The sequence below is a fragment of the Macrotis lagotis genome, chromosome 1 (genome assembly GCF_037893015.1).
Source record: "Macrotis lagotis isolate mMagLag1 chromosome 1, bilby.v1.9.chrom.fasta, whole genome shotgun sequence".
In the NCBI taxonomy this organism is placed as follows: domain Eukaryota; kingdom Metazoa; phylum Chordata; class Mammalia; order Peramelemorphia; family Peramelidae; genus Macrotis; species Macrotis lagotis.
In genome coordinates, this window is record NC_133658.1 from 914,517,504 (window position 1) to 914,589,266 (window position 71,763).

A 71,763-nucleotide genomic window follows, 5' to 3' on the forward strand; every position below is an offset into this window, starting at 1 on the left:
ACTTTTAAAATTGTTGATTGTAATTGTCAGGATAGAATATTGATCCATAAAAACTTTAAAACAGTGTTATCTGTAGAGTTTGCCATACCCTACACTTAAAATCTCCAAATTACAAATAATGAAAAGTTTTCAAAATGTTCTTGATTCCTGTTCCCAAAAGCCTTTTTTTAAAAAATTATAACTGTATTGTACTGCTTCCAAAGATTTTAACCTCTCTTTGTCTATACATTCAGATTAATGGTTCCCAAATTGTAGACCAGCAGTCCCTGAGGTCCCTAAAATCCTTTCAGAGAGTCCATGAAGTCAAACCATAATTTGCCTTTGCCTTTTATAGTAAAGTACTTTCTTTCCAACATATCTGTGTGAACATTAGAAGCAGGTATGAGAACCCAGTTGTCTTTCATTAAGGCAGACATTAAACTGATTTGCAAAAATGTAAGCCTGTGCCACTTTTCTCACTAATTTTTTTCTTTTGAAAAAAAGTTATTTTTTCAGAAAAATTATGTTCAAATGAAATGGGTTTATTGTTATTTTTATTAATTAATAAATATTTTTAAATTATATATGCCTTAATCTCTAATATCAGTAGATATAAACCATACAAACAAAAATATTTTGGGGGTCCTTGCTAAATTTTAAGAGTATAAAAGACCCTTGAAACCAAAAAATTAAAGAACACATTCACTACTAAAATCTCAGTGCAGATGCCTAAAGACGTGAAATGCTCCTTTTCTCATGTCAGTATTAAATGAGCTAATTTCTTTGATCCTATGTCAACTTTCTGATCTTTCCCTCATTCTTTTTAAAAAAAATTTTAATTTGTTGATTTTTACAAAGCAATGGGATCAAGTGACTTGTCCAAAGTCACACAGCTAGATAGTTATTAAGTGTCTGAGATCAGATTTGGACTCAGGTCCTCCTAACTCCAGGGCTGCTGCTCTATCTACTGTGCCACCTAGATGCCCTTCATTCTTGAAAATACAACACAATGCATGTTTCAAAGGTCTTTTTTTTTCTGACCACCTTCTGCATACCCTCTTTTCCCTAGAGAAGGAACATATAAGATACAAGCAAATAATTATCAAAATTATCAAAATAAAGCTTGCAAACTATTAAGAACCATGTGAAAGATCATACCACTTTACTAATTAAAATAGAAATGAGAACAAAAACAACTTTGAAGTTTTACACCATAGCTAGAAAATTGGGGGGAAATGTCCAAAGCCTGAAAAAGGAAACATTAGGAGGGGTGTGGGGAGAGAATCTCGCTAATATATCCTTGGTGTGGCCATTCTGGAAAGTAAATTGGGATTATTCTAATCAAGTGACTGACATATCCAGACCCTTTCCCCCAGGGCTCCCATAGGTAAGCATACATTTAAAGGAAGTAAAGATTAGAAAAGCCCTGTGTTGTCTAGAATATTTGTAGCATTAACTTTTGTGTTGGTAAAGAAGTAGAAACAAATCAAGTTTGAGGAATGATTCATTGAATTGTGGTACCAGAATGAAGAAATATTGCTACATTGTAAAGAACAGCTTCTGGGCAGCTAGGGGGCATCATAATGCACAGAATGCCAGGCCTGAAGTCACGAAGACTTCTTCGTGAGTTCAAATCTGGCCTCAGATACTTCCTGGCTGGGTGACCCTGGGCAAGTCACTTCACCCTGTTGTTCTCAGTTTCCTCATTTGTAAAGTGAGTTGGGGAAGGAAGTGGCAAACCACTCCAATATCTCTGTCAAGAAAATCCCAAAAGTGGTCTCCAAGAGTTTGATTTAAAAATGACTGAGCAACAAAAGAACAACAGATTTAAAGAATTCAGAAAAAAAAGGAAGAAGATATACATGAACCAATGCTTCGTGAGGACAGCAGAGGCAACCATGTGATGCATTGGGCCATATCTGTGATGATGTCAACAGAGGACAGGGACCAACCTGTGATTTTGTTAGTGGAGGGAGCTTCCCATGACCCATGCTAGCCTGCATGTTCTCCATACTTGTAGTTTTAGGGTGCAATCTAAAGGACTTAGAGGCTCAGTTACTCACCAAGCTCATGCAGCCTGTGTGTACTAATGGTGAGGCTTCACCTGGGATCTTCCTGGCTTCCAGACCAACTCTCCAGTCACCAAACAGTGTGGCCTCTTTAATGCTTCAGTGAAAATGTTGATAATTCCTGGCCATGGCACGGACCCCTACTCTCTCTAAGTTCCTTTTCTCTGAGCTGGGGTTGATTCATTCACTCTACCTGAACTCACTTCAGTAGGACACTGGCTCCCTAAGAGGGCTACCATGTCCCTGCTGCTCCACATTCTCAGGATCCTGGGATAACACAATGTGGTCATTATTCCTATTAACATTATACCTCAAAGGCTCCCATTGTACTTCCCCTTTAGCAAATGGACCACCAAATCTCAATTTACCTTTACAAAACATTTACTAAAAATACAAACAAACATATAATACATAATATTCCACTCATAAATCTTAATCATATTCCTTTGAATGTGCATAATGCTTGTAGAGAGAATAGTTATATACTTAAATTCCCAGGTAATATAGGGAAAACATGTAGTCAATCTCCGGAGATGTAGGCTTTATAATTCTAATTCCCTCTATCTTCAGAATTGTCCATAAAAATTCCTTGATGAGGGTACCATCTCTGTTGAAAAGAAGCTTCTGATACCAAGTGAAGACCCACACTATGCTTGACCTCACTGGACAAGACTAGGTGACCCACCAGGCTACTTTCCCTGAGGCTTAAACTGTCCTCTGCACAGCTGATCTTATTCCTTAAAAGGCAACTGTGGTATCCATCACTTCAAGCCTCAGACTTAACTAACGATTTTAGCTGAAATTGAGTTAGTTTCTTTTAACAAAAAGCAACACTGTTTATCCCAAAGTTGACAAAAGCCCCTCCAATTCTTCTTCTTTGCAGGATTATTCTTCTCTATGTCTCAGAAACAACATGAGGCAATGTAGAGAAATATTTTTTGTCCTCTCTTGTCAACAATCTCATAATGGCTAATAAAGCATATTTCCTCTATAGTCTTGTGAAAAGTTGTCCAAGTTATGACAATGCCCATCCTTCACTCTAAACTTGCACCATTCAAAGGATAAAATGAAGAATCTTTATTGGGTTCTATAGTGACTTCTTTGTTTTTGAAAGTTCATGGAATAACAGAGCTTGAAAGTTGTATATGGTTGCCAATTGTAACTCGTGTCCCACCTGAATTACCGTGACTTCATGAAACGTATCTTTAATCCAATTTGACTTGGACTCATCTTGTGGCAGTCATAATGGTAAATAGTCAGTCAACAAACATTTATTAACCATTACTTCTGCCAAACCAAACAGTGGAGATACTTACAAATATAATCAAAAAGACAGTTCTTCTCGAGGAGCTTCACTCTAATGGAGGAGCATAACAAAAAAGGGAGAAGAAAAGCAGGGGGTGTAGGAGCACTTGCCCAGAGACATGGTGGCTAAGGCTCAAGACTGAGGGATGGCTGCTCTGGGCCCTTCCTCAAAATGGAGGCTCTGTTAGAACTCACCAATGGGAGCAGGATAGAGTCTCTTCCTTTCCTTCTTATTCTTTTCAGGTGGCAGTGGCAGTCGAGAGCACTTCAGACTCTCATTGACCAATTAATCTGCCTGGGAACAAAGGATAATTCAGTTAGACTTGTCCAATCTTTCAGCCTCATCACCCAGCAAAAACTTGTCAAAGGTCTCATATAGAATTTAAAATTTATTTATGACTATAATGTAACCCATGTTACCAACGAGTATAATAATAAAACATAATAATGCCACACAAATGGGCTTTGAGGGTAAATTCCTATCTCTCTTTGACCCATTTCTGAAATCTCTTCTTTCCTCTCTCTCCTCTTCTCTCCTTATAACCTCTCTTAATTCAGCAGCTGAGTTTCTCTGTAAATAACTTCTTTTTAGCCTAGGATTAGTAACCAAATTCTTACTTTCTACCTATAGATGAGGTAAATAACATTTGCTCCATCACTAAAGGAGAGTTTGACTGTCTATATTTCCCCAGCTGAAAGTTTTCTAATTCTTTGTAGGCATATCACTAAAGCCATCTGTTTACTCCACTTTACTCCACTTTTCTCCACTTTATGCTTGTCAGTGCAAATGAGCTACTGTCATCTCAGAACGGAGTCAGACTTATTTAATAAACTGCTTCTGTGAGGTGTATTTGAACCCCTGAGAAGGGACGTGTCAAGGTAGACTTAACTCATGAACTGCCTCACTCAGAAGCAAACTTGTATCCCAGCCAAGGGCTATCTCTTTACACAAAGAACAACCAGATCAAACTGAAAGTTGAAATTAAAAGGACAAAGCTGAACCTGGCAAAGTACTGAAGAAATGCACTTTGCCTTCCTTTACTGAAGATGAGCAAGATTATGGATGAGAGATATTGTATATATTCTTTATTTTTTAGGGTGTTTTGTTTTTGCAAAGCAATAGGGTTAAGTGGCTTGCCCAAGGCCACACAGCTAGGTAATTATTAAGTATCTGAGGCTGGATTTGAACTCAGGTTCTCCTGACTCCAGGGCTGGTGCTCTATCCACTGTGCCACCTAGCTGCTTCATATTGTATATATTCTTAAAGATGGTTAATATCTTGGTTGAGTTTATGGAGCTTTAAAAAAAATCTTATTGGTGAAGGCTTGCTTAAATTGGGAAGGATGGAAGAGTTTATCTCAAAATGACTATCATCTAATGATAAAGGAAAGCAATAAAAATTCAAATGACATGAGAGCAAAGGGGGCTAAAATTGAATTATGAGATAGATTTCTGTTCTCAGCACTTTCCATTTGTTTTCCCCTATGAGCAGGGCTTCCATTTTCCAAACCACATGTGATCTCCCAATTGGAGAGAGGAGAAGCACCATGGATAACAGAGAAAGTTGTCCCAAGAGTCTCTTGTCAAGGTGAGCCAATGGAAGTCATTACCAGCATGTAATTAATAGCTTTGTCCTGTTGGATGGGAAAGCTCTCCATGAGTCCCCAAGACTATAGAGAAGGGGTGAGGTAGTCTAGGCTGAATTTCCTCACTTAGAGACTGGTTCCCTCTCCTTTTCCTGATCCTAACCCCCCCCCCCATCTTTTCCTGGACTCTGTCCATCTTTCTCTGACCCCTCCCATTCTGGCATTCTGTATGTCCCCTTCACACATCCTCTTTCCTTCCCTTTTCAGACATAATACAAATCTAGCAAATATTTTCACAAATTCCTTGTCCTCTTTCCTATTCTACTTTCATTCATATCATCTTCATTCTTTCGCAGCTGTTCCAACTAAACATATTATCCGTTCCCTGGTCACAATTTGCCTCTTGTCCCCATCCTTTCAGAAAATGCTGCCCTTCCTTCAGTACTTTACACAACCAACCACCCAAGTAGTATCTGTCTATGTCTGTTGTATGCCAGGCAACATATCTGGACTGGGACAAAGACAGAAACATTCTAGTGAGAGAGACAACAGGTACATAAATATAAAAACATTTCTATAAATTGAATAAATCCATGGAAAGGAGTTAAATATAGAGTAGTTTACAAAGGAGAGCAGGAGGACTTTGGGTAATTGGGAAAGACTTCAAATAGAAGAAGGTGCTTCAGGGATCTGCCATTTCCCCTGTGCTAATGTAGATTTTGACCTCTCTCAAAGGGGATCTTCTAGCCAATCTGAGGCTGAGTCTCCCAAGTTAGCCAGGCTGGACCTCCAGCAAAAGACTTTTCCTCCATTGCATCTATGTCGTGCCATAGTGCTGGTCTGCAGAGGTTTCATATCCAGCCTCAGACACTTTCTAGTTAAGCAACCCTGGGCAAATGACTTCACCTCCCTCTGTCTCAGTTTCCTCAACTGTACAAAAATGAGGGATGATATGTGCCTGAGTTGTTGTTTTCTTGACAGTAAACTGAAATTTGTCTCTTTGCTTTTGTCCATTGCCCTAAGGTCTTCCTTCTGGGGCCAAGTCAAACATGTATAATCCTTCCACATGACAGACCTTAGGAAAGAGAAGATAACTATCATGTATATAGCTCTATTTCCCCAAACTTAACTTGCCTTTTTCATTCAACTTCTGCCTGTGGGCTCTGATCATCAAGCCCTTCACCCTCTTGACCTGGCCCCCTATCTCCTGCTCATGAATCTCCTTCCTCAAAGAAGCAGCAAAAGTTCTTTGAGGGCAGGAACTGGACCGGTTTGCTTATCCTTTGGGTTTTAGACCAGTATGTGTGGCACATAATAAGAGCTGTAATCCAATGAAGTTTAACTTCCACTTTGTCCATCCTATTATGTCTTTTGGATCCAGTACTCTATTTTCCATAAATTCTCAGTAATGCAGATTTTACAAATGTCTTCCCTTCAATCTCTTTCTTTAATTCTCCCCTGAAGACATCACCTCCTCTGCAGAACTCTCCCTAGAGTAGAGGTCACTACTTCTCCAGCCCTGTCCAACTCAGCAGAGCAAGGGAGAGAATATTGTTGCTCAGCTCTGTCTCATCCAGACCATTCCATAATCCCTGGCCCTCAGCGACATTTTTTTTGTGAGGTCCTCATCCTTGTTATCATTAACAAACCTGCAGATAGTTTAGACTTTTTTTAGGAATTAGTAAAATTAGAGGAGCTAGTAGCTGGTTCAAAGTCTTTCCATCCACTTTGGCATCTTCCTTGGGATCTGTATTTATGTTGATTACACTCTCAGTCTTTCCCCTTCCTCAAGTATAATTCCACCATAAACCACATATTCCTGTCCTTCTCCATCTCTTGCTCTCTCTGGTCCTCCTGGCTCTTGTCATCTTCAGCCTATTCACCTTCAGCATGAGCATGGTCTGGCTTTCCTACTCTGGCTTTGCTTGCCTCCATAACTACCCAGGTCAGCTCTGTAGTTTGCCATTTTAATATCTCCCCAGCTACAACCACATTTTTTTTTGCCTCCCCTTGTAGAATGCCAACTCTCAGGAAATGTGGATAGTTTTTTTTAATTATAAAGATTTTATTTGTTTTGAGTTTTACAATTTTTCCCCTAATCTTACTTCCCTCCCACCAACCCCCACAGAAGGTAATGTGCCAGTCTTTATGTTGTTTCCACGGTATACATGGATCTAAGTTGAATGTGATGAGAGAGAAATCATATTGCTAGTTTTATTCTTGGAGATCCTTGTTATCCCTAGCACATAGCACAGTACTAGCTTCATTGAAAGCACTTAATAAAAACACTCTTCGATCAGTAGAACCCTGGGTCCCACTGACATCCTACCATTCTGTACCACTGAATCTCCATCTCTGCTTAACTCCTGCCATCTGATTTTGGTCCTCTGACTTCAGAGCTATTGAGCATTAGGAGATAAAGTCACAATCAAGCCAATATTACTCCATTCCAATTTATAGTTCATAATCTTAACCACACCCTTATTACTGCTCAATAATCTCTTACTGACCAATTTCATTTCCCATAGAAGCTCTTCCAAACCTTTTTTATTGTAAGTTTTACTATTATAGACATTTCTGAATATAATCTTCTCCCTGGTCCTTCTTTTGTATTAAAAATAAAGGGAATCATTTGAGCAAAGTTAATCCACAGACATCAACTGCATCTGATGAGCTATGTAATATTTCATCCTTGAGTCCCTTGTCACTCTACTAACAGTTTGGGAATAATTCCGTTTCTTTATCTCTCCTGCAGAGAAGAGATTGGTCATCACAGTTATGCAGTGAGAAGTTTTCTATGATTTTTCTTTTTTGTCACCATTACTGTAGTCATTATTCAGATTCTGCTTCTGTCCCAGAATGCCTGTGGGACCCTCAATAAGTCCAATTCATTTCTCAATGATCTATTCAACTCTCCCAAACTTGCAGAATAGATGCTGCATTAATAGAGAAGCTTTTCTCCTTGAGAGTTCCCTTATCTCAATGAAATTAGCAGTCTGGCTTAATAAAGTAAAAAAACATTAAGTTAAACTGCTTCTAAAGAGCAGCAAAATTCACATTAAAGCAATGGTGGTCCTGCTTTTAACAGTCTAAATTGCTAAATTTAAATTGTTAAATTTTAAAAAGCTCTTTTTTGTTGTTGTTTTTGCAATACAGTGGGATAAAATGACTTGTCCGGGGTCACAAAGCTAGGTAATTATTTAGTGTAAGCTGGATTTGAACTCGTATCCTCCTGACTCCAGGGCTGGTGTTCTATCCTTTAAAAAAAAAAAAGCTCTTTTAACAATGAGAAAAGAAAGAACTTTTTAAATTTTGTGAGGTTGCATCTATGCTCAGTTGCAGTTATATTTGTGTTGTTTTACTTAACAGTCTAGAAAGGATTGTACACACTGTCAGGACTACCCTCAGGGTGCGAATAATGTATAAAAGCAAAATTTGATCTTTAAAAATGTAAAGATAAGGAAACAGTCTCATCAAATTCAAAACAAAATTGATTAGCATGAAGTTTTATCATCATTGATAAAAATCTTGTACAAATGGCAGTCAAAAATTGAGCCCTTGGGTATAACATTCAAGAATTTCCTCCATATGAACAATGATTTATCATTTAGGAGCATTCATGTTAATGTTATTTAACTGGTAACAAATATACATAGTTATCCCATTACCCATTCTCTTTTCATTATTTTCCTTATAAATTTTTAAACATGGCAAATGTAACTTTAACACATGAGATTAATATAAATATAAATACAAACCAATGCATATCCTCCAAAAACAGTTCATGAAAATAGCAAAAATCTTGATTGCTATTGTACCCTTTGCTAATTTAAAAATGCCTTAAAGAAAAGAAGACCATATCTTTGCAAAGTTCTGCCAGTATTGTTCATTGTATTTTTCCTGTTGTGCTGACCATAATGCCTTCATTTATATTCTGTATTCAGTGTGTAATTCAAGTGTGTATCGGTCTTTCAGATCTCCTTCCTTTACTGCCTATCACTTCATACCAGTCAATCCTTGTTTCATTGGATTCTTCATCTTCAAGTCATGTTCACCAAGTGTAATATTTACAGAAATAGAGATGTAGTCACTGTTCATATACAAATGGGAACGATAATTCATAAAGATGCCATTTCTGCTTTTGTCTACAGATTTAATACTATACCATTAAAAATATGAAAGATACTTTGTAGAGTTGGACAATAATAATAATAATTATCATATTAAGAAAAAAGACCAAAAACATAAAGCAAAAGTAAAAAGTAGGAAAGAAGGGAGAATGGGACCACTAAATGACAAGTTATATTGAAAACAATAATTATCAAACCTATCACTGGCTAAAAAACAGGCAGTAAACATTAAGTGCTTAATAATAATGTTCTTCATTCTCCAAGAACACCATGACATCAGGGAGGTGATGCCATGACATATACAAGAATTGAATTTGAGTGGGGAGGGGGCTGTGCTGAGCACCAGCCTTACTTTCTCCTCCAGATCCATCTGGCTAACATGGCAGGCATGGATCAAGATGCCTAGAGAAAACTGAATGTGAGGCAATTGGGGTTAAATGACTTGCCCAAGATCACACAGCTAGAAAGTGTCTTAGGCCAGATTTGAACTATGGTCCTCCTGACTTCAGGGCTGGTACATCCAACTTCCCCTTAAAGTGCTTACTGTGTATGTGATGAACCTTGTCCAGCCCAATCTCTGCTCTCAAGGAGCTCACAACCCAATAGACAATTGTACAACAAATGATATAGAAGATAAATTGGGAGTAGTTTCAAAGGGAAAGGATTAAGATTAAGGAGAAAGGTTTCTTATAGTTGGTGAAATGTTAGCTAATTTGTTTTGCTTGAGTATATTTCCCTCAAGGAGTGCTTTTCTGGGAACAGAGGAAGTATTTGGAAGTTCCAATAATGTAAAAATAAAGAGAGTATTAATAAAACATTTAAAAAGAAATAAACAGAAACAATTACACTTTTTCCTGTTCAATCATCATGCTTCTTAATGTAAGAGATAGAATCTAAACTACACCATAGAACAATTTCCTTTCTCCCAACACTGAGAGAAATAAATATTTATATTGTTTTATTTCTTTCAGATTTCTTAATTCAGAAGACAAAATATAGAGCCAAGGAGTCAGCTGCAAATAAGAGTATTTCTGTGAGAAATTTATTCAAGAAGAGATTCTCAAAGAATGGCTCTTGGAATTCTGAATTAAAAGAATCCTGGGATTTTGATAGAAGGCTGAAGAGACAGAAGGGCAGTCAGAAGATATGGCCTAGGCAAGATACAATCAATCAAAGAACAACTTCCAAAGAATTGAGCCTTCGTGACTGTGTTACTTTGGGGAGAAAGTTCAAGCTGGGATCACTTCTTACTCCCAAACAGAAAACTACCACAGGAAAATATCTCCATAAATATGATTCTCTTGGAAAGAGCTTTAAATATTTGTCGGATCTATTTAAACTTAATAGAACCCCTTCCGGTAAGAGGTGCTATAAGTATAACAAATGTAAGAAACCCTTCAGTTACCACTCAGACCTTTTTCAATACCGTAAGATACATAGTGGAGAAAAAACTCATAAATGTGATGAATGTGGGAAAACTTTCAGCAATAACTCATGTCTTACTGTGCATTTAAAAATTCATACTGGAGAGAAGCCCTTTGACTGTACTGAATGTGGAAGAGCCTTCAGGCGTAGAGCACATCTCATTCAACATCAGAGAATTCATACTGGAGAGAAACCTTATAAATGTTATGAATGTGGAAAAGCCTTCAGTGTTGACTCTTATCTTATCAAACACCAAAGAATTCACACTGGAGAGAAACCCTATAAATGTAATGATTGTGGGAAGGCTTTCAGACAATTAGGAAACCTTAATCAACATCAGAGAATTCATACTGGAGAGAAACCCTATAAATGTCATGAATGTGGGAAAGCCTTTAGCCAGTGGGGTCACCTTAATCAACATCAGAGAACCCATACTGAAGAAAAACCCTTTGAATGTAATGAATGTGGAAAAGTCTTTAGGCAGCTGGGAAACCTTAATCAGCACCAGAGAGTTCATACAGGAGAAAAACCATATAAATGTAACCAATGTGGGAAAGCTTTTAATAATAATTATCTCCTCATTCAACATGAAAGAATTCATACAGGTGAGAAGCCGTATGTATGTAATGATTGTGGAAAAGCCTTTAGTCGAGGGACATACCTTAAGAAACATAAGAGAATTCACACTGGAGAGATACCCTATAAATGTAATGAATGTGGGAAAGAATTTACTGACAGAGCATCCTTTATTTATCATCAGAGAATTCATACTGGAGAGAAACTTTATGAATGTATTGAATGTGGAAAAACTTTTAGCCAAAAAGCAAATCTTAAAAAACACAAAATGATTCACACTGGAGAAAAACCCTATGAATGTAATGAATGTGGAAAAGCCTTCCGAGAGAGGGGAAGCCTTAGTGTACATAAGAGAATTCACACAGGAGAGAAACCTTTTGAATGTAATGAATGTGGAAAAGCCTTCCGAGAGAGGGGAAGCCTCAGTGCACATCAAGAAAAGCATGCTGAAGAGAAACTTTATAAATGTGATGAATGTGGGAAAACCTTCAGATACAAGGGATATTTTAGTATTCACCAGAGAACTCACACTCAAGAGAAATGCTATAAATGCAAAGAATGTGGGAAGGACTTCAGCCTAAGGGCATCTTATATTATTCATCAGAGAATTCACACTGGAGAAAAACCCTATAAATGTAATATATGTGGGAAAGCTTTCAGTTACAATACATCCCACAGTAGACATCTGAGAACTCATACTGGGGAGAAACCCTTTGCATGCAATGAATGTGGAAAAGCTTTTACTCAAAGGGACTATCTTACTGAACATGAAAGAATTCATACTGGAGAAAAACCCTTTAAATGTAGTGAATGTGGAAGAGCCTTTAGGCAGAAGCAAACTTATAATGCACATAAGAAAATTCATACTCGAGAGAAGGTCTTTAAATATAAATTATATGAGAAAGCTTCGACTGGAAATTGCACCTTACAGAACCACAATTAATACCAGTACAACTCTCCAAAGGTGCAACAAATGTAGGAAAGCCTTCAGCACCAGTGTATAGGAACATCAAATTCATGCTGAAGAAAAACTATGAAGTTATTATGAGACAACTATAGGATGTGTATTTTATCCCTCAGAGTCTTTATACAGAGCATTAACTTTGAGAATGTAGTGCTGTTCATATAATCTTGTAATTTGTTAACTACTGAGTCCAGATGTCTTTTTTATGATCTATTATTTGGTGCTATGAGAGAGAAAAATAACGAAATCATCTTTGATGTCCCTTTTCTCTGGAATACACATTGACTTTTAAGTAGCAATGGAGTTGCCTGAGTATAGGATCTTTTAACAATAATTCCATAGAATTATTATATTCCTAAATAATGGTTACATCTTAACTGCTGAGAAAAGAAATAAAAGGTGATAAGTGACCATTGATTGGCAACAATGTTGGGAACATCCTAACAGTATTGAAGAAGAAAGAGAATCAGTTTATAGCAGACACATAGCTTTCTGGGCCCCGGCAGCCAGCCTTATTCCGTTTACAAGTCTTCAACAGAAACAAGTGGAAAAAGCTCAAGTCAAACCTTATGGAACACATTTGTCCTTTCTTCACTTTCTTATAAAATCCCCGCCTTGACTTGTTTACCCTGTTCTGTTTAATTTTATTCTGCCCTATAACACACCAAAATGTTTTTTCTTATTTAGTTCTCATGCCCAAATAAATCTTTTGATCCAATTTTCCTTGTTTTCTTATTGCCTATCCCAAGCAATAGGAAAAGGTTTCTCCCGTTAAAGCAGTAATCAAACTGACTAGTCTGGCCTGCTATTATAGTCTTCCCATTGGCATTGGGTAAGCAGTCCACAAATGAGTAAGACAGATGCATGTAGTTAGACAATGATAATAATAAATGTTTTGTCCTTCAGGGAGGTGATACCATGGTAAGGTGATGGTTGAATGAACATTTGCCAGGTTGTGAAGGTATTCTTGTTCAGGTATGGGTTTCCCTAGATAACCCCTGAGACATTTTTGTGCCCTAAGATTCTATGATGGTTCTTATTGTTAGGATCTGGTTGTATCTTGAAATATTATTTTCAAGTTGTTTCATCATCAGATTAATGCCAGTATTTCCAAGGGTTCCTTCTAGTTCTATGTTCCCTTCTTCCTTTATTACTGTAGCGGGGCAATACTATCCTTCTCATTTTTCAGGCTCACAACCTAGGAGTCATCCTGGATTCCTCCCTCTCACCCCCTGTATTCAATCTGTGGCCAAGGCCAATTGATTTCACCTTTGTAACATCTCTCAAGGCTTCTTTTTTCCCTGACACTGCCCTCACCACCTCATGCTTTTATTTTGATAATAGTCTGCTGGTGGCCTGCCCTCTTCCCTTCTAATCCATCCATTTAGGAACTGAAGTGCTTTTCCTAAAGCACAGGTCTGATCATGTCACCCCACTTCTCCAACCCTATGGGTTCTCTGTCACCTCCAGGAACAAATGCAAAATGTTCTGTTTGGCATTCAAAGTCCTTTTTAACCTGTTCCCTCCTACTTCTCCAGTCATCTTAGACCTCACTTCATAATATGTCGTGTTTGATCCAATAACACTGACCTGGAGGTTCCATGAACAAGGCATGCCATCTCGTGGTTCTGAGCATTCCCTCTTGCTGTCCCTCATGTATGTAGCACTCTCCTTCCTCAATACCACTTGCATATCTTCTTGGCTTCCATGAAGTTCCACCTAAAATCCCATCTTTTCCTGGAAGTCTTCCCCAACCTCTCTTAATTCTAGTGCCTTCCCTCTGCCCCAGCCATCCTGTACATACTTTGCTTTGAACGTATTTGTTTGCACGTTGTCTTTCTCCTTAGATTGTAAACTCCTCGAGTGCAGGGACTGGTTTTTGTCTCTTTGGGAATCTCCAGTGTCAAGCGCAGGGCCTGGTCAGAGTAGGTATTAAATAAATATTGATTGATTGATTGATTGAGAAGAGACACAAAGGAAGAAAGATGATCATCCCTCTGGTCTACCCAGTAATACATACAGAGGTAAACCATAGGAAAGGCTAACTTGAAATAGGACTTTAACTATGCTACTCTAGTTAATTCTCATCCATTTTTATTTTTCAAATTGGTGGGGAAAGTAGATGTTTGGAAGTTAAAAGTGCTCCCTTTATTGTATCTAACCTTCAGTGGGTTTCATGACTTAACTGTAGAACTTTGAAACCAAATTAACATAGTCTTGTTTCTCTATGTTATGCTTCAACTGGCTTTACTTTACATGTCCTTATCGATGTGGGAGAGTCATAGCTCCTTTGGAGCCATTTTTGCAACTGTTTTTCCTACAACTTTATTCTTTATACAGTCACTCAGCTGTGCCTGTATTAGATTGCCCTAATCTTGGACCTCACCAATTTTGGCTAACCACCCATCTCTGTCTGCCTGCAAAATAATATCCTTATTCCTCTGACTAGCCACCATTTCCTTGCCACTTTGCTTTTAAATTCTTCCCTACTTTTCTTCCTTACCCAACTCTTGTATCCCTATCTGACCATTTCAGTTTTCCAATCTTTGTTTCTCAGGGGTTCCTTATTATTCCTTTTATTTCCCCATCATCACTACCGCCTTTTTATTCACAACTCTTCTCTCAAACTTAATTTGCTGAATCGATGGCCCTCTTTTCAGCACAATTATGTAATAATAATAATAGGTGGCATTTATATTATACTTTAAAGTGGGAGCAGCTTGCTCAGTTAGCACTTGGGCTATACAAGGAAGCTTATTAAATTAGAAAAAGTAATGTTATCCACCTGGACTAAAGGTATCCTTTCAGAATGTCCTAATGTTTTATAGAACATTAAATATGAAAGAACAGCAGCAGGATAGTGACTTGTCCTCAGATTATTGCTATCTGAACCCCATCCAAAAGATAAGAAGATAAAATAAAGATGATAATAATTGACACATATAGTCTTTTAAGGTTTCAAAGCCCCTTGGGTCAATGGTGATAGACTGGATAAAGGATGAGCAAAACAGTAGAAAAGATTTATGACTGAATTGATGATTGATTGATTGAATGAATGAATGAAGCATTTGTTAGACACTATGTGCAAATCACTATTGCTAAGTAGTCACAGATACAAGGTAAGATGGTTCCTGTCCTCAAATTTCACATTCTAATGGGGGAGATACCCATTGTATAATCTTGTGCTACTGTCCCAGTGTGTATGGCAGGATGAGATATATAAAATGATAACTAAATAAATGAACAAATAAAAACAATTCCTAATTAATGCAGAGATTTGGCAAATTAAATCACTGACAAATCCTTGGTAAAGTATAGTACACTTATAGAAGACTTCTGGAGCAAATGACTCTCTGCAGCTGTAGGAACAAATTGAGAGGGAGGTGGATAAGTGTTGCAGATCTGATAGGGAGGGAGTTCCTTTCTGCCATATGGCCTCCATGTTTGAATTAGGTTGGTTTGGATAGCTCATTCCCTACTATAATTTGGGCTTAGATTCACATATATTATCTAAATTTAGACATTAGGGTTTGAGCCCTAATTTGGTCCAAGCTTGAGATTCAAAACTGTAATTCTAATCTGTTGAGCAAGTCAACCAACAACTTAACTGTGGGCTTAACAATCACAAATAATCAACCAAAACTTATTTTGAGAAATTAGAACTCATAGCTTATTAAAGTTCACCAAATACCATTCTCAAAAATCTGCAAAGTAGGTAGTGAAAATATGACTCTTCTGTTTTTATGTATAATAAAAGAGATTTCCAAGCATGAGAAATATTTTACCGATAGAAATTAAAAATCCAATGAGAGGGGAAGGGACAATATTCAGCACTTATTAAGGATGCAGTCAGCATCATGACCTGTGGTAGCATCTAATACAGTCATAGTCTGGGACAATAGTGAATGAGTCACTAAGGATATATTGCTTAGGGCAGATGAAGTAATATATTTTCATTGTTTGTCCTTCTTTCTCATTCTTGAAGAGGTCCATCACATCAGGAAGGTGATGCCATGACATGTAAATGAATTGGATTTAAGTGAGGTCGGACTGGGCAAAGTCACCAGCCTCACCTTTTCCTCCAGATCCATCTGGGTCCAGTGGTCAGATATGATCAGGACAAATGGAGATGGCCCTGGATGGAGTGGGAGACTTTGGTCTATTTAAGCTAAGGTCTTTGACAGGTCTCAGTTTAACTAAATTGGATTAGTACTGCCCATTGTCAGATAAGAAAGAACTGAAGCAAAAAAAAGTCTCTTTTGCATAGTCAAAAGTCTGGGAGAGGAAGACCCTGAGGCAACTGGATCCAGGTGACTCCAGAGGAGAAAATGAGACCAATGACTTTGTACAAGCCTCCTTCTCTTAAATCCAATTCACTTGCATGTCATGGCATCACCTCCTCATGTTCTCTGAGAAAGGACAAACAGCGACCTATGTGAGTAGTCTGAGCTGCCCCACTGATGGCCAGTTGGGTAGCACAGTTCTCTCTCTCTCTGTCTCTCCCTTTGTTCCACACTAGGGCATCACATTCTTACCTGTGGGTGCATTGCCAATATCTTGGGACTTATCTGTCCCAGATCATTCTGGTTCTCATTGGTTGGCCAACAACAGGCCCCAGATCAACCCCATTTGATAATTGTTTTGACCTTGATTGGCTCAGAGTGAATGAATGTAAAAATAGCAATATCTTCAGCGTGATTAGCTCGAATATATGAAAAAAGAAAAGTAGCTGTCATTTTCCAGTGAAGTTGATAGTGTGTTTTTAGTGAAAATGTAAAAGTAAGAATTTTTTAAAACTTTTGGATCTTGGAACAGGTGCAGGGGCATTGATTTGGTGTCTAGGGGTGAAGTTTCCTAGCATTGCATTGGTGTGTCTGGGTCTCTCTTCTGGTGTTTGGGTGAGAGGCAACCAGGGAAGAGTCTGTTTGTATGTTTGTGTGTGTGTGTGTGTGTGTGTGTGTGTGTGTGTGTGTGTCTTCCCTTCCCTTCCCTTCCCCATTGTCCAGGGGCATCAATTTTCCAATGAAGAACACCCCTGATGAAATGGCTTTTCAGATCTATCCCTGGTTTTATTTTTTAGGAAGAGTTTGTTTGGAAGTCTCCACCTGATTCTATAAAAGTCTTGCTTGAGCGCCCTAATACTTGGCTGCTCCAGCTTCTTGTTAGTTCACCAGATTCTTCCAGCTATCCAGGTTCCCAACACTAACTCTGTAAACTTGAACATTTAAAGCTCTTTACATCTCTCTTTTATCATCCACAGATATTGAAGAGTCATATTTTCACTACCCACTTTGCAGATTTTTCAGAATAGCATTTTGTGAACTTTAAAAAGTTATATCAGGGGGCAGCTAGGTGGTGCAGTGGATAAAGCACCAGCCCTGGAGTCAGGAGTGCCTGGGTTCAAATCCGGTCTCAGACACTTAATAATGACCTAGCTGTGTGGCCTTGGGCAAGCCACTTAACCCCATTTGCCTTGCAAAAACCTAAAAAAAAAAGTTAAATGAGTTCTAATTTCTCAAAATCAGTTTTTGTCGATGTATTTTTTTTTTACAATACGAACATTTTCCCCGGTATATTTTCCCTTATCCTTCCTAGAGTCATTCTATATAACACACAGTATTTTTAATTTTTAATTTTATTTTTGGTTTTTCATTTCTTCTCCTTTCACTTGTAAGTTTCTCCCTAACCTATAATTCCTTTACCTGTGTGTCTTCCTTCTCTGAGCCACCGTGCCGCCTGGGATACATCAAGGACATGGGCTATAATCCCGCCTCTACCCAGGTCTCAGTACAGTAATTCTTTGGTTTCTAACACACCAGAAATAATAGCTAGCCTTGCCTTTAAAGTGCAAAACATTGGTAAGGGAACCAGGAAAATAACAAGCATCCTGTGTAGCGTTGGAAAGATAATGTTATTTTTAAATGGATTGACGGTTTTAGAAAGCCTTACCATGAAACACTGTAAGGCGGCTGTTTCCTCTAATCATCCTGGCACTATTTTGGGACAGTATTCAACTAAGTAATCTTTTTATAACTGCTCTGAACTCGGGCTTCATTGTTTCTATATAATTTTTTTTTTTTTTTTAGTTTTTGCAAGGCAAATGGGGTTAAGTGGCTTGCGGAAGGCCACATAGCTAGGTGGTTATCAAGTGTCTGAGGCTGAATTTGAACCTGGGTCCTCCTGACTCCAGGGCCAGTGCTCTATTCACTATGCCATTTTTAAACAAGTCAGGCATTTTATATATGTCAATGATTCCTGACTTGACCATTAGGGAACTTCATTTGCTAGAACCTCCCAAAGACCACGCCAGTCCTTGGTAATATTACATTTCCTCCCTTTGTTGACACAGTTCATTCCACTGGCTTGGGGTAGTTCTGGTCAGTCAACCAAGGCTACTCCTAGTGGTAGATAGATCATGACCAGTCAAGAGCAGGTACAGTCAGCCACTGTTTATTAAGTGCCGGTTACTGTGCTAAGAGAAGGAAGGAATGGCTGGGTGGAATTCCCCCACTGGCCAAATTGAACTGATTGATTGTTGTCCTTTGTAATCAAAGAAGACCATGACTTCAAGTGTTTGAAGGCACTACGGGCACATTACGTTGATTAAAGTGAGGGGAATGTTGTATAAAGACATGCTTCTCGCTGCCTCTTCCAGAACAGTCTACACCTTGTAGCTTATTAGTATAGGAAAAAGGACTATTGGCAATGTTGAACTGGGTACAGTAGGAGGCCTTGGCCATTTATATGTGGTCCCTCCCATGTAAGAGGGATCACTGTGTTACACTATTGCCAGGCAGTGACAATATGTTACTTTTGTTCACAATTTGCCACATTCCAGAAAGCTAACCTCTTCTGGTCGTCTAAGTTGTCAGTATGGTGTTTGAAGGCAAGTCTGCTACCAGTGGACAAATTGAATTATTGTTAAAAGCATAAAAACTTTGAATATGTCCTGCTGAATTACATGGAAAAATGGGTTTTTATGTAGACTTCATCGCATCAACTTTTTATTTAGGAATTTTTCACTTTTTTGGTGTCATGGACACCCTCCCCCCTCACCCCTGCCAGTGTATACACATGTAGAGGTTTGGTGAGACTTTTCAAAGATGTTTGATGGAGTGGAGCTTTCCCTATCTTAGCATGGACAGATTTCTTCTGTTGAATCCTATTGGCTTACTGTGTAGTACTGAGACACCCTTTAATTGGCTGCTGAGTGAAGAAATGAGTGTGCAGAAAAAAAAAAGGCTTAAACAGTTGAAATCTCTCTCTTCCCTAGTGGCGACCCAGACAAAAATGACTGAGAACCTCACCTGAGCTGTGAAAACATGGTGCCAAATGTAGCTTGTTTCTTAAGTGGTTATACTTTCCTGATCTTAGGTGAATGAATATTAGAGATGTGTGAAAGATGATAAATTTAGACCTCTCTTTAGATCCCTGGTTTATTTCCAATCAGTAGTTTTCAGTTTTGTAAGATTTCAGAGAGGCAGAGATTATTTCTGTTATACCTGCTTATTAATATAAATGTCATCAGTTAATCAACTAAAATGAACATAGATTATGTAGCTTGTTTTTAGATATAATTAGATTTGGTTAGATAGATTCTTTCTTAACTTAGGCCCCAAATTTTAAATTATAGTTTGTAAAGTTCACTTGCCTAACCACAAAATGCTGTCTAGAGGATCGCTATCTTTTTGGTCCGCTGAGTATGTGATCAAGGCCAGCAGGGGTGAAGGATCTTTAGACCACGACCTTTTTTTTTTTTGCCTAATCATCATGACCAAACCTGATATGGCAGAGATGATGAGATATGGCAGAGATTACCCTAATGATAGGGTAAGTCTCCCAACTTATTTTTCTACCTCCAAACCATCTTCTCTTCCCAAACATGAGGAGGCATCCATATTGTGATCACTTAAGACAGTTTTGCCTTGTGGCTACCCATATGAGGTATCATTTGGGTTCTCCTGGAGGGTCAAATTCAAAATCTATCAACTGATGAGACTCTATTTTACTTTACCTCTTTTGCATCATCTGGAAATCAGGTACTATAAACTAAAACCCTAGAATAAGGGGCATATATGCTCATGAGAAAGATCTGAGATCCCATTCACTGAAGGGGGAGGTGGGTCTAGTTCCTTTAATAAATGGTTATTGACTCAGAGCTCTGCCTCATTGTCTTTTACTGCAGATTGGACAATTTTAAACCCCACCTGTGGGGTGGCTAGGTGGCGCAGTGGATAAAGCACCAGCCCTGGAGTCAGGAGTACCTGAGTTCAAATCTGAACTCAGACACTTAATAATTACCTAGCTGGGTGGCCTTGGGCAAGCCACTTCACCCCAGTGCCTTGCAAAAAAAACCAAAACAAAACAATAAACCCCAGAGATGGAAAAAACTAGGCTATGACCTTGTGAGTTTGACATATCTTGACAAGCTACCAGAGGTCCAGCAACTGGACTCTGAGAGTGTGGGCTGGTAGCTACAGCAGCTTAGGGATGGTTTACTTAGCCCCATCTTAGCTGTGGATTGACTCTTAAGCAGAGACAACAACATGTTTTATAAGTAAGGGAGCAAACTGTCCAACAACTCCACTAAACCCAGAAGTAAATATGGGGGAGTGAATGTTTTTAGTCCCTGAATTCATTCTCCTCAGAGCCTGAGGAAGGAAAGGATAAAGGGTCCTTGGTTTTTTGAGGTTTTTCTTCTTGTTTTATCTTCTCAGTAAATATCCCTTTGCAAATTTATGTTTTATTAGTTAATTAATACTGAGGAGAGTACAACCATGCAAAATTATACTGGAGCATTTAGCATTGGTTAGGTGATTAAGGACATGTTGTAAAGTTTGATTGCCAATGGGGGAAATACACCAAATGGGGTGCATCTAGAGGACCTCTATCATTTTGGTCTGAGTAAGTGACCAAGGCCAGAATAGGTGAAGGCCTTTAGACCTTCACCTTTTTTTTTTTTTGCCTAATCATCATGAGTGGAGGAGAAATAGTATTAGATAACCTCCCTGAGCCTTTAGGGTTACATCTGTGATCTTGGACTTTGGAGAGCTGACCTGTTAATGGAATGGGAGTTTGAGGGTCCAACTCAACAGATCAAACAAAACAGAAGGATTTCGAACCATGACCTCAAAGCAACCAATGGGGATCATGCCTCTAGTGAAGGCACCAAATCTCCTTTTCTGTCCCTTGCAAAGCTCAAGATTAGCCCACTCGCAGTCCCTGATGTCAAGATAGGGCAGAATTTCTACTGTCCATCTCAACCCTGCTTTCCTCCCGAGGATAGGACAGGATTTACACTAAGAGGCTTAGCTTAAGGTCCTTAGTGAGTTGAACAATTCGCTACTGAATTGCCGACAGTTGCACAATTTTTTCTCCCAGAGAGAGATCGCCCCACAAAGCCCAGAAATAATGTCATGGTTTTCATCTTTATGAGGGTTCACTATTCCTTTGTGTAACATGTTTCCTTTCTGGTTGAAACAATGATGTAATGTTTTTGTTTGTTTTTTCTCTCATGCAACAAACAGTATTCACTGGGCATGTGTCAGAAGTCCTGGCAGTATGTATCTGATATCCTGGGCTAGACGGGATAAGGGGAGACAGGCTAGACAGTAAGCTCAGAGCCTCAATAGAATGAGTGGTACGGGGGGGGGGGGGGGCACCTATGGGGTAGTGGGTTTAACCTGGATGGAAATCCGGCAAAGGAGACCGGAGGGGTGAGTGGAAGCAGGAGTTTTATCAGAACAAGGTGGGGTCTGTGAGGAAAGGGGAGAAAGGACCCCCCCACACAGGAGAAATGGTTCTAAGTAGACTTCACCGGCCTGGCAATCAAACTCCAACCAGGCAATGGAGAACGTGCGCCTCTGCCCGTCCCATCGAACCCCAATTCCAAGCGGATCTACCCCTGCTCTGGGAGGTTGCTATTTGTAGCCAGGGCCAGGTGGGGTTTGGGGGGCGGGGGAGGAGCTTTTGTTCTTATGTTTTTCCTGAAAGCTCCCTGATTCTCCAGGCTGATTGTCAGTGGACCCCGAAGCCCTGGTAAGGGCAGCTAGTTACCCCCAGGGCCTCGGGCAGGGGCCCTGGGGGCCAGGAGAGGGTCCTGGGCCCCCACACTAGAGGCTGCCTGCCCCCTCCTCCTCACAGAGGCTCTGGGGCAGGGGGGCCCACCGAACCCGACTATAGGCGCAGCCCCCCGACTCCTGCACCGCAGAGCTAAGGCGGCAGGGTCTGAAGGCCTTCTTGAAGTCGCCACGTGGCAGGCGGCTCTGCGGCTGCGCAGAAGGCGCCTCGCGCCTACATTTCCCAGACTCCCCATCGCCCTCCTCCCAGAGGCCCCCGGGCTGCTTCCTTCTGCGGAGGGCGGACTCCGTCTCCCAGGATGCCTCTGCGAGAGCACGCAAGGGTCACGACCCCGCGTTGTTGCAGAGCCTTCCGCGGCGCCGGGGCCCCGGCTTCACAAAGTGGGGCGGGGGAGGGGCGGGGCCGGCCCAGCCTCCATTCTTCCGTGCGGGGAGAGTGCGTGAGTGCGTGCGGAGGGGCGCTGCCGGAGGGGGCGGCCCCGGGCTCGCCGCAGTCCGGGCCGTGCGCGGGCGTGTGCGCGCGGCCGCTGGCTGCCGCGTGAGCGCGGTGCGTGGCCGCTGCGTGGCCGCTGCGTGCGCGGCTGCGGCGGCCCGGCCTAGCGTGGGCCCGGGTCGGCGGCTCCGCGGGCGGGCGCGGGCGCGGGGCGCGGGGCAGGAGCGGGCGGAGCGGGCGCAGCGGGCGCGGAGGAGGAGCCGAGCCCGGGGCGCCGGGGCCGCGGTGAGCGCGGGGGGGAGGGGCGGGGCGGGGGCCGCGGCCGGGGACCCCCGGGCTCCCCTCCCCCAGCCCGTGACGTAGCGCGGAGCTGCCCGGCCCCGCCCCGCGCGACCCTGGGGGTGGGGGGCCCCAAGGGCGGCGGGGGGCGCCGGGGCTGCGCAGGAGGGGGCGCGGACCCCGCCGCTGACCGGGGGGCGCCGCGTCACGCGTGAGTGTTGCCTCCCTCACGAATCCGCTCTCTTCCCCCGTGCCAGAGTGCCCAGATTGTGCCCCGCGCCGCCTCAGAGGATGCCGTCCGGGCTGCCCCCCCCCAGGTCCATGGTGAGTCTGGCTTCTCCCCCCGAGTCTGCGCCCTTGTGCCCCCCGGGGGACCACGTTCCTGCCCGCACCCTGAGTGCTCGCCCCTAGCCAGTTCGGTCACGGGCTGTCGCGTTGATAACCTGACATCTACCACTGAGGCACAGAAAAGCAAAGCATCTCACTCGGGATCGCATCTTTTTAATGAGATTTTTATCTTCAAAAGAAGCTCCATTTTCTTTCCCTTTCCTCCTCAGTCCTCTCCCTCCCGTGGAGAAAAAGGCAAGAAAAACAAAACTGTTAGAAGCATGTATAGACGAGCAAAACAAATTCCCACGTTGGCCTTGCCCAAGTGATGTGTCTCCAAGAACATCACTTATCCGTAGCAGATGAGTAACGTAGCATCGTGAATTCTCCGGAATCATAGTGGGGTCACCATTGATCAGAGTTGCTAAATTTTCAGTTGATTCTTTTTATAACGTTGTTTTTATTATTTAAATTCTCCTGGTTTTGCTCATCTCTCTTTGCACTGGTTTATGCGAGTTTTCTTGGGTTTCTTTCAAACTGTCATCCCCTAAGATCCCCTGTTTATTTAGTCTTCTCTGAGTCTTCGTGACTCTGTTATGGGTTTTTCTTGGTAAAGATGCTGAAATGATTTGCCATTTCCATCTCCAATAGTTCAAGGCAAACCAGTTAAATGACTTAAGTAAGATCAAGATCATCCAGCTTGTGAGTGTCTGTAAGGCCAGATTTGAATTCCCATCTTCCCTGTTTGTGGCCCAGTCCATTGCACCCTCTAGCCCCCCCCATATGTTCTTTCCATGAGACCACAGTATATCAGAAAAATTCCCCATATTCTTAGTTCCCTATTTTCTCCTAGAGAATTTTTGCTTGTTCATTGAACAAAGAGTATAATGTACTGTGCCAGATACTGGAAGTAATGTGAAATAAACTCCAGAAAAGAGGTTTTTTACAAAGGGAAAATTAGATCCATTTGTAATAATAAGGGAATAGACAACCAAATGCCCTAGGAGCTGGGATTTGGTTGGCATTGGCATCACATTTTCTACCATGTAGCTCCTCACCCACTATGCACTTGATTAAAAAAACCTCTGAGAGTTTCTTAAAACTTGGAGTTGTCAGTAACTCTGCTAAGTCATCTGTTTACCCAGTCCAGTCCTGCCCATCTTCGAGTTGTCCATCCAAATGATATCAAGAAAGAACACATTCAGAGTCCAGGAAAGGACCAATGAGTAGGATTTCTTTCTTGATTATTACATTGTGTCAAGAACTACTATTTTCAGAATTGCTGCCTTTTGTAAGGGTTTCTCTTTTATAGATTCTCTTTCCTCCTTATCTGTTTTTCACCTTATTTAATCTCCACCTACCAGATTCCAAGACAAAGATAACAAGATTTTTCATCCCTGAATAGCAGCCCCCTCTCATGCTGTACGGAGTGTGACCCAGTGATGGGAAAGGGAGGCAGAGTATTCGAAGAATTGCAGCATGTGATGATCTGTAGAGGCAGCTGTTGATGTTCTCAACATGAGGTCACAAAGCCAATTTTCTCCTCCCCACACCCCAAAGAGTCCTCTCCTCTGACAGACCAGGCATGGCCATCTGCTCTTTTTTGATGGCCTGCGGTAAGAACAAGATGTCCTCTCTACTTGGAGAGCACTTTAATCATTAGGAAGTTTTACCCTCCCTAAATCTCTGTCTTCCACCCCACATTCTTGCCTCTGCCCCCCCCAGAGCCCAGAAAGACTTCTCTTTCACTTGACAGCTGTTCAGATATTTGAAGCCAGTGATCTCAGTTGACCAGGCTAATTATTCGCAGTTTCTTCAAGGGGCCTTCATGTGGTGTGATCTCAAGACCATAAACCATGCTCTATCCTGGGATTCCTGGGCCACAAGGATTCCATGGATAGATCGGGGGGGAGGGGGAGGATATGTATTTGTTTTAATTTTCTATAACTATTACAGTAGTTTCCTTCCTTATGTATTGTATTTTGTGAACTTCAAAACTTTCTGAGAAGGGTCTCGTGGGCTTTACCAGATGCTGACAAAAAGAGCCTGGGATGCAGTCACAGTGAAGCTGGTATGCACCCCAGAACTGCTCTGTGCTGCTGGTCCTTCCAAGTGTGGTCTGGGGTCCTCAGGACCAGGCAGTTAGGTCCATGAAATCAAAATTATTTTCTTGAAAATACTAGTGTGTTGGGGTGACTAGGTGGTGCAGTGGATAGAGCACCGGCCCTGGAGTCAGGAGTACCTGGGTTCAAACCCAGCCTCAGATACTAGCTGTGTGACCTTGGGCAAGCCACTTAACCCCATTTGCCTTGCAAAAATCTAAAAAAATAAAAGAAAAGAAAAAAGAAAATATTAGTGTCTTTTAAGTCTTTAATGTGGCATATTAAACCACATAAACAAAAAACCCTTGGGGTGATACTATTTTCGGTGATATTTAAGAATAGAAAGGGATCCTGACACATTTCACCCCAGAAATTCAGTTAAGAGCATCCTCTGATTCAATCAACCACCCCCCTGATTTGCCCATCTCTTCTGCATTTTTGACTAATAGGATGATGTCTTGTAAGAGAAAGAACAAGTTAATTAGTACACCTTCCTGCCGACTCTTATGACAGTGGAGGTGAGGCCTCTAGGGACCCCTTGAGATGGACCATAGACCCCTCCTTGACCCGGTCAGCTCCTTGGGGCCTCCATGGGCCACATGCTGCCTGGGCCCTGAGAGAGCAGAAATATTGGCTCTTTTAGGAGTTGGTGACATTCCAGGACGTGGCTGTGGACTTCACTGAGGAGGAATGGAGCTGCTTGGAGCCGGCCCAGAAGGACCTGTACAGGGATGTGATGCTGGAGAACTATCAGAATGTCCTCTCCCTTGGTAAGGACAACTTGCCCCTGGCATCTGGCCACTGGCCTAGCCCTGTGGTCTTGGAAAGGCCATGGCCTGGCTGAAGTGCTGAGTTGGGGTTTGTCTTCAGAGTTAAGGGATGGTCATGAATGGAGATGGTGATGGCGACCATGGCCAACAGTGTCTTGTATTTGAGGATCTCTGAGATGGCCTTCATGAGCGTTACTTTCTTTGATCCCACCCCAAACCTCTGAGACTAGTACTGCCATTATCTGTTCCAGAGTCCATAGGTCAGCAAGTTTTTATGGAGTGACTTCCATGTACCAAGCCTGGGAGTGGGACAGACCCCCCCCCCCCCCGCCCCAGTTTAAGACTGTCTGATTTTGAACCTTGGTCTCACCTCAGAGATGGAAGCATTGTGCTCAATGTTGGGGAGACAGACCCACGAAGGAGAGGATTCCTGTCATGAAGGAGCTTCCATTCCAGGAGCAGCATCTGGGCCATGGCCCCAGGCTGTCTCTCTGGGGCTTCTACGAAGGGGAATCTCAGCTTTGCTGCTTCCTGGCCCCAAGGAAAGGATCTTTGATTTATCAACTGGAAATCTGCTTTGTGGTATCTCCCTACTAGGTTCCTTCAGAGCAGATTCCCCCTGGAGGCAAGAAAGATTTCCTTCCTCTTGGCAGGATCACAAGAAATGAGTTTTCTTGGGTGCCACATCTGCTCAGTTTCTTCATCTTTACAGTGAAGGGCTGAGACCAGAGGAGCGCTCCAGACCCTTCTGGTCACATGGACCTGGTGACCCGACCCCCTTCCTGCCTGGAAGCAGCACAGCAGAGCACACCCTTCCCAGGCCCCAGCTCCTTGGTGCCAACCCCTGCCCGCCCTTATTGTTAAAGAGAAAGGGACTGCAGAGACTTCTGAGATGGATTTCTGTTCTTAGCACTTTGTCCTTTCTTTGCCTCCCAGGCCTGCCAACCCCCAAACCTCATGTGATCTTCCAGTTGGAGAGAGGAGAAGCCCCCTGGATGGCAGAGAGAGAAGCCCTGCAAGGCCTCTGTCAAGGTGAGTGAGAGAGGCAGAGCAGGCCAGAGGGAGGCCCTGGCCCCAGGCAAGCTGTGGGTCTGATCTTGAGCAGGATCCAAGCCCCAGCCCTTCTTTTGTCTTCTTTCTATAAGTCTTGAAATGATACAAAGAAATTTCAAAAAAATACATTTTTCTTGTCTTTATTTTTCAAATTTAAATTTATCCTGAGGTAAAGACTAAATCATTAGAAATCATTCAGTTATACATCATGAAACAAAGCCAACTCCTTTTCCAGAGCTAAGGACCTTGAAAAATAAAGAGATTGAGTAGGGACTCCAGAGAGGGGCCATGAGCTTTGACATTCCCCCCTTCTTTGTTCCCACAGAGTAATCAGTTCCCAATTTCAGGTTTCAACATTATTACAGGGAGCAGCTAAATGACACAGTGGATAGGGCACCAGCCCTGGAGTCAGGGGACCTGAGCTCAAATCTGGCCTCAGACACTTAATAATTACCTTGCTGTGTGACCTTGGGCAAGTCACTTAACTCCATTGCCTTGCAAAAAAAACAAACAAAAATCAAAACATTATTACAGGAACTTCAGCTAACTTAATGCTTTCAGAAGTGATAACCAAATAGTTGTAGATACAATTTCCTCAACTTCAGGCAGTCACAAAACACAAACAAATCATTACTTATAAAATGATTGCAGTTCATTTAGAGATATTTCTTCTCACAGAGAATTAGTATAGACATTACTTTTTTATTTTTTTTAAAATTTTTTAAAAATTTTTCTTAAAGATATTATTTGAGTTTTACAATTTTCCCCCATCTTGCTTCCCTCCCCCCACCCCCACCCCACAGATAGCAGGTCAGTCTTTACTTTGTTTCCATGTTGTACCTTGATCCAATTTGGGTGTGATGAGAGAGAAATCATATCCTTAAAGAGAACAGAATTCTCAGAGGTAACCAGATCAGACAATAAGACATCTGGGTTTTTTTTTTCCGAATTAAAGGGAATAGTCCTTGTACTTTGTTCAAACTCCACAGCTCCTTATCTGGATACAGATGGTACTCTCCTTTGCAGACGGCCAAAAATTGTTCCCAATTGTTGCGCTGATGGAATGAGCAAGTCCTTCAAGGTTGAACATCACTCCCATGTTGCTGTTAGGGTGTACAGTGTTTTTCTGGTGCTGCTCATCTCACTCAACATCAGTTCATGCAAATCCCTCCAGGTTTCCCTGAAATCCCGTCCCTCCTGGTTTCTAATAGAACAATAGTGTTCCATGACATACATATACCACAGTTTGCTAAACCATTCCCCAATTGAAGGACATTTACTGGATTTCCAGTTCTTTGCCACCACAAACAGGGCTGCTATAAATATTTTTGTACAAGTAATGTTTTTACCCTTTTTCCTCATCTCTTCAGGGTATAGACCCAGTAGTGGTATTGCTGGGTCAAAGGGTATGCACATTTTTGTTGCCCTTTGGGCGTAGTTCCAAATAGCTCTCCAGAAGGGTTGGATGAGTTCACAGCTCCACCAACAGTGTAATAGTGTCCCAGATTTCCCACATCCCTTCCAACAATGATCATTATCCTTCCTGGTCATACTGGCCAATCTGAGAGGTGTGAGGTGGTACCTCAGCAAAGCTTTAATTTGCATTTCTCTAATAATTAAAGATTTAGAGCATTTTTTCATATGCTTATGGATTGCTTTGATCTCCTCATCTGTAAATTGCATTTGCAAATCATTTGATGACTTGTCAATTGGGAGATGGCTTTTTTTTAAAAAAAATATGACAGTTCTCTGTATATTTTAGAAATAAGCTCTTTGTCAGAATCCTTAGTTGTAAAGATTGTCTCCCACTTTACTACAATTCTTTTGATCTTGGTTACAGTGGTTTTATCTGTGCAAAACCTTTTTAATTTAATTGGTTTTTGGTGATGTTCTCCAACTCTTCCTTAGTCATAAACTGCTCCCCTTTCCATAGATCTGACAGGTAAACTAGTCCTTGATCTTCTAATTTGCTTATAGTATTGTTTTTTATGTCTATGTCCTGTAACCATTTGGATCTTCTCTTGGTAAAGGGTGTGAGGTCTTGGTCTAATCTAAGTTTCTTCCATACTAACTTCCAATTATCCCAGCAATTTTTATCAAAGAGGGAGTTTTTATCCCAATGGCTGGACTCTGGGTTTATCAAACAGCAGATTATGATAATCATCTCTTGCTTTTACACCTAGTCTATTACACTGGCCCACCACTCTATTTCTTAGTCAATACAAAACAGTTTTGATGATTGATGCCTTATAATACAATTTTAGATCAAGTAGGGCTAAACCACCTTCTTTTGCACTTTTTTTCATTAAGCTCCTGGAAATTCTTGACTTTTTGTTTCTCCATATGAATTTACTTACAATTTTTTCTAACTGATTAAAATAATTTTTTGGAATTTTGATTGGTAGGGCACTAAACAGTTTAGTTTTGGTAGAATTGTCATTTTTATTATATTAGCTCTACCTCTCCATGAGCAGTTGATATTTGACCAGTTATTTAATCTGATTTAGTTTGTGTGAGAAGTGTTTTATAATTGTTTTCAAAAACATTCTGAGTCTGTCTTGGCAAATAGACTCCCAAATATTTTATATTGTCTGAGGTTACTTTGAATGGGATTTTTCTTTCTAGCGCTTCCTGCTGTTTCTTGCTAGACATATATAGAAAAGTTGAGGATTTATGAGGGTTTGTTTTATAACCTGCAACTTTGCTAAAATTGCTAATTGTTTCCAGTAGATTTTTGGATGATTTCTTGGGATTCTCTAGGTAGACCATCATGTCATCTGCAAAGAGTGAGAGTTTTGTCTCTTCCTTCCCAATTCTAATTCCTCCAATTTCTTTTTCTTCCCTAATTGCTGATGCTAACATTTCTAATACAATATTGAATAGCAGTGGTGATAATGGGCACCCTTGTTTCACTCCTGGTCTTATTGGGAATGCCTCTAGCCTCTCCCCATTGAATATAATGCTTGTTGATGGTTTCAAATAAATACTGCTAATTATTTTAAGGAACAGTCCATTTATTCCTACACTCTCTAGTGTTTTTAATAGGAATGGATGCTGTATTTTGTCAAAAGCTTTTTCAGCATCTATTGATATGATCATGTGGTTTCTGATAGATTTGTTGTTGATATAATTGAGTATACTAACAGTTTTCCTAATATTGAACCAACCCTGCATTCCTGGAATAAATACTACTTGATCATATGTATTATCCTAGTGATGACTTGTAATCATTTTGCTAAGATTTTATTTAGGATTTTTGCATCTATATTCATCAGGGAAATAGATCTATAATTTTATTTCTCTGTTTTAACTCTTCCTGGTTTAGGTAACAGTACCATATTGGTTTCATAGAAAGAGTTAGGCAGAGTGCCATCTTTCCCTATTTTTTCAAAGAGTTTATATAGGATTGGAACCAATTGTTCCTTAAATGTTTGGTAGAATTCACTTGTGAATCCATCAGGCCCTGGAGATTTTTTTTTTAGGGAGTTCAATAATGGCTTGTTCAATTTCTTTTTCTGAGATAGGGTTGTTCAGGTATTTAATCTCTTCTTCATTTAACCTGGGCAACTTATATTTTTGTAAATATTCATCCATTTCACTTAGATTATCAAATTTATTGACATAAAGTTGGGCAAAATAATTTCAAATTATTACTTTAATTTCCTCCTCATTGGTGGTTAGTTCACCGTTTTCATTTATGATACTAGCAATTTGGTTTTCTTCTTTTTTTAATCAAATTGATGAGGTTTATCAATTTTATTGGCTTTTTCATAATACCAACTTTTGGTTTTATTTATTAATTCAATAGTTTTTTTGCTTTCGATTTTATTAATTTCTTCTTTAATTTTTAAAATTTCTAATTTAGTATTTGATTGGGGATTTTTGATTTGTTCTTTCTCTAATTTTTTTAGTTGCATGTTTAGTTCATTGATTTCCTCTTTCTCCAATTTATTCATATAAGCATTTAGAGCTATAATATGTCCCCTGAGAGTTGCTTTGAATGAATCCCATAGGTTTTGGTATGTTGTTTCATTATTATCATTATCTAGGATAAAATGATTAATTCTTTCTATAATTTGTTTTTTGGTCCACTCATTCTTTAAAATGAGGTTATTCAGTTTCCAATTTACTCTGGGTCTACATCTCCTTGGCCTAGTATTGCATATGACTTTCATTGCATTGTGATCTGAGAAAGATGTATTCACTATTTCTGCCTTTCTGCAGTTGATCATTAGGTTTTTATGTCCTAGTACATGGTCAATTTTTGTATAAGTTCCATGTACTGCAGAGAAAAAGGTATATTCCTTTGTATCCCCATTCAGTTTCTTCCATAAATCTACCATATCTAATTTTTCTAACAATCTATTTACCTCCCTAATTTCTTTCTTGTTTGTTTTATGAATTGATTTATCTAGATCTGATAGTGGGAGGTTGAGGTCTCCTACTAGTAGAGTTTTGCTGTCTATGTCTTCCTGTAATTCTTTCAGCTTCTCCTCTAAGAATTTGGGTGCTGTCCCACTGGGTGCATATATATTCAATATTGAAATGACTTTATTGTCTATGGTACCATTTAGGAGGATAAAGTTTCCTTCCTTATCTCTTTTAATGCTATCTATTTTTGCTGCTGCTTTGTTGGAGATAAGGATTGGTACCCCTGCTTTTTTTTTACTTCAGCTGAAGCAAAATATATTTTGCTCCAACCTTTTACCTTTACTCTATATTATCTCTCTGCTTCAAATGAGTTTCTTGTAAGCAGCATATTGTAGGGTTCTGGTTCTTAATCCACTCTGCTATTTGCTTACGTTTTAAGGGAGAGTTCATCCCATTCACATTCAAGGTTATGATTACTAATTCTTTATTCCCCTCTGTGCTATCTTCCCTCTGTTCATATTTTTCCTCCCTTTCCCCCCCTTTTATCCATATTCCCCAGTATTTTGTTTTTGAATACCACCCCCTTCAGTGTGTTTGCCCTCCTATATCACACCCTCCCCTTTCTTTCCCCTTTCCCTTTTCCCTTCCCTTCCTTTTGTTATTTCCCCTTATTTCCTCCACTCCCCTTCCCTTTCTCCGTCCCCCCTCCCCTTTTCCCCTTTTAATACTTGAAAGGTTAGTTGTTTTATAAGTTAACTGAGTATGTGTAGGTTGACTTTAAGCCAAGTCTGATGAGAAGAAGTTTCAGGTGTTTCTCCTCTACTCCCTTCTTCCCCTCTATTACCATAGGTTTTTTGTACCTTTTAGTGTAATGAGATTTGTCCCATTCAATCCCCTCCCTCCTCCCGTCTCTTTCCTGTCCCCCTTTTTAGGGAGGTAGTGTATTTTTTTTTAGATCATTCTATCTAAGTCATAGAAAATTCTGAGTGTCTGTCCCTTCTAGTTCAATATATTCTGTTGAATAGAGTCAAAACTCCTGAGAGTTATCAGAGTCTTTCTCCCCAGTGGAGTTAAAGCCAGTTACATCCCATTAGATATCAGTCTCATGGATAGGTCATGGATGTCCATCATTTCTGGCTAGGTATATTCTCTCTGTTAGAGTTATATTTTCAGGATTTATGAGAGTCTCTTCCCCCCCCCCCCCCCCCCATGCTGGGATATAGCCAGTTTCAACTTACTGGATTGCATTTTTTTCCTTTTACCGCCCCCCCCCCCCTTTTAACCTTTTCATGTGTCTCTTGAACCTCCTGTTTGATGTCCAAATTTTCTGTTTAGCTCTGGTCTTTTCATCAGAAATTTTTGGAATTCTTCCATTTCATTAAATGTCCATCTTTTTCCCTGGAAGAGAAGGCTCAGCTTTGCAGGATGGAATTCCAAGCTCCGGTGCTCTTTGAAATACCTCGTTCCAGGCCCTTCTATCCCTTAAAGTTGATGCAGCCAGGTCCTGCGTGATCCTTACTGTGGCTCCTTGATATTTAAATTGTTTCTTTCTGGCTGCTTGCAGGATTTTCTCTTTTATCTGATAATTCTGGAGTTTGGCCACAACATTCCTTGGTGTTTTCATTTTAGGATCTTTTTCTGGTGGGGATCATTGTACTCTTTCAATAACTACTTTGCCCTCTGATTCCACGATATCAGGGCAGTTCTCCATCACTAGATCCTGTAATATTAAGTCCAGGCTTTTTTTCCTCTTCAGTGTTTTCAGGAACTCCTATAATTTTCAGGTTGCCCCTTCTCGATCTATTCTCGAGGTCAGTGGTTTTGTTGATGAGGTATTTCACATTTGCTTCTATTTTTTCTATTTTTTGATTTTGTTTAACTGACTCTTGCTGTCTCATGGAGTCATTAGTTTCTGTAGACTCCATTATTTTTTGGGGGGAGGAGTTTTCTTCATTAACCTTTTCCAGTTGGTCAATTCTACTTTTGAAAGAGCTTTCCATTTGACCAATTGAGGTTTTGAGAGAATTAATTTCTTTTTGCATTTGCTCATTTGAGGATCTGAGAAAATTATTCTCATTTTGTAATTGTCCAATTCTACTTTCTAAGGTTTTGTTTTCTTGTTGCAAGGTATTGTCTCCCCCAAATTTTCCAGTTGATTTTTAAACTCCTTCCTTATTTCTTCAAGGAAGTCTTTCTGTGCTGGAGACCAGATTGTATCCTCCTCAGATGTTCCAGGTCTCTCTGGGTTGGGGTCTTTCCAGGAATTTTTCTATGGATCCACCTTTCCACTGACCCTTCTTCATTATGCTAAGACCTTGAGTTGGGGGGGGGGGGCTGGTTCACCTGGGCTTGGGATTGCTAAAGGCTTTACTGAGTGCAGTCTCCGGCTGGCCAGTAGGAGGTGCTGGTTGCTTTCTCTGGAGTGTCTGTGACCTTGGTTTCGAGGCCTTCTCCCTTTGCTTGAGGGAGGGAATTGGAGCTATTGAATTCTTTTGCCTTCAATCAATGGTGGGCTTTACCCTGGCCTGAGGTCATTCCTCAGCTGGGCTGGTTCTTCTGCTCACACACCTGGGCCTGAGGCAGAATTAGTTTGCATTTGTCTGAGAAGAGGCCTCAGTGCAATGGAGGTGTGGGCTCAGAGTTTCTCAGACCTGAGGAGCCCAGGGATGGCGTCTACAGCTCTCCTGCACCAGACCTCTCCCCACAGCCCCTTCCCCAAGCTCCAGGGGGACAGCACCAACACCAGCACCTCTGCTTCCCTGCGGACCCAAGCCCCCTTCGTCCAGCCCCACTGCTGATCCAGCAGGTCCAGCTCTTGGGCCCTCAGACTCCTTGTTCCAATTCAGCTGTTGATCTGGCTGATTCCGGGCTGATCTTCCCTTGGAGCTCAGACTCACCTGCCGGTACTCAGCCAAGACTGCTGCGGGAGATAAATCCTGAGCTAGATTTTCCTCTCCTGGCTTTTCTTTCTGGGTTCCCTGGTTCGGATTTCTTTTAAGAGGTTTGTTTCATGTAATAGATGGGGAAGAGATCAGGAGACTTTAGAACTGTGCCTGTCTTCTCTCCGCCATCTTGGCCGGCTCTGTCTAGCATAGACATTACAATATACTATTGACATTTAAAATCTCATCCCATAGATCTCCAAAAGAATTTTCAAAGACCCAAAGTCTCATTTATTACTCTTTCTTTCCTGACAAACATGCTCTTGATTATCTCCATTTCACTTTCATTCTGAGATGATGCGGTCACGTTTCCATTCTCACCTTCAGGACTTGGATATGTGGTTTCTGCAGGGAGCCTCTCTGAGTGTTTTATTTTTGGGCCTTGCTGTGGCTGCATGCTTCGTCAGAGCTAGCCGTCACACAGCATATTAGGGTTTGCAACGTCTGTGACAGACTCATTTGAGTATATATCTGGTTATTGTGTTACATTCTCTCATCATCTTTTAGCCAGCCCGAGTCTCCAAATTTTGCCAAACTGAACCCTACCTTAATGGCATATTCTTGTACAAAAAGCCTTTTGAGCTTAATAGGACTGGCCCACTCTTGCCTCTCACTAGCATAGCCTTGGAGATCCTAGCTTAGCTGGGGTCACAAGAGACTTGAGGAAATTTATCTTCCCATCATCCAGGAAAATAGCAGCAATTTTCTTTTGCTTCTTTAAAATAATTGTTTATATCTTTTATTTTCACTTTATATGTCCCAGTGTATCCCTTTTTAATAAAGACAAAAGGAGGGGGGAGTATAGTTTAGCAAAACTTACAGTGCACTGAAAATGTCATCATATACACTATTCCCCCCTTTTATTTCTCACCTCTGTCTAGAAATGGGAGGAGTGTCTTCTAAGATCTTTTCTTTGGGATCAAGTTTGGTTATTTTAATTTTGCAGTATGCAATTCCAGGACTTTGTGCTTTCCATTTGCATTGGTGTAATCACTGCATGTATTGTTTGCATTACTTCTTAGAAAAGTCTGTGCTCTGATTTCATCATATTCATCTATATAACAATAGATATATAGTTCTTGTATTTTTTTGTCTCTTTCCCATAAAGAACACACACAGCTGACTCTTGTTTGTCAACAAATACATTCAGACTTCACCAAACCTAAAAAGGCTTTGTGATGGTCTACCTAAATATCCCAATTGTCCCTACCCTCGGATTGCTAAACTACTTTAAAAGGGACCTGAAGTCAGTCCTGGTGGTACACACCTCTGAGCCTGGCTCACAGGAAGACTTAGCCTTGACTCCTTGAGCCAAGGAGGTGAAGGAACTTTGCTTGGGAGGACTAATCAATACACTAAGACTAGCAGCCATACTGTGAACTTCCAGGAGTGTGAACCCCCTAGACTGTCTGAGGAAGGCTGACTAGAACAGGCTGGAACAAATGAGGGGGCAGAGCTGTGCCCATCCTTGTTGGGATCGAGCCAGTGAAGAGTCACTGTACTTCAGGCTGGGAAGGAGGGAACCCAGACTTTAGGGGGAAAGGACTTCCATATGATGACTTGACATATTTGTGACTTAATACTTTTTCAACCCCTTGTGTCTTTCCAACTTAAAATGTGCCACAGTATCCTAGTTCTCATCTCATCTCAAGCACATTTCCTAGGCCCTCACATTTCTAGCTGCATCTACTTTGAGGAATTTCATTGTCTTCCATGGATCACTTCAGTGACCAGCTCTAGGCATCTGCTTCTCAATTGTATTTCTACAGTCTTTATCCATTTTTGATCCAGAGCCCCATCCCCGGCTGGCTCCAGAGTCCTCAACTCTCCAGATTCAGGAAATCTAGAACCAGACTCATCTTCCCCACGAAGGGCCTTTAGACTAGGGCATTAGCATTTAACATTTTCATAATTTTTTTGGCTACACTGGGTAAAGAAAGACTCAGTGCATCCCCTAGAGTGTCACCAGGGCATCTTTTGGATCGGTGTCTTGGTCTTTTAGACTCAGCCCAGTTCAGGGCCACGTTACCTACTTGCTCGAGAGTAGCGTAGTAGCTTTCTTACTGTTCTCTCACCCTACATCTTCTTGCCATCTCTCCCCCTTTCTCTACCTACATTACACTGCCGCCAAAATATTGTTTGTCCTAGTCCGATCTGATTATTTCATCCTCACTGCAAACTAAAGACTCATATTGCTGGTGACTATTGATTGAAAAATATTAAGTCGAATACTGGCAATAAAACCAAAAACCAACCCCCCCCCCACAACTATTCTTTATGACCAAATTGGATTTTTCCTGGATTATTCAAAATTATGAAAACAATTAACGAAATAAATACACCAATGATCAAGACAACAAAATTTGATTATATATGCTGAACTATCTTTTGTAGAACTCAGGTTAAAAAATACTAAGTATAAAAATAGAATTTCATTTCTTTGACATGTTTAGAAAGGTACAGACTCAAATTTACGTTTCCTGTTGGGAAAAGTTTCTGCCCATTGCCATTCAAAAGTCGAAAGGCATATATCAATGGTAGTACCTGTGACTTGAGGATATTTTTTTGTTTTATTTATTTTTTTATTTTCATTTTGTACAAATTTTTTTACGTTAATAAAATATTCTTGTTTACAAGTAAACAAAATACCCCTCCCCCCATGAATATAGATAGACTTGCTTGGGTGAAAAAAGTAAAAGGGAGAGAAAAAAAATTAAAATAAAAAAATAATAGTAATAATTTTAGGTATGGCCAGGTGGCGCAATGGACGAAGCACCAGCCCTGGAGCCACGAGCACCCAAGCCCATATTCAGCCTCGTAAACCCAACAATCACCCAGCCATGTGACATGCAAGCCACCTGATCCCCACTGCCCTGCAAAAACCAAAAAGAAGGAAAAAAAAGACCTAAAATAAAATAGTAATAATAATAGGGGTGGCTGGGTGGCAGACAGAGCATTGGCCCTTGAGCCAGGAGCACCTGGGTCCAAATCTGGCCTCAGACACCCAAAGATCACCCTGCTATGTGGCCCCAGGCAGGCCACCCAGCCCCACTTGCCCTGCACCCTCCCCCAAATAATAATAACAAAAAATGTGCTTCAGTCTTTGTTCCAACATCGACAACTCTGTCATGGGTGGATCTCATTCTTTATGATAAGTCCATCACAAAAGTTACTTCCATATTTTTCCAACGTTGCCATTGCTGATCGCAACTCTCTCCTTTCTTAATTCTCCACTACCATGTACTATATTTTCTCTCTCCTTTCACTCTGACTCTGCTGTAGGGTCGCTGAGTGGCGCAGTAGACAGATCCCTGGTCCTGGGGCCAAGAAGCCCTGAGCCCCCATACCACCCCTTAGGCCCAGAATCCACCTGGCCCCATGATCCTGGGCAGGCCTTCCAATCTCAGCCCCTTGAAAGAAGTAAAAAAGAAAATGTGTTATATCTGACCACTCTCTCCCCATGGTCCATCCTCTCCTCCTTTATTCACATCCCTACCCCTTCCCCCTGCTCCCCCCTCCTTCTTAGTCCAGATGTCTATACCCCATTGAGTATATTTGCTGTTCCCTCTCCTAGCCATCTCTGATGAGAGCAAAGGTTCCCTCATTCCCCCTTGCCTTCCCCTTCCATATCATTGCAATAGCTCATTGTAATAAAAAAAATCTTATGTGAAATATCTTGGACTATTCCCCCTCTCCTTTTTCTTTCTCCCATTCCATTTCCCTTTTTTTTCTATTGACTCCATTTTTACCCCATATTTTATCTTCGAATTCAGCTTTCTCCTGTGCTTCAACTATAAAAGCTCTCTCTACCTGCTCTATTAACTGAGAAGGTTCATATGAGTATTATCAGTGTCATTTTTCTATGCAGGAATACATGCAGTTCATCCTCATTAAGTCCCTCATATTTCCCCCCTCCCCTCCAATCTCCATGCTTCACCTGAGTCCTGTATCTGAAGATCAAACCTTCTGTTCAGCTCTGGCCATTCCAAAAGGAACATTTGAAATTCCCCTGGTTCATTGAAAGTCCATCTTTTTCCCTGGAAGAGGACATTCAGCCTTGCTGGGTAATTCATTCTTGGCTGCATTCTAAGCTCTTTTGCCTTCCAGTATATTGTATTCCAAGCCCTACAAGCTGCCAATATAGTTGCTGCTAAGTCCTGTGTGATCCTGACTGTAGCTTCACGATATTTGAACTGTGTCCTTCTGGCTGCTTGTAATATTTTCTCTTTGACTTGGGAGTTCTGGAACTTGGCTATATTATTCCTAGGGGTTGGTTTTTTGGGATCTCTTTCTTGGGGGGATTGGTGGATTCTCTCCATTTCTATTTTGCCCTCTGCTTCTAGAATATCAGGGCAATTTTCCTGTAGTAATTCTTTGAAAATGATGTCAAGGCTCTTTTCCTGATCATGACTTTCAGGTATTCCAATAATTTTTAAATTATCTTTCCTAAGTCTGCTTTCCATATCAGTTGTTTTTTCAGTGAGATATTTCACATTTTCTTGTAATTTTTCATTTTTTTGGTTTTGAAGTATTGATTCCTGATTTCTGGTAAATTCATCAATCTCCCTGAATTCTGTTCTTTGTCTGAAGGATTTGTTCTCCTCAGAGAGTTTTCTTATCTCTTTTTTCATCTGGCCAATTTTGCTTTTTTAAAGCATTCTTCTCCTCAATAACTTTTTGAACTGTTTTATCCATATAACTTAAGCTGTTTTTTAGCATGCTATTTTCTTCAGCATTTTTTTGGATTTCCTTGACTAAGCTGCTGACTTCATTTTCATGTTTTTCCTGCATCTCTCTCCTTTCTTTTCCCAGTTTTTCTTCCAACTCCCTCATTTGATTTTCAAAGTCTTTTTTGAGCTCTGTCATAGCCTGAGCCCAATTTCTGTTTTTCTTGGAGTCTTTAGATGCAGGAGCTTGTGCTTCCTCATCTTCAGACTGAGTATTTTGATCCTTCTTGGGCTCATTTGCAAAATATTTCTCAATAGTCTTCCTTTTGTTTCTCTGCTTGCTCATTTTCCCAGCCTGAGCCTGGTTTTGGGGTGCTTCCTGAGCTTCTGGGACACTCCCACAAGGATCTCAGTGTGTGAGGCTCTGTCCTCCTTCCTGGTCTGTGAATGACCATAAGCATCTCCCTCTGCCACGGGGCTGAGGGGGTTGCCCTGCTGTTCTATGGGGGGGCCTAGACTGCGATCAGGATCTGAATGTGGTCAGAGCCCCAAAGTCCTGTTCCAGAGGCAGAGGACAGAGCTCCGCAGTCTCTCTTCACTCTCCTCCCTCAGCTCAATGGGCTCATGCCCTGGAGGCTCCTGCTTACCGGCTCAGCCTGCTTCTGTTTCAGTATCTGGGGTGCAGAAAGACCAAGCTGCTTGCTGTGTGCCCTGAGGGCTGGGTTCCACGTGCTTTCTCTGGCAGAGATTCCCCCGCTGTTCCCCCACTTTGTGCCCAGTGCTCCCCGGGGTGCAGGTCAGGAGACTCCTCCGCTGCTGTGAGCTGTGACTCCCAGCGCCCTGGGACTGCCTCCGGGAGGCTGAAGTTCTTTGGCTCTGGCAGGCCACCCCTCCTGCGGGCTACCCCTCTGACCCCGGGGAGCAGAGCCTTTCTGCTCTTTTCCAGGTTACCTTGAGTAGGAGAACTGCCTCACTGGGTCCCTTTGTGGGTTCTGTCTCTCGAAAGTTTAGTTAGAGTCCTTAGCTTATGAGTTTTATCAGAGAGCTCCTAAGACTTGATTCCTTCTTGTCGCCATCTTGGCTCCGCCCCCCATTGACTTGAGAATTTTGAGGAAAGGCTAGATAATTACGCGTCAGATGTTGTAGAGAGAATTTGTGGACTCAATGGGGGGTGTCTGCCCCTTCCAGCTCTGAAATGTGGTGTATGATTAAAAAATTCTCAGATTATTTTTAAGACTCAAGTTTTTTTTTTTTTTTAATATCTCTTCTCTCTGTTCTCAAAGCCAAACTTTGTTGATTTTCTTTTTCTTTTTTTAAATTCATTTAAGGTAATAGGGTTAAGTGGCTTGTCCAAGGTGACACAGCTAGGCATTTATTAAGTGTCTGAGGCAAGATTTGAATTCAGGCCATTCTGACTCCATGGCTGGTGCTCTACCACTGTTAACCTGAGTTCAAATCCAGTCTCAGACACTTAATAATGACCTAGCCGTGTGGCCTGGAGCAAACCACTTAACCCCATTGCCTTGCAAAAACCTTAAAAAAAAAAAAAGACTTTTTTTTCACTTATTGCATAATTCCATATTGCTTTCCAGAACAGTTAGACTAATTCACAGTTCCACAAGCAGTGTATTAGCTTACTTAATTTTATATTATCTCATTATCTCATGGAGTCAACTACCAAAGCATATTCTAAACCTTTACAAATATAGTTAGTCTCAAAGAAGTAACAGCTTAAATAATTGCTTGTTTCTGGGTTAGTATATAATGCAAACCTAAATTAATATACAAATTATTGCTATATCATTCAGACTACCAAAAGGAATATTTTATAGTAATATATATTTGGAGCAATAAAACTATTTAGGTTATTATGAAAGTAATGAAAAATATAATGGAGAGGGGTTAACCCTTCCCGATGTTATATATTACAAAGTCGCAATTATTTTAGGGTTTTTTTTGCAAGGCAAATGGGGTTAAGTGACTTCCCAAGGCCACACGGCTAGGTCATTATTAAGTGTCTGAGACCAGATTTGAACCCAGGTACTCCTGACTCCAGGGCTGGTGCTTTATTCACTACGTTAATAATAGAAAAATAGATCAAGGAAACAAAAGTTGACTTGGGAGAATCAAATAAATTGCGTTCAAAATACAATATATTTGTGATCCAAATGTTAAAAGTCGTGGCACACAAAAAAGCTAGAAGAGAACCACATTGAAATGTTTTCATGATAATACTTTAACCAAATCAAGGGATAGAGGTGATAAAAACTAAAACAGGCATTCCAGTGACCCAAATTTGAAAACCTGCCAGAACAAAATTACTGAATCTGTTAAAAAGATTTTTTTTCACCTTTTTTGTGTATCTTGGAACTCTTGAAATTTGATAAAACCTGTGCACCCCTTGTCAAAAATATTTTGTCATAAAAATAAAATACATAGGATTGCAGAGAAATCCAACTATATTGAAATCAAAAGGCAAATGCCCTAAAATCTATCCATGGATCAATTGGTATTCCTTGGGCCTCAGGTTAAAAATTTTTGTGCTAAGTAGGATCAGGAGGGAGGAGGTCAATTGGAGAAGAAAACCTTATATCAAATACCTTTGCTGTTTTTGATATCCCAAACCTACTATTAGCAACAATATAGATTGAAGCTATTATTCAGATAAATGGTAAAAAAGATGTGAATCATTTTTAGCTATTTAAATGCCTAGCAAGAGAAAAGAAAATCAAAACAAGTCTTGAGAGTTTGCCTCATTCCCAGCTGTGGACTGATGACAAAGGATTGATCAGTGGACAGCCAGCCCAATTCCAGATTTTGTTGGGTTTGGACCAAGAGTACAAATAGACGATTTCTTTTATTTGTTTATTTAAGGCAATGGGGATAAGTGACTTGCCCGAGGTCACACAGTTAGGCAATTATTAAGTGTCAGAGGTCTGATTTGAACTCAGGTCCTCCTGGCTTTATCCACTGTGCCACCTAGATGCCCCCTGTTTTTTTTTTTTAATTGGGGACTTTTTCTTTTATTTTTGTCAGTCTTCAGCAGTGATATCACTGGGTCAAATTAGAGTAAGTTTGGTTTTCTGTTTTCTGTTGTTCATAATTGTTTTTAGACAACTAAGCTTTTCTACCAGTGCACCGCTGTGCCCGTCTTCCACAGCTACATTTACCATTTTCATCTTTTGTCATCTTTGCACACAAGTATTCATTTCCTTTAGCCATTTTACTATTTGAGGGTAGCTTTTATTCTTACACATTCATGTCCATTTCATATATGCATTAGATATTATAATTTACCTACTTTATCTTTTATAATCACACCAATGGGGAGACCTAGGTAGTTCAGTGGATAGAGCACCGGCCCTGGAGTCAGGAGGACCTAGCTGTGTGACCTTGGGCAAGTCACTTAGCCCCACTGCCTGACAAAAACAGGGGGGAAAAAACCCCAAATCACTTACCTAACCATCATCATGAAAGATGACATTTTTAATGATGTGACCTTTATGTGACATTGGTACTTGTGGTATATTGTGCAAAATCCAAACTTCATTCTTGCTAACTTGCTTTTTAGCTTTTCTAGAATTTCTTATCAACCAAATTTCTTCTCTCTCTAGCCTGAATAACCAATTCTTAGATTAGTTGAAAACCACTGGTTTTTGTGGGCTTGCTATGTTTTTATTACTAAGTTTGTTGTTATGTTGATTTTAACTGGTACTAAACTTCATTTTTGGTGTATGTGAGAAAATAGAGGTTGAGTGACTTGCCCAGGGTCATACAGCTAGTAAATGTCAAGTATCTGAGGCTGAATTTAGACTCAAGACTTTATCTATTTTGCCACCTAGCTACCCTTCCATACTTCTTTATTAAAAACTGTTTCTATAGTATAATTTCAAAGCTAGTAAGTCTGAACCTTCATTCTTTTTATTCTTCATACTTGACTTTGGGTTCTTCCAAATGAATTTTGTTCTTAATTTTTCCAATTCTTTTATTTTGAAATAAAGCAGAGAGCGGCAGGTGGCGCAGTGGATAGAATACTGGCCTTGGAATCAGGAGGACCTGAGTTCAAATCCGGCCTCAGACACTTAACACTTAATAATCACCTAGCCGTGTGGCCTTGGGCAAGCTTTAATCCCATTGCCTTGAAAAGTCTGAGAGAGAGAGAGAGAGAGAGAGAGAGAGAGAGAGAGAGAGAGAGAGAGAGAGAGGTTACTTTTCAGATTCCTTATGGTATTTTCCCATCCTTGCCTCTATAAGCTCATCACTAAAAAAATGAGCTTTTCATTGTGAATGTTTTTGTTTTGAATCCAAGTTGATGTTAGGGATCAGTATTTTCTTCTCTAATGGTTCACAAATAATCAGCTGAACTTTTAAGTTTCTGAATGTAGACAGTTGATTAGTATCATTCTGTAATATCTAAAATTAATCAGTTTCCCCCTTGTGATGGTTAGCTTTATTCCCAATTTACGAATTTTCAACTTACAAACATTCTGATGTCATCTGCAAATCGAAAATAAATGTAGTGGGTTGGAAGAACCCCATGTAGAGCAGGGTCAGTAGGGGCTGGAGTCATCTAGCCTCAGCTTGCCACTTTAATTTGATCCTCTTGGGCTCTATTCTCAAGGGATATACTGTGATTATTTCTCATTAATTCTCACTTCTCATTAAAATAATTTCTTATTAACCATCCCAAGTCTCCAATCTAGATCATTAGATATCAATTAGAGTAAGCTCTTTCCAGGATCAGTGGGGAATAGCTGTGGGAAAGCACTAGGTGTTAGAGGGTTGGGAAGACTCCCTGTAGAAGGTAGGTTGAGCTGGAGTCCATAGTCACAGATCTGCAAAGATGTGTGTTGAGGAGGAAGAGTTGGGAAGAGGTCAGGTCAAGAAGGACTTTTGGTGCCAAAGAGCATTTTCTATTTGTTCCTGGAGGTATTTGGGAGCCCCTGGAGTTTTATTTCATGGATGTGTGTGAGATATGATTAGACCTGTGTTTTAGGAAAATCCCTTTAGTGGCTAAAAGGAGGATGGATTGGAGTGGGGAGAGACTGGAGGTAGGGAGACCCACGAGCAGCTATTGCACTAAACCAGGCCTGAGACATTGACAACCTGCAGTGGGGTGGGGGCCATGTCAGTGAGAAGGGGCCTTGGCAGCAGCCGGGGCTGGGAGCTGGGTTGAGAGGGGTGGGCAGGGCAGTGTGTGAGGAATTCAGGATGATTCCTGGTTGTGAGTCAGAGGGACCCAAATGCATGGCATTGCCCTCTGTGTATTGAGGTGAAGGTGTTTGCTGGACTGACATCCCAGTTTGAGGTGAGGCATCTGAAAGATAGATAAGTGGTCACCAGAGAGGCCACACAGCTAGGTAATTATTAAGTGTCTGAGGCTGGATTTGAATTCAGATCCTCCTGACTCCAGGGCCAGTGCTCTATCCACTGCGCCGCCACCTAGCCGCCCCCAAGTAACTTTTAAAATTCTTACTATAAGACTTATTTCCCCCAACATTTTAAATATATTTGTTTTTCTTAAAAGAGCCAATAACAATTTCTATAACTTTTGTTCTCCCTTCTTGAAGGAGGATAGAATTGAACATAAAACTATCCTTTCTTGCAGCAAAGTGAACAAGGATATTCACAGTTTTTTTAATTTTTTTCAGATTCCTTTACTCTGAATACAAGCTATGAAATCAAGGAGCCATCTGTAAATTATGGCATTTTTATGGGAGCATCAGTCAAAGAGAGACTCTCAAAGAATCCCATTTGGAATTCAAAATTAGATGAAGCTTGGGATTTTAATGTCTGGTTGGAAGACCATAAGGAAAAGGAGATCTGGTCCCAGCAAGCTGCAGTCAGTCATAGCACAACTTCGAATGAGTTGGATATTCATGAACAAAATGCTTTTGGGCGAAGGTTCAAGTTTGAGCCTGATCTCATTCCCAGACAAAGAACTGCTCCAGGAATACAGCACCATCAACATGACACACTTGGAAAGAGCTTCAAACAGTTGTCAGACATTATTGACCATAATAGGAATTCCTTAGGGAAGAAAATTGGTAACTATAAATGCAAGAAACCTGTCGTTTACCACTCAGATCTTTTTCAGTACCATCGATTACATGGTGTAGAAAAACATCATACATGTACTCAGTGTGGGAAAACCTTCAGCAGTAGCTCATGCCTTATTGCACATCAGAGAATCCATACTGGAGAAAAGCCTTTTAAATGTAACGAATGCACAAAAGCCTATCGGCGTAAGGCCCATCTTATTCAGCATCAGAGAATTCATACTGGAGAGAAACCCTATGTGTGTAATGACTGTGGGAAAGCTTTCAGCATTGATTCATCCCTGGTTAAACACCAAAGAATTCATACTGGAGAAAAGCCCTACAAGTGTAGTCAGTGTGGGAAAGGCTTTAGCCAAAAAGGACACCTTAATCAACACCAAAGAATTCATACTGGAGAGAAACCCTTTACATGTAATGAATGTGGGAAAGCTTTCAGCCAATATAAACACCTTAATGAACACCAGAGAATTCACACCGGGGAGAAGCCCTATGAGTGTAATGTATGTGGGAAAGTTTTCAGACAGTTTGGAAATCTCAGTAAACACCAGAGAATTCATACTGGAGAGAAACCATATAAATGTAAACAATGTGGGAAAGCTTTCATTGACAATTGTGTCCTTATTCAGCATGAAAGAATTCATACAGGAGAAAAACCATATATATGTAATGAGTGTGGGAAGGCCTTCAGTCGAGGGATATGCCTCAAGAAACACAAGAGAATTCACACTGGGGAGATACCCTATAAATGTAATGATTGTGGGAAAGAGTTCACTGACAAAACATCCTTTATTTGTCATCAGAAAATTCATACTGGAGAGAAGCTTCATGAGTGTATTGACTGTGGGAAAACTTTTTGCCAGAAGGCAAACCTTAAAAAACACAAAATGATTCATACTGGAGAGAAACCCTTTGAATGTAGCGACTGTGGGAAAGCTTTCCGAGTGGTGGGACAGCTCAATATACATAAAAGAATTCATACTGGAGAGAAACCTTTTAAATGTAGTGAATGTGGAAAAGCTTTCAGAGACAGGGGAGGACTTAGTGTACATAAAGAAAAGCATGGAGAAAAACGTTACACATGTAATGACTGTGGGAAAACCTTCAGAAACCGGGGATATTTCCGTATCCATCGTAAAACCCATAACCAGGAGAAACGTTATAAGTGTACTGAGTGTGGGAAAGATTTCAGCCTAAGAGAATCCTTTGTTGTTCATCAGAGGATTCACACTGGAGAAAAGCCTTATAAATGTCATGTGTGTGGAAAAGCCTTCATTTACAATACATCCTACAGTAAACATCTGAGAATCCACACTGGTGAGAAGCCCTACACATGTAATGAATGCGGAAAGGCTTTTACTCAGAAGCATTACCTTACTGAACACGAGAGAATCCATACTGGAGAGAGACCCTTTGAATGCAATGAATGTGGAAAGTCTTTCAGGCAGAAGCAAACTTATAAGGCTCATAAAAAAATACATACTAGAGATAAATCAGTTAAGTATAATAAATGAGTGTTGGAGAGGATGCGCATACCATTGGATAGTTAATGTACATGTGGTCAATGAGGAAAAGTTATCATTTCAACCCTTAGGGAATCTTACCACCTCAGAATTTTCTATGATCATGGAATGACTCTTGCATGTGTATTTAATTTCTTATTACAGGCTTCCTGGGGAAAATTTTCTGTGGGGGGTTTTAGTGTGGGAAATACTTCATAGAATCATGCTCATAATTTAAAGCTGCAAAGGAACTTACAAGGACCTGGAGTCTGACTGCCTCTTTTTATAGATGAGAGTTGTTAAGTAACTCGCCCAGAATCATAGGAAGCATATGAGACAGTATTTAAACCCAGGTGTTCCTGCCAGTCTGGTACCCCCACTCATTACTAGTCCATACTTCCTATGGTCTTGTTATTTGTTAAATTCAGAAAGTCAAAATGTCATTTTTTTTCTACAAGCTACAACATTGTTTGGGGATTTGAAGGGGAAAAATGACAATTGTAGTAATAAAATAATAAAAAACCTTTAATCTGGAATGCATATTGCTTGCTTTAGGTGTTGAAGTTGTATGAATAGATTCTGAAACAGCCCCTATAGTACAAAGTTTCACAAATAATTTCAGTAAATTTGCTACTGTTAGATTAAAGATAGATAAATGATAGGTGGCCTTCCTGCCCATAGCAGAATAGATAGTATAGTTTTTCTGAAGTAAAATCCTGGGGCTTGGATGGGTCCATTTTGGACTTACTTGACTTGGGGTTTGAAATACAATTATTGTCATTGGAGCCCAAGGATACCCTGAAGGAATGCTGATGTAACTGCCTTGTGAGATAGAAATAGGAGTTGGAGAATAAGGAAGTTTTGATTTTACTTCTTGCTAGGAAAGGTGACAGTTTGAGCTGATTCTCAGCTGTGGCTGAATTAGAATTGGACCCTGGGTCCTCAAATCCATCACTTGTTTGGGAAATTTAAACTATAGTATAATCATAAAGAGGCTACCCTTAGACTCTTGGACTCAAAAGTTACTGGTGTCAATCATAATTGGATTACATCAGACTTGCACCATACTGGCAGATGGAAATCCCACAAGCCAAAGCTAAGCCATACATAGCATGCTTTGCCCTTTTCTTCCAAGTCCCTTCTATGGGTCTCTACTATATTCACACTTAATTAATCCAGACTGCCTAAAAGTACCTTTTGTATCCATTTCCTATTTTTGTCCAGGCAGTAATAGGTGTTTCTCATTACTGTTAAAATAATTAATGCTGAATGGTGCAGGCATGTGTTCATTAGATGTGGTAGGACAGGGCTAGAGGACCTTGATGACTTCAGAGGGAGGCTTTTTGAATAGTGATCAGGACAGGATGGTTTCTAATAATCCCTCTTACTCAGACTTTAGTTGTGAGATGCTGTTTATCAACTTCTTCCAACAGGCTAGTTCTGCAGTTGGATATTTGCCTGCTTGAGTTAGGTGGGCTGAGTGTAGTCAGTGGTCCAGGAATAGGATTCTCTAAATAGCAATGGCATTCTTAAGTAAGCTAACACTTTGTGAATAGTTCATTTGGAAGTTTCTTTTTCCCTTGATAAATTCATTCCCTGCTTTGGATTGTTCCTCAGCCTTATGTATGGAAAGATATTCAAACAGGCATAGTGATATGATTGACAGGACTGAATTGGTCTAGGTCTGGATAGCAATTTGGAATTAAGTAAAATGATTAAACTTCATACACTGATCCAGAGATATCATTTTTAAAAATATCCCATATAAAAATCCAGCATGTATTAAACTTCTTAACAGCACTTGCATAGCAAGTGAATGGGTACATCATTTAGTAAAGCATAAAAAGGTCATAACGGAATGCTATGCATTGTCCTGACTGAATAGAGGAATCCAGAGAAACCTGGGGAAATTTGAGGATGGATGTAGCATGACATCCCCCTATCCCACCCCCTTCCCCCCAAAATAATTAATATAAAGGAACTACACAAATTTGATTTAAAAGATCACTGTAAAAAAGTGAAATGGCATAATTGATAAACTCATGAAGATCTTAGAAAACAATGAAATATTTTCATGGTGTGTGTGGGAAGGATGTAACAAAGGTTATATAAATGCAAAGTTTTGGTTGTTTTGCTTTGTTGCAAGGAAGAATTGAATCTGTTTTTCCAAGAAAACTGATGTAAAAGACAAAAAGTATCAATAAAATGTTTATCTGTATTTTTAACATTTGGGAAGATCATATTAAAATCTATCATGGTGCAGAAAACGTCTGCAATACTCACACATTCAAACACTCGGGCATCCTGTGAAATGATGAAAAGTGTATCAAGAGCATTATTTTTAAGAGTCACTAGAACTTTCCCAGTAAGATTAGGGAAAAAGAAATGACCATTGTCTGGAGGTAAGTTCAGAAATTCAGGATGAGATCACACAGGGCTAAACAGTTCACTCAGGAGTATAATGGGTAAAAACGTACACAAACCTCATTCAGGAAGTCAGGTTTTAGAGGTGAGACAGTCAAAGACAATGACCGACTGATATCAAACACAGTAAATCTAGATTCCCCCAAACGCACAGTAGTTCATAATGATGGTTAAAAATGACTCATTGAAAACATGTTTAGTTTTGTTTTTCCCCCCTCAAGGACTACAAGAGTGCTTAGAAGAAATGATGCAAGACATAGAGGTCATGAAGAGAACTTTGGTGAGAGAATAGCTTAGAAGAGAAAATGGTAAACCAAGAAATGGGCTCTCAAAGCTTGAATAGTTTTCAATAATGTCCTGAGTCAATAAGAAACACTACAGAGAAACCAATATATGAAATGTTTCCAACCAAGAAAAGGCTTCTAGCCAAGAATAAATTAACCAATAAAGATGAATATAATCCTGTAGGAAAAAAAATAGACCTTTAAGAGAGAATTTGCAGGTATTTCTAGTTAACAGCAGAATAGTAGCTTTGAAAGCAAATTCAGGAGTCAGTGACCTAAAAGGGCAAATTACTTATGCAGTTAAAAAGGATTTGATGATGATGTAAAGCTATCCTCTAAAATAATTCTCCCACTGCTTCCAACTAAACAATGAGAAAAAAAGTATAGTCTAACAACAAATTCCCACTTTTGTCTATTTGGATGGAGCCGGTTTAATATTAGGAAAATTATAAACATGATTGTCTATATTTGTAATGAAAATAACAAAAATAATGCTTCTATGAATAGATGCAGAAAAAATTCATTCCTATTTAAAGAATGCCAGGAAGTATGAAAGCCAGTACCGGGTCAGACCCTGTCAGAGGAAATGAAATCAATTGGCCTCGACAGTGATCTTTTTGAGTTTAGCTACAAAGGGTGGCAGAGAAATTGAACCCTAGTTAGCAGAGATAGAAGGATTAAAGGAGCCAGTTGACCGCTGTGTGTCTGAGATGGGACTTGAACCCGGCTCCTTCTGGGTCTGAGGCTTGCTCTCACTTATTCTGCCTCTGCAATGAGTATGAAGGTGAGGAAAACTTAGAATATGAGATGAAAAACTCCAAAAGAGAATGGACAAGGGAAAAGTATTTGTGACTTTCATACTAGGGACTAGACACTACTGTGCTGGCAATCTGTAAGTAAATGAGACCTGCTCTTGAGGATGGTATTCTAATAAGAGAAAAGGTGAGTATTGGAAAGTAGAGGGACAAAAGGGGCAGGGGCAGGGGCAATGGCCTGGCATGGAGATGGTGAGAAAGTGGCTCACTGTGTCTGAAAACTGGTTCAGAGAAGGTTGAAGCTCTCCAGTAAGAATCTATGACCACAGGATTGGGATTAGAGTTCTGGGCAGAAGAGAGGAGACTGGAGCTATAGGCCTTGGGTGGTTTACAGTCATAAGCTGTATGAAGCAGTATAAATATACATAAGATTAAGCCAGACCCCAAAGAGAAATAAGCTTCAATGATGTAGGAATAAAATCCTATGGCCCTGCCTGACTGAAGACCAGGTTAACCTTTTTTGGGAGTGGGTTTTGCAAGGTAGTTGGGTTAAATGACTTGCCCAAGATCACACAGTTAATAGGTTTCAAGTGTCTAAACCAGATTTGAACCCAGGTCTTCCTGACTCTAGGGCTGCTGCACTATCCACTGTGCCACTTATTACCCCCTAATTGGTCCTTAAAAGAGATTTAACTGGTTCAAGGCATGAAGGCTAGATCCACTGACATAGCATTCTTGTGGCCCAAGTCCAAAAGCCAGCACAGTGAGGAATCTGGAGCTCCCTCCTTAACATGGCCAACACAGAGGCTCTTATGCTTGGTGGACATCTCTACCGACCCACCAGTCCAGCCCAAGTCTGACCTGACCAGATTAGATGATTGAAATGACCCCATCCAAGTGGGGAAGGATGGGCAAAACTAGCACACAAACAGATTAGGGAAGAGAGGAGGGGTATAAACCAGACTGATGACAGATGCCTAGAAATGATCTGCTTTCTCCTCTGGCTAACCCCACTTTTGTCTTTGCAAAGAAGAGCTCAGTAGGAAGAGAAAAAAGTGTCAGAGAAATACGATGTAGGAAAATTCACAATGAATAATAACAACAGTCTGAATGGGCTGAGCTCAAAAAGTAAAGGAGGGAAAGCAGAATCCAATATAATGCTTACAAGACATACTTGTCCCATAAATATTCAGAGTTAAAATGGGGGCCAGGAGTAGAATTTAGAATGCTTCAGATGAGTTCTACAAAGCAGATAAAAATCTCAGATAAGGCTCAAGTGAAAACAGGGATAAAAGAAGTAAGGACGGAACATCGATTACGCTTAAGGAAGCCATATATAATAAAATAATACCAAAACTTACTATACAGAGTATTGTCAGTCTTAGTTCATGTTCCCCCTGGAATAGCTTCTAAATTTTTCAAGGAAGGGGCAGCTAGGTGGTGCAGTGTTTAGAGCAAAGGCCCTGGAGTCAGGAGTACCTGAGTTCAAATCCGGTCTCAGACACTTAATAATTACCTAGCTGTGTGGCCTTGGGCAAGCCACTTAACCCCATTGCCTTGCAAAAAAACCCCTAAATTTTTCAAGGAAGAATTAACTGAATTTCAGGAAGAAATAGCCAAGTTATAATAGCTAGACTCAGACAGACCTAACTGAAAAAATCAAAAGGACCAACTGGAGAGGAATGAGGCGATATTTTAGAAAAGTTAGATATGATGTTTCTTTGGCAATTATTGAATGGCAACACAAAGTAATATCCATATTTCTCATCAGTATATCATACGGTACAGAAATTAACCATATCTGAGGGCATAAACAAATGGAGAAAAGTTAAATATATCCTTTACTTACTATAATGCATTAAGTTCTAATCACTAATCAACCTTTGAAGAAAAGATTTAAAATAAAATGGGCACTAAATAAATTAATCCTAAGGAAATGATAAAAATTAATGTAAAGGAATTTGTTTCCAAAGAACAAATCAGTGAAATAAACAATTTCATTACTGAAACTAGAGACAATGCCATAACTTTTGGGATGCAACTAAAAGGGATCCTTAGGGGGAAATTTATATCTCTAAACAATTTCCTTAACAAAAGGGAGAAAGAACAGATCAATGAATTGATTTCAACTAAGAAAAACCAGAAAGGCAATAATAAAAAAAAAAACAAAATAAAAACTAAAAATCAGAAAAGAGATGATATTGACAATGGAAATGCTACTAAAATGTTAAGTTAGAGGAAGTTTGTTTTTAAAAAATCCAATAAAGCAGACACACCACTAGCAAATCTGATTTTTTTATTTTTAGGTTTTTGCAAGGCAATGGGATTAAGTGGCTTGCCCAAGGCCACACAGCTAGGTAATTATTAAGTGTCTGAGCGCAGATTTGAACTCAGGTACTCCTGACTCCAGTGCCAGTGCTCTATCCACTGTGCCACCTAGCTGCCCCTGCAAATCTGATCTTTTAAAAAAGAAAATGAAAACTCAGTAATTTATATATAATAGTTTATATTTACAAAAATGAAATAAGGGGGAAAATTAAAATTAATTTAAGCAATTATAAAAACTATAAAATAGAAACTTTTGAGTAACCCAATCTTATTTTTTAAAAAAAGAAATTGAACAAGCTATAAATGAACGTCCAAAGAGAAAAACTCTTAAAGTATATGGATTTACAAGTTTATTTGAAAAAATAGTTAACTCAAATTTTACACAAAGTGTTAATAAAAACAATTTTTAAAAGGGTTCTATCAATTCCTAGATCTTTCCATTTATTTTCCTGAAATCAAAGAGTACTTCTAAATTTAATTAAAACTAGCTTTAAATTTCCAATTGCGAGGTCAGGACAAGAAGAAGGGGATTTAGAGTTCAGCAGGAGATATTCAGAAGGTTAGACTTTGCTTAAGTGACCAGAGAGCAGATATGCCAGAGGAAGCAAGATGCAGAGTTTTGAAGCTGTTGAATCTTGCCAGGGTGGGAGCTAAGGAAATGTGGCTTTGGGAGTAATTCATTAGCATGAAAGTGTTGAGGTTAGGAAGTCCCATCGGGCCTCACAGGCAAGTAAAGGACAGAACCAAATTTGAATCCAGTCTCTTTGACTCTCCATTGTTTCCTTCTTATCCTATGGCATCCCCAGCCTCAGGATTTCTAGAAATCCTCCATAAAGAATCCAATCTATACATTCTCCTGGATCTCTTGATATTTCAAGGGCACCCCCCATAGCAAAATTGCTGTGGCTTTATTGACTCTTATTTTTGTTACATGACTGGATCCCTTGTGTGTGTCCTTGGGACATGGGAACATGGGACACTCTTACCACAGTCATACTTCTAGATGAGGTATTTTATCCCCCCTCTCAAGTGAAATATTTACTGGAGCCTATTAAACCCAGCATATGTTTCTAGGTGTTTTTTGACTTGCTTAATATTTTGATTTTTTTCTCAATTTGTTCTTTTCCACAAGGAATTACTATATCCGAGGCTCTCAGAGAGCCCAGATTCACTTTGCCATATCTCTTATTTCTCCAGTGGACAGACCCCCAATTTGAAAGAAGGGTAATCACTCATAACACTCCTTTTTATTCTGGAACAATCTTCCACTGCAAAGCTGCAGTTTGGGGAATTAGAGATGGAAGGTTTTATTGAGAGGAAGAGGAAAACAAGACAAAACAATGAGAAAACTGTCTCTTCAAGGTATCCACCTTGAAGGATCATTTTTGGGCTCCCTTCTTGCTCTTGGAAGATGACAGGATTCGATGCCCTTCCAAAGTTCCTGGTTGCTTCAAGGGGACACTGCAGAGCATGGCTGTCTATCAACTTTCCTACCACTGTTACAAGCTATTCTCAACCAATGTCATAAAAGTTGCTTTGAGAATAGTTAACAGACATCAGTTCTGTTCATGGTACCCACCCTCAGAGAAACTGTGATGTCTAGAGATGGAAGGAAGGAGCATTTAGGGAAAAGCGCATCTCACATTTCTTTTGAGCTACTTCAATTCTGCTTTGTTCATAGAGCACAGCATCTTCTCTGATGAGGGCATGCCATGCTGGGCCAGGGTCTCCCATGCCATACAATCGGTTCTAAGTTTTGATTTTTTTGTTATTTTAGGTTTTTGCAAGGCAAAGGAGTTTAATGGCTTGCCCAAGGCCACACAGCTAAGTAATTATTAAGTGTCTGAGGCTGGATTTGAACTTAGGTACTCCTGACTCCAGGGCCGGTGTTTTATCCACTGTGCCACCTAGCGGCCCCAGTTCTAAAATTCTTGAGCGAGATGAAGAGTGTCCTTGCATCCCTTTTTCTGACAACCGTGTGAACGCTTACCTTTGGTGAATTCTCTGTAAAATAGTCTTTTAGGCAAGCACATGTTGGCATTCTTCAGCATGACCCGCCTATCATCTCTGCAGTAATGTTGGAATGCTCGGCAGTTTACCTGGATAAAGGCTCTCAGTGGCTGGTATCTTCTCCTGCCAGCTGATCTTTGGAATCTTCCTAAGACAATTTAAATGGAAGTGATTCAGTTTCTGACATAGCGCTGGTAGACTGGCCAGGTGTCACAAGCATATAACAATGAGGTCAGCACAATGACTCGGTGGGCCTTCAGTTTGGCAGTCAGTCTAATACTTCTTTCCCACACTTTCCTTTGGAGTCTCTCAGTGAGCTAGCTCTGGCAATGCAAGTGTCAACCTCATTGTCAATGTGTCCCTCCCTGGAAAGGACACTGCCAAGGGAAGTGAACATGTCCACAGTATTCACAACTTCTCCATGTGCTATAATCAATGGTTCCACATATGGATGGAGTGGGGCCGGCTGATGGAGCACCTAGGTTTTCATTGTTAGACCACAATGAGCACAAGCAGCAGAGAATCGATCCATAGTCTACTGCATCTCAGCCTCAGAGGCTGCACTGATGCAAAATCATCTGCAAACAGAAGATCATGCACCAACACTCCCTCCACTTTAGTCTTGACTTGTAGCCTTTTTAGGTTGAATAATTTGCCATCATTGTGATAGCTGACTGTGATGCTGTCTTAATGCTCATGGAAGGAGTTTGATAATATGACTGAAAACCTCACTCTAAAAAGCATGGGAACAAGGACACAGCCTTGTTTCACTCCATTGGTTACTGGGGAAGTGCAATCATATTTTTGCAACCATATTTTTACATACTTTTCCATAAGCTCTGGTGCTGACAGTATCAAAGGCCTTGGTCAGATCAGTGAACATTGTATATAGACCTCTGTGATGCTCCTGGTATTTCTGGAGTCATGAGGTAGCAAACATCATATTGACCATTCCTCAACCCTTTCTGAAGCCACATCTCAGGTAGATGATCATCTTCCAGGTGAAGGATTAGCTTAGAAAGGGGGACTCAGGCAAGAATCTTGCCAGTAATAACTAAGAGGGGGAACTCCCTGTGATTGTCACAGAACAATCTATTCCTTTTACCTATATAGACATGGACAATGGGGGCATCCTTGAATTCTTGGGTTAACCTCCTTTTGGACATATAACCCAGAAAATTTCAGGTGCTCTTGTATGAACAGTGGACCCCCACTTTGTAAATCTCAGTCAGCAACAGGTGTTGCCACAAGAGAGGAGACTATTGTCATTCAAAGCCTCTTCAATTAGAAGTTAGGCTAGAGTGGGATTGACTTCAACCTGAGGTAAATGGTCAATGGCTTCATCATTGATTGATGATAGTTTGTTGAGAACACTATGGCGTGGTCAGCCCATCTTTCCAGGTTCATGTCCTTATCACTGATGTTCTAAAGGTGTTCAGCCTCTAACTAGCCTTGAGGGAATCATAAAAGCACTGGTGATTGTTACTATTAGAATCAAACTGAATTTCATCTTGGGGAGGAGAAGGGAGCAAGGGAGGGAAGGGAAGTTGTTTTCCTAGTGAGGTAGTTGGTACTACTACTCACAGGTTGTTGTTTGTCCTTCCCCTCCCTCCTTCCCCTCCTCCCACCAACTAGTTAAAAGAAGCCATTCTTTACTTCATTTCTTATTCTTTCCTTAATCACTGAATGGGCACTGCCTCAGCCAAGGTCTTCCAGAACACATCCAGGGTCATCTCCAAGGGTCTGGATCCTTATCTGGCCATTGTAGCCAGATGGCTTCCTAGGGGAGAGTGAGGCTGGTGACTGCACAGTACCCTCCTACTTAAATCCAATTCACTTGCAAGTCATGGTATCACCTTCCTGATGTCATGGAACTCTTCAAGAGTGAAGGACAAACAACAACCTCCTTTCTAGAACAGATAATAAAAACAGTGACCAATTATTGCCACAATTGAATAAGGTTCTAACTTTTCCCCTACATCCCATCTCTGAGTCACTGCCAGATCTCAGGGGACAATGAGTTTGCAGAAACTGATTTCTAACTGCCCAAATTGGATTATGAAAATTGATGATACTCAAGTCAATGCTTTCCTAAATTTCTGGATTTCCCTCTAATATGAGGAAACTCTTTAACCTACTTGTTAAGATCACTTGGGTTGGGGCAGCTAGGTGAAGCAGTGGATAGAGCACCAGCTCTGGACAATCCAACATCATACATTTAGTAATCATCTGGGTGATCTTGGGCAAGTCACTTAACCCTACTGACTTGCAAAAAAAAAAGATCACCTGGGATACAAGGGACATGAACTATTAACAAGCCAATAGTTGGAAAAGGGGCAGGAAGACATCTTCCTGAGTTCAAATACGGCCCTAGATACTTACTAGCTTTTTGACCCTGGGTAAGTCACTTAACCCTATTTCATATATTCTATTTCAGATATTCAATATATTCTATATGGATGTTATAATAATCCATATATCTATATCTAGAATATAATCTATAAAATGAGCTGGAGAAAGAAATGGCAAACCATTTCATTATCTTTGCCAAGAAAACCCCAACCCATGACGAGTTGGCTATAATTAAAATGACTAAACAAATTGGAAAAGGGTTTTCATTACTATCAAGTAATAAATGTAGGTGGTTCCCTTGTATGAGCCACAACTGGGGGAAAAAGGACCATGGTATCAAGGTTGAGATAGACCCTATCCAAGAAAAGTGGAATGAAGTATATACAAGAAGATACCAAGGGGGCATAAACTATTGCATTTATAATTGCTGTATTAAAAGAGACTGTTTTTGCCTTTGTTTATATTGTGAGCTTAGCAGAGTGAGCAGCATGTAGAAAGGATTTCAGGAATACTTGACTGACCTTCTGCTCTTGCTGCTTCTGGATACAAAGGCAAGAAGAGTCTTGGGTCAGGTGGTGGACTGGCCACAATGGACTTATTTTCCTGGGCAGCCATTGGCTTTGCTGGTGGTTTTTTCCTATTGTCCATGTGCTTCTGAATGACTTTCTACGCACTTCTGTGGAGGAAGAAGCCGCTGTTGTTTCTCACTGTATTTCTTGATCAATTTTCAGCATGGTTCAAATGTCACTTTTTTTTTCCTGGATTAACTATGTGGGAATCTAGGAAATAAAATTTTCCTGCAGGCAACTCTCTTCCCTGGAAGTCCTTGAGTCATACATAAGCTTTGACATAAACTTTTTTAGTAACGCACAAAAGTGGAAATCCCATATGCTACATCTTTCCAAACAATCAGGTAATAAAAAAAGAAACAAGCCTCCAGGGCATCATTTTTTTTTTAAAAAGTCCCCATAAATAGGAGCCCCCAAAGCCAACAGTTGAGATAAAGAAGACTACAAGGCTGTTAATAGTACAAACCATTACCTATCAATACTAGTATGGTGAAAGGCTTTGGACTCAGGATGTGGGTCCGAATCTCAGCTCTGCCATTTATTCTGTGACCTAGGGCAAAGCACTTTCCTTCTTTGGCCTCAGTTTCTTCCTCTGCAAACTGAAGGGTTCGAATTAGATGATCTCTAGCACTAGTCAAATAATTATGCATTTACTAAGCACTTCACACCTGCCAGACTCACTGGTAAGCATTACAAATGAAAATATAAAAGCACAAATCCTTTCCCTCAAGGGATTTACCTTTTAATTTGGGGGAGGAATATAGGAAGAAGGAATTGTGAGGATCTGGAAGTCAATTCTACTAGGGAATGAGGACATGGCTGGTGTGGGCACTTTCCTTAACATGGAAGTCAGAAGGGAGGCCATAAGAACCAAGGGAACTTCCAGGATGAGAAGGCTGGTGCACGATGGAGAAAGTTCAAAGAATCAGCCGAGGTGGAAATTGTGAGTTGAAGAAGTAAGACTATGGGTTGTTCTAGGCACTTTTCTTAAAATGGAGGTTCTGAAGTATTAGAAATTTGATCCAATGGAAAATCTCTGGAGTAAATAACCTTGGGAGTGCGACCAAGTTTATAAAGGGAAATAATATTAATTCACTGCATTCTTCTCTCTAGTTAAATTTGTATCTCAAGACCTCATGGAAAGAACAAAATCACAAATCAAAAGAGAAAACAGAAACCAGATCTGCAACCAGAGTAACACCTTTATTTTTCAGCTTAATTTCAACAAAGACAAATCACACAGAGCAGCTGAACTAAAGACTGAGAAAGGGGAGACACAGCCAAGATAATAGAAGGTTCCACAACCAGTCTGGTTGTCTGTTCCTAACCTAGGAAAGAGTTCAATGAAGGATTTTTCAAAATCCAAATGGCCAAACTGAGAAACTGACCCCTTGATCAAACCCATTTCATGGGAAGAAACAAGGTAGATGGGTCAATGAATTGCTTACCAAAATAAATAAAAGCAGGGTTAAATAGGTTCATCTAGGAACTTCAACAAATAACAATCCTAGTAATAGACCCGCTAACTAAGGAAAGAGATGGTTGGCTGCCTGGTTCTTTAAGGTAAAGGCTAGCCTGATTTTGAAACTAGATAAAAAACACTGGTCAAACAAAGTCATTAGACAATTTTAATGAATTTTTAAAAAAGAATGTAAGCTATTTGCACAAAGGAACAGTGGAACACAGTGTCTAGTCTTAATTTCTCCTTTCCAGTTTTTTCTTCTCCAGGCTCTCATGCTCCATTCTTTCCACGGTCCCCACGTGACACAGACCCAAGGCCCTTCACCATCTGAATACTCTCCAAACTTATCAATGCCCTTGTTTGTACAATATCAATCAGAACTGAACACACCCACTGCAGACAAGGTTTGACAAGAGCAAAGCATAGCAGGACTAAAACTTGTCTTCCTGGGAGTGCCAAGGAAACATCTAGTTTTTTGACTGTGATACCACTTTGCTGATTCCCATTGAGCTCATAGGCCACTCTAAATGTAAATGACTTTACATTTATCCTGACGGAAATTCAACTTGTTAAATTCAGCCCAATTCTCTAATCCATTAAAATTCTTTTGTGTCCTGTCACCCAGGGCTTGCTTTTCTTCCCTGCTCTGCATCCTCTGGTGAACACACCCCACCTAAGTCACTGATAATGACAACTGTTAATCATGGTATGGTCATCCAAACCATTGTTCCAGTTTTTTCCTGACAATAGTACCAAATACTTTTATCAAATGTTTTGCTAAAGACCTGGGTAAATTATGTCCTCTGTATTACTTCCATTTACTAGTTTAACAACCCTGTCAAAAAAGGGAAATGCAATTAGTCTGGCTAGCTCTTTGTAATCACTGCTCCCCTTCTTAGATTACCAATGACCTCTCCTCAAATATCTACCTAGGATTTTCCCAGGAATCACAGTCAAGCTCACTGGCCTGAGTGTGCAGGCTATTCTCTTCCCTTTATTGACACTCAGGCCATTTGCCCTTCCCTAATGTTGGGATATTGTTTGCATTTTCCATGATTATTCAAGTATTAGTGACTCAGCAATCTCATCACTTAATTCTTTCTGGACCCAAGAATGTAAGTCATCTGGCTAGGTGACTTGAATTCATCATAGGCAATTAGGTGCTACCTTAATGTACCTCTTGCCAATCAGGTAGTCATTTTTGTAATTTTCATTGCAAAGTTCATTCTCTTTAGATGAGATAATGCAAAATGAAAACAGAGCAGCCATGCTTTGTGGTTCATTATCATATCATTAAGCAAATAAATCTTTGCTTTTATCCTCCTTTTACTCTTGATATTAAAGAATATTTTTGGTTGTCCCTGACTTCCCTTATCACCTATAGTTTTCAGCATTCCTGAAAATATATTTTTAAAATAGATCCAGGCTTTTGTTAATCCTAATATGTTAAAAATCTTCTTTACATGTCTTAAAAAAAATTGTATTAGTTGGCAAGGATCCTATATATCCACTTCAGTCTCTCATTTTTCCTATGTCTTCAGAATTTCATTCTTGTACATCTCCCATCCCTTTGGAGATGACTTCCCCCATTGGAATTCAGTTCATGGGATCCTATCCTCCCTTTCCAATAAAAATCTAGGGCACATGTTAGACTAGAATACACTGAGATTTCCTCTAGTCTACCTCTAGAAGTGACCATTTCCTTCTAGAAGTTTCCCATAATTTCTACTCCAGAAATGAACTTCTTTCTTTTAGTGAGAATAAGATCCAAAATAGAACTAAGGACATTAAATAAAGGCAACATTAGTAGACCAAGGAGAGATTAAGTGAATTTTTTTAAGATCACAAACCTAGTCAATGTTAAATCTAGTAATTCAAACTCAGGTCTTTTCTTACTCTAAACCCACAGCCTTTATAATAACATATTGATCACGTCAGACTTAGAAATGTGGGACATTAAGTTACCAGGGAGCAGAGGTATGGGGGAGGGGGGAAGACAGAGTCACTCAATCACTGTGTCTCAATACTCCCCAACTACAAGGGAGGAGAAATGTCATACCCACAGAAAATAAGGGCCTGATCCTTCAGCTCAGCTCAACTGATCAGATTGACCAATGATCCAAACCAAATTTCTGGACTAGAACCTGGAAGAGAATGGGAGATCCATCAATCAATAAACACATATACATCTACCACCCACCAGGCACTGTTTCTAGGCAGGAATAAATAAATACAAAGCATGAAGCAATGTGTACTCTTAGAGAGATCACAAGGACATATATAAATATATATACAGAATATAAAGAGGATACATCTAAATAAATACAAGATGAAGGGGCCAACTTGCCTGGATTGCAGGTAATAGGAGGGACAGCCAGGTTGGGGCCAAGTTGAAAAAGTTTTTTTTTTTGTTTTTGCAAGGCAATGGGGTTAAGTGGCTTGCCCAAGGCCACACAGCTAGGTAATTATTAAGTGTCTGAGGTCGGACTTGAACTCAGGTACTCCTGACTCCAAGGCCAGTGCTCTATCCAATGTGTCACTTAGTCACCCCCACAAAAGGTTTTTAAAGTCAATTTATTTTTGTCAAAGGTAACAGTTACTGGAATTTGAGAAGAGCAATAGATTGGTGCTTAAGGAAAACAATTTTGATAACTGTGTAAAGGGTGAAGTAGAATATGGTGCACCTTCAGGTAGCAAGACTGATTAGGATGCTATTGTAATAATACAGATAAGAGCCTGAACTAAATTAGTGATAGCTGTGAATGGAAGCATGAAGTCAGGGATTTATAGTAGGAGGCCCACACTCAACCAGGGAAAGCCCTACCACTGATCGCTCAACCTCTTGGTGGCCTTAGTATCTCACAGACTATCAGACACCTACCAGAGTATAGGTAACTAGTGATGCTAATAGAACTGCTTGTTTCTTAACCCCCTACTCCCGTCTTGTTTCTTGGTTAACAAATAGGATTTGGAGGAATGGAGGGAGGGACTGGAAATACAGCTTCTTTATGGTTGTAGGCTAGCCTGAAAGGGAGGATTAGTTAGGCAATTAAACCTTAACTTCTTCTCCCACCCTGATGACCCTAAAGGCTACCAGGTATTATTCAGTAGGGTTTGGTAAAAGGGGCAGCTAGGAAGGGCAGTGGATAGAGCACCAGCCTTGGAGTAAGGAGGATGAATTCAAATCCAGTCTCAGATCCTTGACACTGTGTGACCTTGAGCAAGTCACTTAACCCTGATTGTCCCACATTCAGGGCCACCTCCAGTCATCCTGAATTATGTCTGATCACTGGACCTAGATGGCTCTGGAGGAGAAAGGCTGGTGACCTAGCACAGCCCCCCTCACTCAAATCTGATTCAAGTACTTGTCATGGTTATCATCTCCTCGATGTCATGGTCTCCAAGAATGAAGGACAAAACATTAAGGTTCAACAAATAGTCTTGTGGCTGAATTGGACCCATTAACAAAATGAATACAGGTTGCTCCCCACTGGTAAAAGGGAAGATAAATAACCCACAGTTCCTTCCCTCTCATGGGTCAATTAACTCAGTGATATTCAAATTATTTGGGAATTTAATCCAGAGTGGAGCTCAGCTCAGGATATCCAAGAGCACTCACTGATCTATTTCTGATAGAACACATGACCTGTCTTCTATGGATTGTGATTCTGAAAGGTTATTTTAATGACATATTGGTGAAGCTTTTCAAGTGGGATTCTCTTTAAGCATCCAAGCTGATAACTTGGCCTATCAATGGTAACCCATAGAATCTTTACCCTGATCATTATTGAGATTCTGTTACTTGAATTGTAGAATGATCCAACAGGTCAAAGTTCTTTCTGACCCATGACTTCGACCAAAAGTTCTCCCTGAGAGACAGGTGGGTTCCTATCTCACCCTGAGCCTTGTCCATGGGAACGTGACACTTGCTCATCTCATTCTCTTCTGGTGGCTTCAGATCCCTTGCTAGCATCAATATAATGTGGCAAAAAACACAAACTTATCAAAGAATTCACAAGGAATTGTACCTCAATTTTCTTTTCTATCAAGTCTCACCTTTATCATAAACTTGGTCATTGTTCCAGACATATGGGGGGGGTTGGGTGGGCACACAAGGAAACCATGGGGGCTGCTGCAGTCTAGGAACCAGCAGTCAGTCCCTCACCATCTCTAAATCTCACCTTCATTTGCTGGAAACCTCACTTTCCCTTGAAATAGGAGGAAGAACCAAAACACCTCTTCTTATTTTCCAAGTCCCAGAGATGGTTAAACCTGGGAATCACCCAGTTATCTTCCACTTTTAATATTCTATGATGCTACTTCATGCTCCTGGCCAGGGCAGCAAAACACAATTGAGTGGACCCCATGAAGCCCAAAACTAATTAACTTACACATAAGACAAACATGAAGACAGGAACTCTCACCATTATGCATCCTCTTGCTATGAGTAGGAGTCATCATGCCATTTATCTGTTGTATTTTATTTCTTTGCTCTAAGCTACAGTTTTTCCTTTTACCTAATATTTTAGTGGACTTTCTAAAATTGTGGTCTGGAACTCTTGTGGTATATGTGTTCTTTCAAAACTGCTCTTAAGGGGTGGCTAGGTGGCGTAGTGGATAAAGCACTGGCCCTGGAGTCAGGATTACTTGGGTTCAAGTCCAGTCTCAGACACTTAATAATTACCTAGCTGTGTGGCCTTGGGCAAGCCACTTAACCCTGTTTACCTTGCAAAAAAACCTAAAAAAAACCTGCTCTTAAGGAATTTAACTGCAGGGTAATGCCAATTAAAAATGTGTGTTCTAGCAGAAAGGACAAGAATCTTTTATTTTTTATTATAGTCACTTTTCTGTCTCAAATCCCCAAATATTGTGCCTCGGGACAAAATAGAACATTTTCATTCTTGAGGTGACAAGACTGTATGAAGCATTCCTCATATTATTAAAGTTGCAGTTAATCTGCATGAATTCTCTGACAAATAAAATGCACACCTAAAATTTGGCCCACCTTCATGATATTCATAGGGCTTTTCATGAGTGGGCACATTCTGAACTATTAGCTTTCCCTGGGGCTTTCAATGGTGACTTTCTCAAATTTATTCTTTATGAGGATTCTCACATATAAAAATCAGTGAATTTCTATACTATGTTCCCTCTAGCTGAAAGCTTTCCCACATTAATTATATTTAAAGGTTTCTCTCTACTATGAATTTTCTTATGTGCATTGTAAGTTTGCTTCTGCCTGAAGGCCCTCCCACATTCATTACATTTGAAGGGCTTCTCTCCAGTATGAATTCTCTCATGTTCAATGAGGTAGTCCCTCTGAGTAAAAGCTTTTCCACATTCATTGCATTTATAGGGCTTCTCTCCCGTGTGAGTTCTCAGATGTTTACTGTAGGATGTGTTGTAACTGAAAGCTTTCCCACAAAGGTTACATTTATAGGGCTTCTCTCCCGTGTGGACCCTCTGATGAATAACAAAGGATCCCCTCAGATTGAAGTGTTTCCCACATTCATTACAATTATAGTGTCTCTCCTGAGTATGAGTTTTCTGATGGACTCGAAAGTATCCCTTATTCCTGAAGGTCTTGCCACAGTCAGTACATGTATACCGTTTCTCCCCGTGTTTTTCCTGATGAGCACTAAGACCTCCACTATCTCGGAAAGCTTTTCCACATTCATTACATACAAATGGTTTCTCTCCTGTGTGAATTCTTTTATGTACGCTCAGGTGACCCCCATTTCTGAAAGTTTTCCCACATTCACGACATTCAAATGGTTTCTCTCCAGTATGAATCATTTTATGCATTTTGAGACTTCCTTTTTGGCTGAAAGTTTTCCCGCATTCAATACACTTGTGAAGCTTCTCTCCAGTGTGAATTCTTTGATGGTAAATAAAGGATGCTTTGTCAGTGAACTCTTTCCCACAGTCATTGCATTTATAGGGTATCTCCCCAGTATGAATTCTCTTATGTTTCATAAGGTATGTCCCACGACTGAAGGCCTTCCCACATTCATTACATATATAGGGTTTCTCTCCTGTATGAATTCTTTCATGCTGAATAAGGACATAATTGTTGCTGAAGGCCTTTCCACATTCATTACATTTATAGGGTTTTTCTCCAGTGTGAATTCTCTGATGTTCACTAAGGTTTCTCAGCTGTCTAAAGAGTTTCCCACATTCATTACATTCAAAGGGTTTCTCTTTACTATGAGTTCGTTTATGTTCACTTAGGTGTCTAGACTGTCCAAAAGTTTTCCCACATTCATTGCATTCATAGGGTTTCTCTCCAGTATGAATCCTCTGGTGTTGATTAAGGTGACCTTTCTGGCTAAACACTTTGCCACACTGACTACACTTATAGGGCTTCTCTCCAGTATGGATTCTCTGGTGTTTGATGAGGTAGGAATCAATGCTGAAAGCTTTTCCACAGTCATTACACTTATAGGGTTTCTCTCCAGTATGGATTCTTTGGTGTTGAGTAAGATGAGCCTTACGTCTGTAGGCTTTCCCACATTCCGTACATTCAAAGGGCTTCTCTCCAGTATGGATTCTCTGATGTGCAATAAGGCACGATCTGCTCCCGAATGCCTTCCCACAGTGACTACATTTGAGGTGTTTCTCTCCAGGATGAATTCTTCGATACTGAAAAATGTCTGAATGATAATTGAGGGGCTTCTTGGATTTAAACTTGCAAAGTTTCTTCCCTAAAGCAATCTTATGCTTAATAACATCTGAGGACTGTATGAGAGTCTTTTCAATGGTATCAGATTGACCTTGCTGTTCTCCTATGGTAACATTCTGTATTGGAATGAGAATGGATCCCACCTTGAAGCTTTTCATAGAAGTATTACATTCAGGAACATTCAAGTCATTAGAAATTAGTCTCTGACTAACTGAAACTTGTTGGGGCCATCTCTCCTGATTTTGCCTCTCCAAAGTGACCTCGGAATCCCAGTCTTCTGGTAATTTGGAATCCCATATGGAATTCTTTGAACATCTTGCCTTAGATGATTCTTTTACAGAAATGCCCTGTTGTGAGGTTGATGACTTTGTTTCAAATCTGGTCTTCCAAATAAGAGAATCTGAAATAAACAAGTAAATATGAATATCTATATTTCTTTGTGGGAGGAGAAAGAAAAATACTATATGGTTAAATTCTAGACTGCTTGTCTCATCAAAAACACCAATTCTGGAATCAGATGATCTATGATCAATTCCCATTTAGTGATGATGCTTCCTTCCTGTGGGACCATGAACAAGTCCCATAGCTTTCTCAGACCTTTGCTTTCTTTTATCTGTAAATGAGAGGGCTGGATGACATGGTGTCTAAGGTTCCTTCCAGTTCTGAATCTAGATCAACTGAAAAAAAGGGTAAAATCAACACTATTAAGAAACCAGGGGTGCAGTGCTAAAACTGGTCCTGGAGGCAAGATCAGTGTTCAAATTTGGCCTCAGATACTCATTGTGCCACAGTCTCTAAACATATCTGCCTCAGTTTGCTCATCTGTAAAATGCAATAAATAATAGGGTTGTTATGATACTGTAAAATGTTTTTAAGTCTAGTGCATACTTGTTTTCTTCCTTCCTTTTTCATCTCAACAAAAGTGAGCTCTGTTACAGAGTTTGTAGCTGCCTTAAATTAAGGGCTTATTTTGCAAGGTAAAGGAAGAATTTATCTCAGTCTTTAGAATGCTTTCATCTAGGAATCTGTCTAATTATCAAAATAAGAACTGAAATCAAACATGGGCAACCCTCAAGAACACATAATTGAGCTGATGATTTGTGAACATGTAGAAAAGCTGTTGATCCTTAAACCCTGCATAGATTTACTATGAGAATATGCAAAAGCAACTTGAATCCTTTCAGTTATGAAATTTTTGGATTTCTGGATAAGGAGATATTGTGGATATCAGCAAATCAAAGTCTTTGAAGACATCTTCAACAGAATATAAATCTAGTAGCAGGATTTCTGGGCTAAAGGATACACATTTTATTTCCAAAGTGGTCCCACAAGCACAGTCCACTAATATTGAATTTTCCCATCTTTGCCATCTGACACATGTAATGTGATATACCCTCAGAGCTATTATAGTTTTGTTCCTCTCTGTTTGCAATTTTGGAAGTCCCATCTTTTGAAAGTTTCTCTACCATGTCCTTTGTTCATTATACAACTGGAAAAAGGCTCTTAATCTTTGATTTGATATTAGAAATGCCAGGATTTTACTATGGATATTTAATGTAAATGTTTTCCCCCAGCACTTATTTTTTCTATTATAGCTAAAATGCTTTCATTTATGCAAGTTTATTTTGACAAAATTAATCATCCACTCTCTTTTTTGCAATTCACTCAGTATCATGGTTAGTTAAGAATTTTAAACCCTAACCACAACTGGGAAAGTGATAACCTTCGGGGCAGTTAGGTGGTGCAGTGGATAGAGCACTGGTCCTGGAGTCAGGAGAACCTGGGTTCAAATACGACCTCAGACACTCAATAACTACCTAGCTGTGTGACCTTTGGCACATCACTTAACCCCACTGCCTTAAATAAAATTTTTTAAAAAAGTGATCCTTCAAGTCTTCTCTATATTATTTTTAGGATAGGATTTTAATATTTATATTGCATATCAAATTGGAAACGACTGGCATGAATCCATTTTCCACCTCATTTCCAGAAGAAATATCTCATTGTCAGAAGGGGAAAATGGATTAATCCTTGAAACTATAGTCATATGACACACTAGTTTCATGCTTGGCTCCTCTATTAAAAACAATTATTGGGGTGGCTAGGTGGCGCCGTGGATAAAGCACCGGCCCTGGAGTCAGGAGTACCTGGGTTCAAATCTGGTCTCAGATACTTAATAATGACCTAGCTGTGTGGCCTTGGGCAAGCCACTTAACCCCATTTGCCTTTCAAAACCCTAAAAAAAAAAAAAACCCTAAAAAAACAAAAAAAAACTTATCCATTCAAAAAAGCTTTCTTCAAGAACAAGCTGAAGAAATATTGGACAACAGCTGGGCAGAAAAGTATATTTGTAACTGGTTGAATAATTTTCCAAGGCTAATGAATAATGAATTATTAACCTGGGATTAATAATAACTCCTTTGACTCTGTACTTTTCCCTTTACTCTTCAACATTTTGGGTCAACAAATTAGATTTTTAAAATTAGATCAAAATATAGAAGCCCCTGACTCAATTTTGGATTTAAAAATTTTATTGCTAAATTATGTTTCAACATATTAATCTCCAATGGAAATTCCCACTATTAAGTGATCCTTCTAACTAATCACACACACATCTTAATACTTGAATCATAAGTCTTTATGTAGAAGGTAGGATGTGAGCTGGCACACTGCCCTGCCCTGCCACCTTCCCCTGCAGCTCCAGGGCCTGGGGGATTAGAAATAGGGAGTAGGGAGCTAGAGCTGGGAGATGTTGATGCTCCAGTGATGCCAAACTTATTGGGCAGGGAAGTTAACAGATCAGCAAGGAAGCTTGGAGTCCCAGGAGACCATGGAGGCTTTGAGGAGAGAAGAGAGGACAACAGAAGGTTGGGGGCTGGGAGCTACCAGAGGAATAGATACCTGGAGAGCTTGGGGTAAGCAGGCAAGACCATGGACTGATAGATCAGCAGTCCATTTGGACTCTGATCTCCTCTGTGCTTTCCTTCCTTCCTTAACCTTCAGCTCCATCATGAACATGATCTCTTTGAGGTCATAACTAGTTATGGAGAGAAGCAAAGTTGGGGTAGAAGATCAGACTGGGAGCACAGGAATGGGTCAACAGCTTCAAAGTCCAAATAAAGGCCCAGAGCAGGTTTAGTGTGTGCACGAAGACATCTGTGATAACCTTCAATTCTTCTCTATATTATTTTTAGGATAAGACTGGGACAGCAGCTGAGGAGTCTAAAGAAATGAGAATACCGACTGCCAAACAAACAGGCATCCAGATGACTACATCATCAGGAAGATACCAACAAAGAGGGCAGGAAGACTCTGAGCTGGGTCCTGAACCTCTAGAATAAGGACAGGAATGGGGCACACACTGAATAGACCTTGGGAAAGGCTGAACCACCAAAAGCATAGGCAGTGGCTGAGGATGCCACTGGGGAGCTGGCCTGTGGGTCAGGACTTATCTAGAGGACTGTAAGGGCATAAGAAATGTATTTTATGAAATCTTTAGACAGCAGAAAGTAAGAGAATGACTGAGTTGGGGGGCAGGGGAAGGGCTAAAGGGCCTGGTGGTAGTGCAGAAAGTGGTATGGAAATGCTCCAAACAGAAAGGGTCAGATAAATGATACATGAGTTCCAAGCAGAAAATTTTCTTTTGTTCTTGTTGATACCATTTAGAAAGGAACCTGATGAGCTATCAAACATCTAGAGGTGGGAACCAGCATAGTAAAGGGCTTGAAGATCATGCCCTACAACAGCAGCTTGAAGGAAGGGGAAAGTGAGTCAAGAGAAGACTCCAAGGGCTGTAACAACTGCTGTCATGTGGAAGAGATTCATTTAATTTGGCCCCAAAGAAAGATAGCAAGGTTGCAAATAAACTAATTCAGGCTCAATTGGGAGGACAGTCTTCCTAAAAATGGAGCTGCCTCAGAGATGAATAGGCTGCCTTGGAATGGGGGGGTGGGGGTCTGCTCTCAATGGAGTCTTGTCTGACCAGATGCTGGGTAACTAATGACTAAATATGTTACAGAGGTACGAGTTCTTCAAGGGAAATCACAGATCCTTAAGATGCTAAGAAGAGCAGTTTAAGAGTGAGTATGGGAGTGCTGGGGAGAAAGGAGATCCAAGGTCAAACGAAACTAGAATGTGGATGAAGCCATAAACATGATAAACAAAACGTGACTGTTTAAAATATAGGCCAGTCTGAGTTATGTCTGGAGACAGAAGGAACGAACATATGAAGAAGGAAACAGACCAGAGGCAACATTGGCTTCTTCTGGGTAGGAATGAACTCACTTTAGTACTTTAAGCTCTGGGGGGCAGCCAGGAGGCACAAAGGATAGAGAGCCTGCCTGGAGTCAGCAAGAAATGAATTCAGATCTGGCCTTAGATCCTTAATAATTGTGTGACCCTGGAAAAATCACTAAACTGTCTGCCTCAGTTTCTTCATCTGTAAAATGAGCTGGAGAAGAAAATGATGAACACTCTGACCCCAAATGAGGTAAAAAAGAGTCAGACACAATTGAAATAAATGAACAACAAGCTCCAGTGCAGCTGCAGCCCCTGGGGATTCACATGGCATTATGACATATTATTATTCTCATTAGTAATATGGGTTACATCTTAGTCATAAATATTAAAATCTATATGTAGCCTTTGCAAGTTTTTGTTGGGTAATGCTGCCTAGAAGAGCTAAAAGGTTGAAGACCCACGCTCTAGTGCCTTACACAAGTTCCCAGAATACAGAATTTGTTTAATACTTCCTGACTGATGAGGAGAAAATAAATTTGGAGGAAGGGAGGGGGGAGACAGGCTGAGATCCAGAGTCTGGAGTGTGAGCATCAGTAAAGAGAAGACAAGAGAAGGGCTAGGGCTTGGATCCTGCTCAAGATCAGACCCACAGCTTGCCTGGGGCCGGGGCCTCCCTCTGGCCTGCTCTGCCTCTCTCACTCACCTTGACAGAGGCCTTGCAGGGCTTCTCTCTCTGCCATCCAGGGGGCTTCTCCTCTCTCCAACTGGAAGATCACATGAGGTTTGGGGGTTGGCAGGCCTGGGAGGCAAAGAAAGGACAAAGTGCTAAGAACAGAAATCCATCTCAGAAGTCTCTGCAGTCCCTTTCTCTTTAATAAAGGGTGGGCAGGGGTTGGCACCAAGGAGCTGGGGCCTGGGAAGGGTGTCCTCTGCTGTGCTGCTTCCAGGCAGGAAGGGGGTCGGGTAACCAGGTCCATGTGACTAGAAGGGTCTGGAGGGCTCCTCTGGTCTCAGCCCTTCACTGTAAAGATGAAGAAACTGAGCAGATGTGGCACCCAAGAAAACTCATTTCTTGTGATCCTGCCAAGAGGAAGGAAATCTTTCTTGCCTCCAGGGGGAATCTGCTCTGAAGGAGCCTAGTAGGGAGATACCACAAAGCAGATTTCCAGTTAATAGATCAAAGATCCTTTCCTTGGGGCCAGGAAGCAGCAAAGCTGAGATTCCCCTTCCTAGAAGCCCCATAGAGGCAGCCTGGGGCCATGGCTCAGGTGCTGCTCCTGGGATGGAAGCTCCTCCAGGACAGGAATTCTCTCCTTCGTGGGTCTGTCTCCCCAGCACTGAGCACAATGCTTCCATCTCTGAGGTGAGACCAAGGTTCAAAATCAGACAGTCCTAAACTTGGGGGGGGGGGGGGGGTCTGTCCCACTCCCAGGTTTGGTACAAGGAAGTCACTTTATAAAAAGCTTGCTGACTAGTACTGGCCTCACAGGCTTGGGGTGGGATCAAAGAAAGTAACGCTCAAGAAGGCTTCAGAGCCCATCACAAGACACTGTCGGCCATGGTCCCCATCACCATTTCCATTTGTGACCATCACTTCACTCTGAAGACAAACCCCAACTCGGCACTTCAGCCAGGCCATGGCCTTTCCAAGAAAGACCACAGGGCAAGGCCAGTGGCCAGATGCCAGGTGGCAGGGGCAAGTTGTCCTTACCAAGGGAGAGGATATTCTGATAGTTCTCCAGCATCACGTCTCTATACAGGTCCTTCTGGGCTGGCTCCAAGCAGCCCCACTCCTCCTGGGTGAAGTCTACGGCCACGTCCTGGAATGTCACCAACTCCTAAAAGAGCCAACATTTCTGCTCCCTTGGGGCCCAGGCAGCATGTGGCTCATGAGGGCCCCGGGGAGCTGGATGGGTCAAGGAGGGGTCTATGGTCCATCTCAAGGGTCTCTAGAGGCCTCACCTTGACCAAGATTCTACTATCAGAGAGTCAGCAACTGCAGCAATCCTGTGACAAAAACTCACTAAACAGACATGTCACAGT

At 40.6% G+C, this 71,763-nt stretch overlaps 3 protein-coding genes across 11 annotated transcripts in view; 2 read left to right on the forward strand and 1 right to left on the reverse strand.

The window, feature by feature from the left end:
• LOC141509808 (uncharacterized) overlaps positions 1–12,740 on the forward strand; it is a 24,976-nt gene extending 12,236 nt beyond the window's left edge. The window contains exons 4-5 of the mRNA XM_074219597.1: positions 4,846–4,941; positions 10,041–12,740. Coding sequence (XP_074075698.1) covers positions 4,846–4,941; positions 10,041–12,013 — 2,069 coding nt within the window. The 3' untranslated portion in view covers positions 12,014–12,740. The remainder of the gene's footprint in view (positions 1–4,845; positions 4,942–10,040) is intronic.
• Positions 12,741–22,474: 9,734 nt separating this feature from the next.
• Positions 22,475–51,425, forward strand: LOC141509814 (uncharacterized). 5 transcript variants are annotated; one of them, XM_074219612.1, is made up of 5 exons: positions 22,475–22,557; positions 23,083–23,149; positions 25,898–26,024; positions 26,961–27,056; positions 44,709–51,425. In XM_074219612.1, the coding sequence occupies exons 2-5, from the start codon at positions 23,117–23,119 to the stop codon at positions 46,625–46,627; spliced, it is 2,175 nt and encodes a 724-aa protein (XP_074075713.1). In that variant the 5' UTR covers positions 22,475–22,557; positions 23,083–23,116; the 3' UTR covers positions 46,628–51,425. The 5 variants fall into 5 exon arrangements, with proteins under 5 accessions (XP_074075713.1, XP_074075714.1, XP_074075715.1 ...); XM_074219613.1 differs by having other exon boundaries at positions 22,507–22,553; XM_074219614.1 differs by lacking the exon at positions 22,475–22,557 and adding an exon at positions 22,771–22,831.
• Positions 51,426–56,050: 4,625 nt separating this feature from the next.
• LOC141509810 (uncharacterized) overlaps positions 56,051–71,763 on the reverse strand; it is a 24,424-nt gene continuing 8,711 nt past the window's right edge. For 3 of the 5 annotated variants that reach the window (XM_074219600.1, XM_074219601.1, XM_074219599.1), the window contains 3 exons: positions 71,432–71,558; positions 70,424–70,519; positions 56,051–65,881 (listed from right to left, as the gene is read on the reverse strand). In XM_074219600.1, coding sequence (XP_074075701.1) covers positions 63,936–65,881; positions 70,424–70,519; positions 71,432–71,558 — 2,169 coding nt within the window. In that variant the 3' untranslated portion in view covers positions 56,051–63,935. The remainder of the gene's footprint in view (positions 65,882–70,423; positions 70,520–71,431; positions 71,559–71,763) is intronic. The other 2 variants (XM_074219602.1, XR_012474705.1) reach the window with 2 other exon arrangements.

What these genes read in the sequence shown, in the direction of transcription:
- LOC141509814 (XM_074219611.1), top strand. Translation starts at nt 25,182, where the DNA reads ATGCTGACAAAAAGAGCCTGGGATGCAGTCACAGTGAAGCTG. An exon ending in ATGCAGTCACAGTGAAGCTG is followed by an intron (nt 25,224 to 25,897) that starts GTATGCACCCCA and finishes TGGCTCTTTTAG; the next exon opens with GAGTTGGTGACATTCCAGGA. An exon ending in TCAGAATGTCCTCTCCCTTG is followed by an intron (nt 26,025 to 26,960) that starts GTAAGGACAACT and finishes TTTGCCTCCCAG; the next exon opens with GCCTGCCAACCCCCAAACCT.